The following is a 72,089-nucleotide window of genomic DNA, read 5'->3' as shown; positions in this document are numbered from 1 at the left end:
GGGTTTAGGTGTAGTGTGAGTTGTGAGGGTAGATTGTATCAAGTTTATATAGGTTTAAAGTTGCTAGAATGGATCGGAAAGTTGCCAAAACTAATTACGGTAGCTTCCTGAAATCCTAAAATTTCCAAACTCGAAAACGGAAACAACTCATATCCTGGATTCTGATTCAAACCCAGTATCTCTTATTTGGATTTTATGATTGAATGTACCTATTTAATCTAGATTTCATCCTACAATGATTCTCAATCATAGATAGGCCTAAACTCCATATTTTCACCTTTACTCCGATAGAAATTTTAACACTAGGGTTTTATAAAAATACAGCTTGAAATGATAAAACCACCCCCAAACAAGTTGGGAAGGTGGGATCAATATGAAACAAGCACACATAATCGAAAATAACCCTTATATTATAATTTTCATTCGGAGGTCCTTTCACTTACAAAATTCAAATTACGAGAATAAAAATTACATTACAATAAAAACAACAAAAATAAATAAAACAACAACTTATAAAACAAAAATAACTACGACTATCACTCCTCATCCTCTCTAAACACCTCGCCCGCCGTGGGGGTCACCGCTCTAGTGGTGGCTCCTGGGGCCGTAAGGTCCAAGAAGAGTCCGCCGTCGGCGGCGGCCATGTCTCGTATGTCAGTCCTCGAGAGGCGTAGTCTCAGATGAGGTGGGAAGCGTCTAGCATATCCACTCTAAACCGGGCTGGGCTTCCATCTCCAACCCTCGCCGCTCCCATCTCTCATCCTCCCTCCGGGTGCGGATCTCGGTTGTGATGAATAGTCGTCATTCGAGTCCCGAGGTCTGGGCAGATAGTGTTTAGTGAACGATGCCCCTAGAAGCATAGCCATGCGCTCGTGATCGTAACAACTCCTCGAAGGCATCTGCATCAAAGCAGGTCCACGTCCTCCTCATCCTCCTCCTCTTCATTCCCAGCCCCACCATCCTCTTCTTCTTCCTCTCTATCCTCCGCCCTCCTCCAAACTTGTTGGACACACTCCTATAGATACGCGTGTTCCGTGCGGGGTAATGTAAATCCTCTCGGGCCGGAGTCGCTTTCATCTTCAAAGATGATCTTGGTGATTAACCACGGGAAGAGGTGCCAAAGACCTTCCGACCCCCTAATCATGCTTTCAAAAAACCCGTGATACGTAAATCGCTTCGCCTCCCTGGAGTATCCATAGACGGGAGGCGTGTCGACCGATGTCGACCTTGTCCTTCCCTAGGACATTCCGACCCGATCCACTGGTCAGAATTTGGTTTGGTCCCTGAGGGATGCCTCGAACACAATGGGAGTTTGTATTGTAGCTCCATTTGATGACATGCGCCATCAATGGCTCCACCCCGGCCAAACTGGGGCTCTGTAAGGTGGCTCCGGATGGATTCTAGGCGGAATGCCTAGAATCTCCCAATGTTCCCGATGAGTCAACTCCCTTCTTCTTCTTCCTTACCATCACAAAATCCTACTCCCTCCAACTCCCCTCGGTCAGAGAAACGTCGGACCAAGTCTTCGTGGTAGAAGGCTTCGTCGAAAGTACCGAAGACTATTCCAGTCTCTACTAGCCATTTCGTCACCGTGAAACGGTAGCGAAATGGTCCGGCAGTTGAAAAACTTGTTCCGGTATAATTCGGCGTTGAGCCATCTAGTGTTTGGAATGGATGGTGGTTTAAATATGATGTGGTGGTGGTGGTTTAGCTTGACCGACCGAAAGAACAATGGTGGTGGCGGTGTGGTGTGCGCAAAGCACCAATTTTTTGATTTTTTCGGTCGTTTTCTTGGGTTAAATTGGTGGAGTTTGTTTTGATTGGTGTTTGAAGTCGATTGGGGTTGGGATTTGATTTTTTAAAGCGTGGTTGTTTTAGTTTTCTTTTTATTTTGATTTTTGTTTTAGGTTTAAGCTTTAAGCTTGGTGTTAATGGCGGTGGAAGATGAAAAAAACGATGAACTGTTCAGGAGAATGTAAGAGCCTTGGCCTCCATGGGCGGGTTGGGCCCAAGCCCAAAATCGAAATTTTTGATTTTTTCGATTTTTTCGCTGAATTTCAAATCAAAATTCCCCGCCGTTACATGTCCGATTTTTTTGAATGAGATATGGAAATGATCAGAGAGAAATTTCCTATCCAATGATCCATAAAACACTCTATTCCGACTTCGGGTGATATACGAGATAGTGGAAAACGCCTCGAAGTGCGTGCATGGCGACGTAGTTATGCTTAACGAATGAAATCTAAATTAATAGATTATGTCAATCCGAATCGTAATACAATAAAACGGCCTAAGCAACTCTAATGGGACATAAAACATTTTTTAGTATGAAATTTAACATAACATTCACCCCCAAACAAATTTTTTTTCCGAAGCTTAGAAAATTTGTTTTTAGCAAATGGGTCTTTTTAAAGTCGATTCGAGACTTCCTAGATTACTATGTTTATTTTATTTTTTTATTTTTTATTTTAGTTTTAGAAGGAAAAACAATAACCAATAAAGACATAATTCACACCATAGAGAAACATGACTCAAAAAAATCCGAGAAAAACATGCAAGAGTGGAAAAACGTGAACTATGTGAACCGTGGACTTAGGATCCGTTACTTACACCCACACACTCCATAGGGAGGGGTCTGTTACCTTAATGGTGCACTCACCAATATATTGGAATAAAAGGAAATGCACCAACACAGAAATTTGAGTCGCTTTATAGTCGATACTCAAGACTTTATCTAAAACATATGTATGAACATGCAGTTGATCATATATCAACAACCGAAATAGTTGTGGATCATTCCATAAATACATATCCCAGAAAACATATCCAAACACAATGAAACACCAATTTTCCCTATGACTCAACCTAGTGATATGAAAGGGAAGTCGGATTACCCTATTGTGTAACCTATCATGCACCTTCTTTTTAATTTTTGAATGAGTGGGTGTTCTAGTAAATAAGTGTGGAAAAGTGAATGGTTGTGGAGAATATGGTAGATATGGATAAGTTCTAGAAAGACAGCTTGTACACAATGAGGATGTGGTTTTAGCACCGAACTCATTCATTGTGTGTGTAGGGACTGTCTCAATTCTGAAAATGAAGGTGTCAAGTAGTTTGTCCTTCTGAAGTATCCGTTTGCTAGGAGGGTTTAAAAAATTATGAAGCACAGGAGAAACAAAAGGATCGAGTGCAAACTCGAGATTCCTTTGAAAGGGTGGAAGGAGGGGAATCGAGGTGGATGTTGTGCAAGTTAGTTCTTGATAGGGTGAATTGTCACCTACTCGAAGAAACTCATCAAATTCCTCATCAAGATTGGTCATATCCACATTACTATGGTAGTCCTCTACATCTTTGAGAAAGTCATCTATCCCGTCCTCATCACTAATATGTGTATTGACTAGTGTAGGAATGGAAATGTTGGAGTCTGACTTTCCAAAGGAAAGAATGTTTGGCATATGATTATCAGGGAACGTGTTGTTGAAATAATCTCGAGCAAAGCTCTCGATCATGCTAACCTCTCCATCCATCCATGCATCTAATCGGGCTATGTCCTTGTTTTAAAACATTGACTTCAAATGAAGATGGCCAAAAGACATGGACATTGAACCATCACGGCAATTAATGAGGGCATTGGCGGTTGCCAAGAAAGGGCGCCCTAGAATGATCGGACGAGTCGTTAGCGACTTCAGATCGAGGACTACAAAAATCAGCCTTGATAGTAGAAATCCCGAACTTTTACCAAAGACATTTTCGACTACACCCTTAGGATACTTAATAGACCGATCATAATTGCAACGTCATTTTAGTGGGTTGCATCTTGTCTAGACCTATTTGTCTATACAAATAAACTGGGGAGTAAGTTAACACTAGCCCCCGTGTCTAATAACGTGGTCGTTGTATAGGAATCTCCTAAGGTGCATTGTGACAAGAGATCTGACCCGGGGGTCCTTGTACTTAACAATTCCATTATGTTCGATAAGGTTGGGAATTGTTCATTAAAAAAGCGTCTTTTGGTATATTTGTCTTCGCCCTAGTAGTACACAATTCCTTAAGAAACTTAGCATGGTGTGGTAGCTTTTTTATAGCTTCGAGGAAAGGAAGGTTTATAGTTAGATTCTTGAAAACGTCCCTAATCTCCTCGTAATTTGTATCTCTAGTTAACATGGCTAATTTTTGTGGAAACGGTGGTTTCGTCTATATTTAGCAATGGTATCACCCGGATGTTAAGCGTGGGCTTTATGTTTCTTAGGTTGTGTTGTAACTGGTACCTCTACAGTGGTAGGCTCTTCAGTTTCTATTTCGGTATCTAGTAAAATAGTAGGTGTAGGGGCTACTCGGTGGGGTAACTATAGGCATAGTTACCTTGTTATCAACCACTCTGCCCGAGCCGAGAGATGGCATTTATCTCACCTACATTTTCATATTCATTACTAGTATTATCGGTTACCTCAAAGGCTGTGTTTGTTGTTTTAGGATTAGGTATTGCGTTACCTGGAAACACACCTTTGGGTTGGGCTTTATCTTGAGCCAACTGTTGGGTTAAATTATTAACGGATTGTAGAAGCTTTTGGTTAGATTGAGCCATGGTTTGGAAAAGTTTTTGGCTCACTTGTATGAAGGTGTCAAGACGATCCGGTTGAGTATTCCCGCCTGTCACGCGGGTGACCCGGGTTCGATCCCCGGCAGCGGTGCCATTTGATAATGAGTAATAATGACTAGTCTACCTACGAAATGAGTGATGAATTCACAAAGTAAGTAAACTAACAACTAAACTTTTACTAACAATTATCAAAGCTTCCACTCTCGATCAATAGTACGATATAGTGGAGTAGAGTGATTCGTTCCACTCTTAGTTCTTCCGTATGCTTGTTTTCTAGTCTCAATACTCTACTTAAAGTCAATGAGAGTTTTACGAAGGGAATTAGACTACGATGCAACTACCCACGAAATACACTAGTCGGTTATCAGAATACTAAGGGAATGCTACGTTGATTCGATGATAAGGAGTTAGAGGGGGATTGATTCCACCTTAACTCAACTTAATCTACTAGCGGCGAAATCGTCAGAATCCAATTGAACTGCTACGTAACAATCGGTTCTTCCTAATCCCTAATTACACATGGCATTTCTACCAATTTATAACTAGCATGTGAACAATTAAACCCATTCTCATGGTGAACTAATTATTTCCGGGCGTGGAATAGAAATTACGACAACTCTACGTTAAACGGAATCAAGCTTTCATCAAGGCTTCTCAACCCCTCTAATGGAGGTTTAGCCTTGAATCATTCAAATCATTTCCATTTAAATTTAAACTAAACATAATATAAAGCATTGAAATTTACTTAATTAAACAATAATGGAATCTAATTAATAACTAAGAATTGAATGGTAACAAGAATTGAATTTAGATCTAATAAATTGTAAATGACAAAAACGAAATTGATAAAGGACACTACTTTATTGATCTAATCAAATGAAGAACAAGATCCAAAGGTTTAATCTAATAAAGGATTTGAAACTAATAAAATAAAACAATTAAATCTAGATCTAGAAGCTATTTTAATGGCTACTTTCTATTCTAAGCTATCTACCTAACCTAACTGCTGGCTACCATTAACAATGAGTTAAGCTTTTGTTCTTATACATTCAGATCCAAAAATCGTGCATGGGCATGGAGCCATGTTTTGGGCCGAAGAATCGTTAATCTTCGATCAAAAGGCCTCTTCAGCTGCAGTTGACTTCCACAGACTTTTCGTCCACTTCTGCTCCTCTGATTGGGTCAAGGCTTGGACCATTGCAAAGCTCTTTCCGAGCCGGTCGTTTTGACATAAGGTAGGCCTCAATCCGAGGTCTGAGTCCAAAGATATGGCATTCGGAAGTTCTGCTGACTTTTACTCCTTTATCTCGCTAAAGTGGCACATTTCGCACATAATGGACTTTGAAGCCCTCGTGCATAAAAACACTTAATCAGTATTAACTCTTACTTATTATTCACATAATTGGTCTAACAGTATGATTATTAAGGGGTTAAAACTACAGTTTTGGGCTCTTATCATCCTTCTTGAAAATAATTTGCTCAACGTGGAAACATATAAGAATGGGTTTTCTTTTAAGGGGTAAACAGTTTATGAATGCAACAGTGGTTTGTTTAGGTGTTCAAGCAGTTCTTTATATTTTGAACTTGTTTTGAATGGGGATCTCTTATTTAATAAGTGAAAAATAGTTGTATATTGAACTTATTCTCTGTGAGAGGTTCGGAGGCATATCTCTCTGTGTTTTAATACAGTGTGGCATCATTTGTAATACTTGTAAAAAGGTATTGGTTGAAGTTATATTTATTCAACTTTAGTTCTATTTGAAAGTGATTTCCTTAATGGGAAGATATAGTTATGTTTCTTAATTATGAGACATAACTATATCTTGCAGATACTTTGAATAGAAACTTTATGCGCTGCTGATTGGTGGTTTTCTACTAGTGAAACTTGATATAATGCACTTATCTCGTTTAAATTGGAGAAAAATATTTTACTGGAACTTATTTTGCATATGATGGTTGTCTTGCCACTTCTTGTAAAAGGGTTGGATCATGGAACTAAAGAGGATAGTTTTAAACTTTGTGAACATCAGACATACAAAGTTTTTGCAGGTGCAAAGCAAAATGATGGTCATGGCTGCTATATGATTTGCTGCACTGGTTTTTCACACTTTCTTTAGTTGGCTATTAATGTTGAAACTCGGGTGGGGCTTAGTGGGTGCAATTGTGGTTCTAAATGCTACACGATGGTTCATTAATGGGGTTCAACTCCTATACATACTTAGTGGAACCTGTGGTTGTGCTTGGTCAAGATTTTCAATGAAGGCTTTTGAGAATCTTTGGGGATTTGTCAGGCTTTCAATTGCTTCAGCAGTGATGCTCTGTCGCCCTAATAACATGGTAAACTCTGGTTTCTTGGCACCACGAACTAGACGAACGGTCCGCGACACCAAGAGGGGGCAACTGTTATGGCCTTATTTAGGCCGATGAGATCCAAAGGTCCAAAGTATGAGGACTAGGGTATTGGGCCTCTAAGGTGATCCGGGTTCTTGATTGATGAGTGTAAAATGAGCCCAGGAATGAGGATGGGTCGAAAAATACTGTGGGAAGAGGGCCACGTGGAGGAAATCTAAGGGGGGATGAGAAAGAGGATGGATGGACAAGGGGCAGCAGTATAAATAGAAGAGGATGTGTGAATAGAGGAAAGAGGGGAACCCTAGAAAAAGAACCTGAGAAAAGAAAACCAGTGTAGCAAATGATATAACAGCCATGACTATCATTTTGCTTTGCGCCGGCAAAAACTTTGCTATAGGGAAGTTCACGACATACGCAAGCGTTCCAGCTGCTTCAGTGATATTATCTTGTTATCCAATTAACTTCAGTAGTGGTGTAGAGCTTAAACTAAAGATTCATTGGCTTAGGGAAATAATCAAGGAATAGAGATATTCCCTTGAGCAAGCTGTGAGCCAACAGAAAGCTCAAAAGGTGATCATTCCATATTACATGCCACAACCAAGATGTCATGCAATGATCCAAGTGAGCTCAAAGTAATTTACATAAATATGGAAATTATAGCTAGAAATTTTGACCGCTAGTATGACAAAATAACGAAAATGAGCACAAAAGCACCTACCTCAACAAACGCAAGGCCAAACAGATTTGGATCAATATTAGGAATATATATATATATATATATGTCTGATGTTCACAAAGTTTAGAACTATCCTCTTTAGTTCCATGATCCAACCCTTTTACAAGAAGTGGCAAGACAACCATCATATGCAAAATAAGTTCCAGTAAAATATTTTCCTCCAATTTAAATGAGATAAGTGCATTATATCAAGTTTCACTATTATAAAACCACCAATCAGCAGCGCATAAAGTTTCTATTCAAAGTATCTGCAAGTGGATACATTTATTTCATAATTAAAAAACATAACTATATGTCTATATCTTCCCATTAAGGAAATCACTTTCAAATAGAACTAAAGTTGAATAAATATTACTTCAACCAATACCTTTTTACAGGTACTACAAATGATGCCACACTGTATTAAAACACAGAAAGATATGCCTCCGAACCTCTCACAGAGAATAAGTTCAATATGCAACTATTTTTCAATTCACTTATTAAATAAGAGTATCCCCATTCAAAACAAGTTCAAAATATAAAGAACTGCTTGAACACCTAAACAAACCACTGTTGCATTCATAAACTATTTACCCCTTAAAAGTATCCCCATTCTTATATGTTTCCACGTTGAGCAAATTATTTTCAACAAGGATATATTCTGAAATGAGAACACCCTCCATCTTTATGAACGCTAGTCACCATTTTCCTCATAATCCACTCTTTCCTTTTGACCAAGTACTCAAGTATTTGTATATGACTATTTGTTATATTCGCGTGCCCCCAAGTTGATGCCGGCTAGTTTGGTAAAACAAGCCAGGGATCAACTAACAAATGTAACTATTGGATCCAAATATCATCTTGCCCCCAAGTACTGCTAGTCCTTAGGGATACTTAGCTCTTTTCTTGCTTAGGTTGCCCCCAAGTGTTAATTAGGACACACATTCATGCCCTTTACATTTTTTGGATTGGCCCAAATGCCGCATTGAGGACTTGTCCTTTTTTTCATTGTTAGGACTGGCCAAAATGCTACCTCCTGGACTTGCGCCCTTCACATTTTTCAAATTTGCCCAAATGCCACGTCTAGGACTTGTGCCCTTTTCATTTTTCGGACGGGCCCAAATGCCGCGTCCAGGACTTGCACCCTTTTCCATGTTTCAGACTGGCCCAAATGACACGTCTAGGACTTGCACCCTTTTCATGTTTCGGACTGGCCCAATTTCCGCGTCCAGGACTTGCACCCTTTTCATGTTTTGGACTGGCCCAAATGCCGCGTCCAGGACTTACGACCTTTTTTCATTTTTCTATTCCCATAAAAGATATATAGATATGCACAATATTTGTTTAATGCTAACAATTGGATAAGTTCATATATATATGGAAATCACAAGTAACACTTAGTGTAGCGCAAAAGAATACAATAAGAATTGGAGTTATATATCTTGCCAAATTAACATTAGCTCAGGTGATTTAAAACTCATAATGGACCACATAATTGCGTAAGTCAAGAGACAATAGCTTGGTTCATTTTAACTAGTTACTAACAAGCTTTCTTTTTGTGTGTAGATGAGATGTGGGATATGGATAGATGATGTAGATGGTGTATGGTCGTTGAACAAAATAGAAGCGTATCAAAACCTAATTATCCCTCAATAAGTAAAGGATGAGTAGGGTATCGTTCCACTTTTAAGTGTATGTTTATATGAAGGATAGGACTAGAAAGGGGGTTTGAGGGATTAAAAACTATTATTATAGATATTGTAGATTCTAATGCTAAACTAAACTATTGAGAATTTATAAGAGAGGGAATTCAAGAGATTAGAATCCATCAATACTTTTGATTCAATGACCTTTTGCTTTATGGTTATTCTCACAAGTAAACTACAATTAGGCAATCGAGCGAGTGCCGATGCCCTCTTGGACGAAACATCGTTAACGAATAACTGTACTTAAGGTTGTTCCTATGTTCATGTTACTAGTATCTTCTTTCCTTTTATGTGAGCTTGGGCAGTTTTTCAATGAATCACCATCTAAGGCAAACACAATGAATACTTCCCTTACTCTAAAACACTACACAACTAGAAGAAAAGTAGAGAATAATAGTATAATATTCAATTACAATAAATAAAACCCTATTTTAGCATTGTATTCAATTGCAATAAATAAAAGCATGTTACTAACAAATATTCAATTGCAATAAATACAACCCTAAACTAGCATGATATTCGATTGCAATAAATAAAAACCTTAATCTATACTTCCATCCCCTGGTTTGGGCAATGGAACTAATAACTAAAAACATAAATAACTAACCTGATTGAAGAACACCATGAACCAGAAGAATCATTAAACTTTAAGCACCAGCTTCATCTTCTCCCTTGAAGGAGAAGATTAGCCTTCCATAAAGAAGGAAGAACACGAAGAACGAGAAAAAGAAGAGTTGAAGAATATAAGACTAGAAAGACTAATTTATTAAGACTCAGCTAGTTAAAACCGATATTTTATTATTAATCTCTCTCTGCCTCAAGTTCTGGAGACAAGAGTATAAGTGAATTAGCCAATTACATGAGGCACTTAGGTCCTCTATTTATAGAGGTTACAATGAGCTCTAGAAGCATTCCAAACCGTCATTTGTTTCCTAATACAAATAGACTTCTTTCAGAGTCCAACTTCGTCTCCAAAACTGAGAAGGAATTGGTTACAGTGTCGATTCATGCATCTGGACACACTATTCATGCGTCTCAGACGTAAGCAATACGTTTGGACACTCGATCCATGCGTCCCAGACCGTTAACCGATTTTGTCTCTTCTGCTCTATCCTTCTATCCTCTTTTGCGGGCTTTGGTCCAAGCAACGAATCCTTTGGCCTTGGGCTTCCAAATAGGCTTTAAAATAGGTCCAAGTCACATCTTTAATAGCTCCAATTCCTTGGCCTTCTCCCTGATTGTCCACGGGCCTCCAATGTGATCCTTAATGTTCCGAATTACTCCGTTTTACCCATTTTTCTCTAATATTCTACAAAACTCTCTTTTTCACCTGTAGAATATTAAAACAAAACTTATAAACACTATTAGTCCACTAAGATGGCTAAACAAGAGGCATAATCAAGGGTTAAATTGCACTTTTTGAGAACTTATCACAACTCCCAACTAGTCTTTTGCTAGTCTCTAACAAATAAGATAAAAAATAGATAAGTGATCAAAATCACATCCTAATAACAAAAATAAAATCCTAACTCATTTTTGCAAGTATCGCGATTGCATTTACCATATGTAACAAGACTTTAAACCTTTAAGTTCCCCAAAAAGGATGAGTTATAGTCTCGTGAGGGTTTTCAGGTGATATACCCACAAAATCAATCAATAGCATGTTCAAGATTGATAGTATTTTTCAGAGAGAAAAATTCCTTACCCACTTAGTGCTTACCCCAACAGACAGTCTCCATTGCTAACTACATTGCTGCAAAGACTCATAGATTATGCTGGGAGATAGTAAAAATTAACAAAATTCTCAATCAAGGCTTATGTATGTACTTAGTCAATCTTATATACTCTCCTATCCAAGAAAAGGAATCCCTAGTTTACCTTTAGACAGATATTCTCGACTTTCAATTCTCACTGGTTATACTCTCAGAAAAGAATCTCTTAGAAGATGGTTTACTATTTTACCTCGTGTATGTGGGGAAAAGAATAATGCATACGAACATCCCACATACTATCTTGAAAAATAGACTTCTGAATAAAAGTAGTCTCATGGAAAGAATGTCAATCACATATGAAGTGTCGGGTCCTTCACTTTAGCATTCTCTCACCTATTTTAGACTTCGTACCATACTGTAGTGATAAGTCATGGGTTGTAACTTGGCTTGGGTATTGGTTTATGAAGGAAAAGTAAAAAAGATTTAAAGGTTGTTTATGAAAACACTAAGGGTTTTGCTTCATTCTTTGGAGGATTTCTTCAAATTCTGTATTACAGAGAAAATTTTTCCTTTGTCTTAACTTTTCCATCCATTCTGTTCAACTTATTTTTTTTATTTTTTATTTTTATTTTTAGTTTTTTAAATTTCTTTTTCTTTAGCTCAGTGGTATATCCTTAATTAGTACTATATATGCTTGTTTTCCACTTGCTTCTTTCACTTAGAATAGAATGATGGTCTTTATTGTATCTCTCTGGTATTTCCTTGTAATCTTCCTTTTGTGCTATTTCTTCCTCTTTGTGCCCTTCGTATTCTCAGAAACATATGGGTATGGCTGATAAAGGTTTTTGGCTAATATTCCTTGTCTGGAGTTGGGTAAAGGGTAAAGGGTTTTATGAAAGAAAAATGCTTATTATAAGGCTCAAAAGGGTTTAACATGATGGTCCTACTAGGTGGGATAAAGGCTGAATGGGTTCACTACTTGACTTATCAGTATGATACTCTGTTTTGAATAGACTACAAGACCTAATGGCTATCTCCCCAGTTGATGTCACTTCGTGATTAACCAAATCAACAAATAATGAGACTATATTACAATGAAATAAAGAACTGAAAGATGTTGAGTCACTAAGACTCGGATTTTTTGTAAGAACTCTCCAAAGAATGGTTATAAGAGTGCCAAAGCAGGTTAAATGTTTTTTGTGTATGTAGATGGTGTATGAGATATGGATAGATGATAGATGATGGTCGTTGAACAAAATAGAAGCGTATTAAAACCTAATTATCCCTTTATAAGTAAAGGATGAGTAGGGTATCGTTCCACTTTTAAATGTATGTTTATATGAAGGACAAGACTGGAAAGGGGTATGAGGGATTAAAAAAATATGATTATAGATATTGTAGATTCTAATGCTAAACTAAATTAAACTAACTAAACTAAACTAAACTATTGATAATTTATAAGAGAGGAAATTCAAGAGATTAGAATCCACCAATACTTTTGATTCAATGACCTTTTGCTTCATGGTTGTTCTCACAAGTAGACTACAATTAAGCAATCGAGCGAGTGCCGATGCCTTCTTGGATGAAACATCGTTAACAATTAACTCTAGTTAAAGTTGTTCCTATGTTCATGTTACTAGTATCTTCTTTCCTTTTATGTGAGTTTGGGCAGCTATTCAATGAATCACCATCTAAGGCAAACACAAGGAATACTTCCCTTACTCTAAAACACTACACAACTAGAAGAAAAGTAGAGAATAATAGTATAATATTCAATTACAATAAATAAAACCTTATTCTAGCGTGATATTCGATTGCAATAAATAAAAACATGTCACTAGCAAATATTCAATTGCAATAAATAAAACCCTAAACTAGCATGATATTCGATTGCAGTAAATAAAAACCTTAATCTATACTTCCATCCCCTGGTGTGGGCAATGTAACTAATAACTAAAAACATAAATAACTAACCTGATTGAAGAACATTATAAACAAGAAGAATCATTAAACCTTAAGAACCGGGTTCATCTTCTCCTTTGAAGGAGAAGATTAGCCTTCCATAAAGAAGCAAGAACGAGAACAAGAAGAGTCGAAGAATATAAGACTAGAAAGACTAATTTATTAAGACTCAGCTAGTTAAAACCAATCTTTTATTATTAATCTCTCTTTGTCAATTTTCCATTATTCTCACTTAAATCCTGAATTTTCTGCAGAGATTCCAAGAACATGACTAGCAACGCCTCCGTGGTGGGGTTCTCAGGTTTTTCACAGCTTTCTGTAGATTGAGCACTCTCAATTGTATCTTCAAATGGGAAGGATTCTTGTATCATGCTATCAAAGAAGTACACCTCTCCACCTTCGGTGTCCTCACAATCCTTATGCAACAGGTGAAAGATATTTATGTCCATGGACATCTTACCAAAGTTTATCTTCATTTCACCATTGTAACAATATATCAAAGCTTTTATGGTAGCGAGGAAAGGTCGGCCTAGAATAATTAGAATTTTATCAAAGGCCTCCTTGGTGTCTATCACAATGAAATCCACTAGATGGTACAAACCGGCTACTTGAACAAGAACATCCTCAACTATGCCTCTGGGAATCTTGGTAGAGCGGTCAACTAACTTCAATTTGACTTGTGTAGGCTTTAGGTTCTCCAGGCCCAATGCTTGGTACACATGATATGGCAAGAGATTAACACTAGCACCAAGGCCTAAAAGAGCATTACCCGTGAATTTTTCTCCTATCTTGCATGATATTGTAGGACTTCCTGGATCTTTGAGCTTAATTGGAGCTTGCTGATGGATAATAGATGTTGTTTATCCAGCTAGAAAAGCTCACTTTGGAACATGAATACTTCTCTTTATGTTGCATGCATCTTTCAAGAATTTGGCATATGATGGTAACTTCTTGATCGCTTTGAGAAAGGGGATATTGATGTTATCTTTCTCAAATGCCTCCTTCATCTTAAAAAATTGCTTGTCCTTTTTGCTTTGAGCAAAAAATATAGGAAAAGGTGCATTTGGTACAAACACATCAACATGTGTCTGCTCTTCTTTCTCTTTGGCATTCTTGCTAATCTTGTCTTGGTTATCTTCACAAATGGGAGTTGAAAGGATTTCTCCCACTTCCTTTTGAACTTCATTTGTAATCTTGACCGATTGCTCTATAGCAATGTCATTATGAGAAGGTAAGTCAACCTTGTTGTCTATCTTCAATCCTGATCTGAGAGTAGTAACTGAGCTAACTTGATCATGGAGGTGATCAGTATTAGAAGTTGTCCCAATGTGGCATACATCTTCACTCCTCGATATTGGTTCCAATAAGCTAGGTTGAGTGGCTTGTGTCTTTACAGACAAAGCAGTGGTGAATTGGTCGACGTTAGCCTCTAGAGACTCCATTCTAGAACATTGACTTGCCTGAGATTGCTGGAGATTGAGTTGAGACTGTGCAAGAAGCTCTAGAACACTTTCAAACTTCTGATTTTTTTGTGATAGCAAAGTAATAGCATTCTTCAGGTTGGCAGGTGTGGCATAATTTCTCCTTGGATCAAGCACTAACTCTCCACTTGAATTGGAATTTGTTGAGAGTATAATTGTTGTTGAAGGACCAACTGTGAAGCTTGACTTGTCTATGGAATATAACTTTGATCTTGAGAACTTGGGGGTCTAGCGTTCTGTCTCCAATAATTGCCTTGAAAGTTATTACCACCTTGGTTCGGCCTCTGAAATGAGTTCACATTGTACTCTCTAACTAATGCATGTTGATAGTAACCAGGACATTTTAGAGTTGCATGCGAAGTGTCTGAACAAACTTCACAGTATCGGCTAGCTTGCATGACTGGGAAAGATTTAGCTTGAGACTTGTTGATCTTGGAGGGATTCATAGAGAACTAGTTGAATTTCTTACTCAGAGTTTTAATGCTGGTGGCCAGGCTGGCTAATGTTGACTTCAGATCTTGATCTGATTGTTCATGTGCTTGGTAACCAAATTGCTTTGGCTCCCCCTCCATTCTAGCTACATCCTCGTTGCTAGTAGTCCATTATTGTGTTTCTTCAGCTAAATTCTTGAGAAAGTTGTAAGCTTCCTCTCCATCCATTGATGTAAACTTGCCTTTGTGCATTGACTGTATCATCTGCTTGTCTCCCCGACATCTTATCAAAACTTACTTATTTGACAATGCCTTCTTTTTGTGTATGTAGATGAGATGTGGGATATGGATAGATGATGTAGATGGTGTATGGTCGTTGAACAAAATAGAGCGTATCAAAACCTAATTATCCATCAATAAGTAAAGGATGAGTAGGGTATTGTTCCACTTTTATATGTATGTTATGTGAAGGACATGACTGGAAAGGGGGTTTAAGGGATTAAAAACTATGATTGTAGAGATTATAGATTCTAATACTCAACTAAACAAAACTAAATTAAACTAAACTATTGAGAATTTATAAGAGAGGGAATTCAAGATATTAGAATCCACCAATACATTTGATTCAATGACTTTTTGCTTCATAGTTATTCTCACAAGTAAAGTACAATTAGGCAATCGAACTGTCGATGCCCTCTTGGACGAAATATCGTTAACGAATAACTCTACTTAAGGTTGTTCCTATGTTCATGTTACTAGTATCTTCTTTCCTTTTATGTGAGCTTGGGCAGCTATTCAATTAATCACCATCTAAGGCAAACACAATGAATACTTCCCTTACTCTAAAACACTACACAACTAGAAGAAAAGAGAGAATAATAGTATAATATTCAATTAAAATAAATAAAACCCAATTCTAGCATTGTATTTAATTGCAATAAATAAAAGCATATTACTAACAAATATTCAATTGCAATAAACACAACCCTAAACTAGCATAATATTCGATTGCAATAAATAAAAACTTTAATCTATACTTCCATCCCCTGGTTTGGGCAATGGAACTAATAACTAAAAACATAAAGAACTAACCTGATTGAAGAACACCATGAACCAGAAGAATTATTAAACCTTAAGCACCGGCTTCATCTTCTCCCTTAAAGGAGAATATTAGCCTTCCTTAAAGAAGGAAGAACACGAATTGAAGAACGGGAAGAAGAAGAGTTGAAGAATATACGACTAGAAAGACTAATTTATTAAGACTCAGCTAGTTAAAACTGATCTTTTATTATTAATCTCTCTCTGCCTTAAGTTTTGGAGACAAGAGTATAAGTGAATTAGCTAATTACATGAGGCCCTTAGGTCCTTTATTTATAGAGGTTACAATGAGCTCTAGAAGCATTCCAAACCTTCATTTGTTTTCTAATACAAATAGACTTCTTTCAGAGTCCAACTTCGTCTCCAAAACTGGGAAGAAATTGGCTACAGTGTCGATTCATGCGTCTGGATGCACTATTCATGCGTCTCAAACGCAAGCAATGCGTCTGGATGCACTATTCATGCGTCTCAGACGCAAGCAATGCGTCTGGACGCTCGATCCATGCGCCCTAGATGCGTTAACCGATTTTGTCTCTTCTGCTCTATCCTTCTATCCTCTTTTATGGGCTTTGGTCCAATCAACGAATCCTTTGGCCTTGGGATTCCAAATAGGCTTTAAAATAAGTCCAAGTTGCATCTTTAATAGCTCCAATTCCTTGGCCTTCTCCATGATTGTCCACGGGCCTCCCATGTGATCCTTAATGTTCCGAATTGCTCTCTTTTTACCCCTTTTTCTCTAATATTCCACAAAACTCACTTTTTCTCCTATTGAATCATAAAACTTAACTTACAAACACTATTAGTCCACTAAGATGGCTAAACAAGAGGCATAATCGAGGGTTAAATAGCACTTTTTGAGCACTTATCACAACTCCCAACTAGCCTTTTGCTAGTCTCTTAGCAAATAAGATAAAAAATAGATAAGTGATCAAAATCACATCCTAATAACAAAAATAAAATCCTAACTCACTTTCGCAGGCATCGCGATTGCATTTACCATATGCAACAAGGCTTTAAACCTTTAAATTCCCCAAAAAGGACGAGTTATAGTCTCGTAAGGGTTTTCAGGTGATATACCCACAAAATCAATCAATAGCATGTTCAAGATTGATAGTATTTTTTAGAGAGAGAAATTCCTTATCCGCTTAGTGCTTATTCTAACAGACGGTCTCCATTGCTAACTACATTGCTGCAAAGACTCATAGATTATGATGGGAGATAGTAAAATTGACAAAATTCTCAATCAAGGCTTATGTGTGTACTTAGTCAATCTCCTATACTCTCCTATCCAAGAAACGGAATCCGTAGTTTACCATAGGTAGATAGTCTCGACTTTCAATCCTCACCGGTCATACTCTCAAAAGAATCTCTCAGAAGATGGTCTACTATTTTACCTCATGTATGTAGGGAAAAGAATAATGCATACGAACATCCCACATACTACCTTGAAAAATAGACTTCTGAATAAAATTTGTCTCATGGAAAGAATGTCAATCACATATGAAGTGTCGAGTCCTTCACTTTAGCATCCTCTCACCTATTCTAGACTCCATACCATACTGTAGTGATAATTCATGGGTTGTAACTTGGCTTGGGTATTGGTTTATGAAGGAAAGGTAAAAAGAATTCTAAGGTTGTTTCTGAAAAACACTAAGGGTTGCTTCATTCTTTGGAAGATTTCTTTAAATTATGTATTGCAGAGAAAGTTCTTCCTTTGTCTTAGCTTTTCCATCCATTCTGTTCAACACATTTTTTTTTTAAATTTTTATTTGTTTAGCTCAGTGGTATATCCTTGATTAGTACTGGATATGCTTGTTTTCCACTAGCTTCTTTCACTTAGAACAGAATGATGGTATTTATTGTATATCTCTGGTATTTTCTTGTAATCTTCCTTTTGTGCTATTTCTTCATCTTTGTGCCCCTTGTATTCTCAGAAACATATGGGTATGGCTGAAAAATGTTTTTGGCTATACTTCTTGTCTGGAGTTGGGTAAAGGGTAAAGGGTTTTATGAAAGAAAATGGCTTATTGTAAGGCTCAAAAGGGTTTAACATGATGGTCCTACTAGGTGGGATAAAGGCTTAATGGGTTCACTACTTGACTTATCACTATGATACTCTGTTTCGAATAGACTACAAGACCTAATGGCTATCTCCCAGTTGATATCGCCGTGATTAACCAAATCAACAAATAATGAGACTATATTACAACGACATAAAGAACTCGAAAGATGTTGAGTCACTAAGACTTCGGATTTTTAAGTAAAGAACTCTCAAAGAATGGTTATAAAGCTCGAGTCTCACGTGCTAAGTCTAAAAATTCTACTTCCAGTTTACTAGGGGTTTAAATCTCTCTTCTAGCAAAAGTACACAAAATTGACCAAGTATTATGGTGGTGCCTTGATAAAGAATTCTATCAACAAGAACTATGTCCGAGCATAATAAATAGTCTAAGCGGTAATGAAATCAATAATATCAACTATCTATCAAACTCAACACTAAGCAGTACTGAATCTATATCCCAGACTCATCATTAAAATTTATTTTTCTCATGCTACTGATATAGAAACACAAATATTTTTGTTTTTGAAAACTAATTTTCGAAATTCATTTCCCAAGTGCACCCTCCCCCTACTTATGCATGCATTAACCTCAATGTATAAATAAGTAAATGAAATGGATGAGAAAAAGGTAGGATATTACCATTGATGCCGAATATCAAGAATTAGTTCAAGAAACAAATTTTTAGGTCTTTTTACATCAGATCCCCAAGACATAATGTGAGTATTTTAAAGTCAGATTCTCAAGACTTTTGAGTCCTTTATAGTCAGATCCTCAAGACTATATATTATGCATTATCAGTTTGGAGTGAGGAGATAAGATTTTCTTAACCAAATCTGACGAATGTTTGGAGGACGAGGAGGTCTCACCTTGTGGTTTGTCAAAAATACTCCTTGATATGCTAGAAAGATTGCTGGTGAAGTTGCTTCTCTACCTTGAACTATTTCAGGTCTGATGATTGTGTGATAGGCCTTGTAGTTCCTCTGTGTAGAAGATTGACGAAAATCTTTCTTTCTAACAGGACAATAGTATCTGATGTGCCCTTTACCACCACAGTGATGATAATGGATGTCTGGTTGACTGCGCTTAGGGTAGGCGGTAGACTGGTTCACATACTTCTCTCGTTCAGACAATGATGGTATAGAAAAGGGTTCAATAGTGCAATGCTTCTTATCAATATGGTCCACTTTCTGCTCCAGAAGACTCATTTCAGTTTCTAGATTCTGTTATTTTTCCAAAACTTCTTTAAGTTGATTATCTAGTAACTAATTTTTCTGGGCAGAAGTCTGTTGTTCATCCTGAAATGTAGAGTTCATCTTCTCAAGGTATGATATTCTCTCTGCCAATTTTTCATTCTGCTCACTTAAATCCTGAATTTTCTACAGAGATTCCAAGAACATGGCTAGCAACGCCTCTGTGGTGGGGTTCTCAGGTTCATCATAGTTTTTTGTAAATTGAGCACTCTCAATTGTATCTTTGAATGGGAAATATTCTTGTATCATGCTATCAAGGAAGTATACCTCTTCACCTTTGGCGTCATCACAATCCTTATGCAATAGGTGAAAGATATTTATGTCCATGGACATCTTACCAAAGTTGATCTTCATTTCACCGTTGTGACAATTTATCAAAGCTTTTGCGGGTAGCGAGGAAAGGTCGGCCTAGAATAATTAGAATTTTATCAAAGGCCTCCTTGGTGTCTATCACAATGAAATCCACTAGATAGTACAAATCGGCTACTTGAACAAGAGCATCCTCAACTATGCCTCTGGGAATCTTGGTAGAGCGGTCGGCTAACTTCAATTTGACTTGTGTAGGCTTTAGGTTCTCCAGGCCCAATGCTTGGTACACATGATATGGCAAGAGATTAACACTAGCACCAAGGTCTAAAAGAGCATTACCCGTGAATTTTTCTCCTATCTTGCATGATATTGTAGGACTTCCTGGATCTTTGAGCTTAACTGGAGCTTGCTGATGGATAATAAATGTTGTTTGTCCAGCTAGAAATGCTCGCTATGAAACATGAGTACTTCTCTTTATGTTGCATGCATCCTTCAAGAATTTGGTATATGATGGAAACTGCTTGATCGCTTTGAGAAAGGGGATATTGATGTTATCTTTCTCAAATGCCTCCTTCATCTCTAAAAATTGCTTGTCCTTTTTGCTTTGAGTAAAAAACATAGGAAAAGGTGCCTTTGGTACAAATACATCAGCATGTGTCTGCTCTTATTTCTCATTGGCATTCTTCCATATCTTGTCTTGGTTATCTTGACAAATGGGAGTTGAAAGGATTTCTCTCACTTCCTTTGGAACTTCATTTGAAATCTTGACTGATTGCTCTATAGCAATGTCATCATGAGAAGGTAAGTCAACCTTGTTGTCTATCTTCAATCCTGATCTGAGAGTAGTAATTGAGCTGACATGATCATGGAGGTGATCAGTACTAAAAGTTGTCCCAATGTGGCATACATCTTCACTCCCGATATAGGTTCCAATAAGCTACGTTGAGTGGCTTGTGTCTTTACAGACAAAGTAGTAGTGAGTTGGTCGACCTTAGCCTCTAGAGATTCCATTCTAGAACATTGACTTGCCTGAGATTGCTGGAGATTGAGCTGAGACTGTGCAAGAAGCTCTAGAACACTTTCAAACTTTTGATTTTTCTGTGATAGTAAAGTAATTGCATTCTCGAGGTTGGCAGGTGCGGCATAATTTCTTCTAGAGTCTGGCACTAACTCTCCACTTGTATTAGAATTCTATTGAGAGTATAATTGTTGTTGAGGGACCAACTGTGAAGCTTGACTTGTCTGTGGAATATAACTTTGATCTTGAGAACCTGGGGGTCCAGCGTTCTGTCTCCAATAATTACCTTGAAAGTTATTACCACCTTGGTTGGCCTCTGAAATGAGTTCACATTGTACTCTCCAACTGATGCATGTTGATAGTAACTAAGACATTCTAGAGTTGCATGAGTAGTGTCCGAATAGACTTCGCAGTATTGTCTAGCTTACCTGATTGGGAGAGATTTAGCTTGAGACTTGTTGATCCTAGAGGGATTCATGGAGAACTGGTTGAATTTCTTACTCAAAGTTTCAATTCTGGTGGCCAAGCTGGCCAATGTAGTCTTCAGTTCTTGATCTGCTTGTTCATGTGCTTGGTAACCAAATTGCTTTGGCTCCCCATCCATACTAGCAACATCCTTATTACTAGTAGTCCATTGTTGTGTTTCTTCCGCTAAATTCTCAAGAAAGTTGTAAGCTTCCTCTCCATCCATTGATGTAAACTTGCCTTTGTGCATTGACTGTATCATCTGCTTGTTCATAGTAGAAAGTCCTAGAAAGAAAAAATGAGCCAGTGTGGTCTTATCATAACCATGTTGTGGACATGAGACTAGCAGATTATTGAATTTCTCCCAGCTTTGATGATATTCTTCAGTCACCTTCCCTTTGAAATTGCTGATGGCTTGCTGCATGGCATCTGTCTTCTGGGGTGGGTAAACTTGTTCATAAACTTTGTTCTCAACTTCTCCCAGTTATTGATTGAATTGATCGGCTATGCAGTTAACCATTCGGAGGCTTTACCTTCTAGTGAGAGCGGAAAAAGAATCAACTTGATACTCTCATCTTTGATATTCTGGTTCTTAAAAGTTCTGAGGACTGATAGAAATTTGTTCATGTGAACATATGGCTGAACATTGTCTGAACCATTAAACTTTGGAAGCATAGAGATTATCCCTCAATAAGTAAAGGATGAGTAGGGTATCGTTCCACTTTTAAGTGTATGTTTATATGGAGGACAGGACTGGAAAAGGGGTTTGAGGGATTAAAAACTATTATTATAGATATTGTAGATTCTAATGCTAAAGTAAACTAAACTAAACTAAACTAAACTAAACTATTGAGAATTTATAAGAGAGGGAATTCAAGAGATTAGAATCCATCAATACTTTTGATTCAATGACCTTTTGCTTCATGGTTATTCTCACAAGTAAACTATAATTAGGCAATCGAGTGAGCGCCGATGCCTTCTTGGACGAAACATCGTTAACGAATAACTCTACTTAAGGTTGTTCCTATGTTCATGTTACTAGTATCTTCTTTCCTTTTATGTGAGCTTGGGCAACTATTCAATGAATCACCATCTAAGGCAAACACAATGAATACTTCCCTTACTCTAAAACACTACACAACTAGAAGAAAAGTAGAGAATAATAGTATAATATTCAATTACAATAAATAAAACCCTATTCTAGCATTGTATTCAATTGCAATAAATAAAAGCATGTTACTAACAAATATTTAATTGCAATAAATACAACCCTAAACTAGCATGATATTCGATTGCAATATATAAAAACTTTAATCTATACTTTCATCCCCTGGTCTGGGAAATGGAACTAATAACTAAAAACATAAAGAACTAACCTGATTAAAGAACAACATGAACCAGAAGAATCATTAAACCTTAAGCACCAACTTCATCTTCTCCCTTTAAGGAAACGATTAGCCTTCCATAAAGAAGGAAGAACACGAAGAACGAGAAGAAGAAGAGTTGAAGAAGATAAGACTAGAAAGACTAATTTATTAAGACTCAGCTAGTTAAAACCAATCTTTTATTATTAATCTCTCTCTGCCTCAAGTTCTGAAGACAAGAGTATAAGTGAATTGGCCAAATACATGAGGCACTTAGGTCCTCTATTTATAGAGGTTACAATGAGCTCTAGAAGCATTCCAAACCGTCATTTGTTTCCTAATACAAATAGACTTCTTTTAGAGTCCAACTTCATCTCCAAAACTGAGAAGGAATTGGCTACAGGGTCGATTCATGGGTCTAGATGCACTATTCATGCGTCTCAGACGCAAGCAATGCGTCTGGACGCTTGATCCATGCGTCCCAGACGCGTTAACTGATTTTGTCTCTTCTGCTCTATCCTTCTATCCTCTTTTGCGGGATTTGGTCCAAGCAACGAATCCTTTGGCCTTGCACTTCCAAATAGGCTTTTAAATAGGTCCAAGTCGCATCTTTAATAGCTCCAATTCCTTGGCCTTCTCTATGATTGTCCACGGGCCTCCCATTTGATCCTTAATGCTCTGAATTGCTCCGTTTTACCCCATTTTCTCTAATATTCTACAAAACTCTCTTTTTCACCTGTAGAATCTTAGTACACAACTTATAAACACTATTAGTCCGCTAAGATGGCTAAACAAGAGGCATAATTGAGGGTTAAATAGCACTTTATTAGCACTTATCACAACTCCCAACTAGCCTTTTGCTAGTCTCTTAGCAAATAAGATAAAAAAAATAGATAAGTGATCAAAATCACATCCTAATAACAAAAATAAAATCCTAACTCATTTTCGCAGGCATCGCGATTGCATTTACCATATGCAACAAGGCTTTAAACCTTTAAGTTCCCCAAAAAGGACGAGTTATAGTCTCGTGAGGGTTTTCAAGTGATATACCCACAAAATCAATCAATAGCATGTTCAAGAATGATAGTATTTTTTAGAGAGAGAAATTTCTTACCCACTTAGTGCTTACTCCAACAGACGGTCTCCATTGTTGACTACATTGCTGCAAAGATTCATAGATTATGATGGGAGATAGTAAAAATTGACAAAATTCTTAATCAAGGCTTATGTGTGTACTCAGTCAATCTCCTATACTCTCCTATCCAAGAAACGGAATCCCTAGTTTACCTTTAGACAGATAATCTCGACTTTCAATCCCCATCGTTCATACTGTCAGAAGATGGTCTACTATTTTACCTCATGTATGTGGTGAAAAGAATAATGAATATGAACATCCCACATACTACCTAGAAAAACGGACTTCTGTATGAAATTTGTCTCATGGAAAGAATGTAAATCACATATGAAGTGTCGGGTCCTTCACTTTAGCATCCTCTCACCTAGTGACTGTAATGATAAGTCATGGGTTGTAACTTGGCTTGGGTATTGGTTTATGAAGGAAAGGTAAAAAGGATTCAAAGGTTGTTTCTGAAAAACACTAAAGGTTTTGCTTCATTATTTGGAAGATTTCTTCAAATTCTGTATTGTAAAGAAAATTCTTCCTTTGTCTTAGCTTTTCCATCCATTCTGTTCAACTTTTTTTCTTTTTTTTTTTTAATTTTTTTTTCTTTTAGCTCAGTGGTATATCCTTGATTAGTACTGGATGTGCTTGTTTTCCATTAGTTTCTTTCACTTAGAACAGAATGATGATCTTCATTGTATCTCTCTGGCATTTCCTTGTAATCTTCCTTTTGTGCTATTTTTTCCTCTTTGTGCCCCTCGTATTCTCATAAACATATGGGTATGGCTGATAAAGGTTTTTTTCTATACTCCTTGTCTGGAGTTGGGTAAAGGGTAAAGGGTTTTATGCAAGAAAATAGCTTATTGTAAGGCTCAAAAGGGTTTAACATGGTGGTCCTACTAGGTGAGAGAAAGGCTGAATGGGTTCACTACTTGACTTATCAGTATGATACTCTATTTTGAATATACTACAAGACCTAATGGTTATCTCCCCAGTTGATGTCACTTTGTGACTAACCAAATCAACAAATAATGAGACTATATTACAACGACATAAAGAACTGAAAGATGTTGAGTCACTAAGACTCAGGATTTTTGTAAGAACTCTCCAAAGAATGGTTATAAAGCTCAAGTCTCACGGGCTAAGTCTAAAAAATTCTACTTCCAATTTACTAGGGGTTTTAAATCTCTTTCTAGCAAAAGTACACAAAAAACCCCACCAAGTATTATGGTGGTGGTGCCTTGATAAAGAATTCTATCAACAAGAACTATGTCCAAGCATAATAAATAGTCTAAGCGGTAATGAAATCAATAATATCAACTATCTATCAAACTCAACGCTAAGCAGTATAGAATCTATATCCCAGACTCATCATTAAAATTTATTTTTCTCATGCTACTGATATAGAAACAAAAATATTTTTGTTTTTGAAAACTAATTTTCGAAATTCATTTCTCAAGTACTTCCCAAGTACACCCTCCCCCAACTTAACATATGCATTGTCCTCAATGTATAGAAATTAAGTAAATGAAATGAATGAGAAAAAGGGAAGATGTTACCATTGATGCCGAATATCAAAATTAATCCCAAAAATAAGAACATTTCTTTTTACCAATTTTTCATTCTACTCACTTAAATCCTGAATTTTCTGTAGAAATTCCAAGAACATGGCAAACAACGCCTCTGTGGTGGGGTTCTCAGGTTCATCACAGTTTTCTATAAATTGAGCACTCTCAATTATATCTTTGAATGGGAAGGATTCTTGTATCATGCTATCAAGGAAGTATACCTCTTCACCTTTGGCGTCATCACAATCCTTATGCAATTGGTGAAAGATATTTATGTCCATGGACATCTTACCAAAGTTGATCTTCATTTCACCGTTGTGACAATTTATCAAAGCTTTTGCGGTAGCGAGGAAAGGTCAGCCTAGAATAATTGGAATTTTATCAAAGGCCTCCTTGGTGTCTATCACAATGAAATCCACTGGATAGTAGAAATCGGCTACTTGAAAAAGAACATCCTCAACTATGCCTCTGGGAATCTTGGTAGAATGGTCAGCTAACTTTAATTTGACTTTTGTAGACTTTAGGTTCTCCAGGCCCAATGCTTGGTACACATAATATGGCAAGAGATTAACACTAGCACCAAAGTCTAAAAGTGCATTACCCGTGAATTTTTCTCCTATCTTGCATGATATTGTAGGACTTCCTGGATCTTTGAGCTTGATTGGAGCTTGTTGATGGATAATAGATGTTGTTTGTATAACTAGAAATGCTCGCTTTGGAACATGAGTACTTCTCTTTATGTTACATGCATCCTTCAAGAATTTGGAATATGATGGCAACTGCTTGATTGCTTTGAGAAAGGGGATATTGATGTTATCTTTCTCAAATGCCTCCTTCATCTTTAAAAATTGCTTGTCCTTTTTGCTTTGAGCAAAAAACAAAGGAAAAGGTGCATTTGGTACAAACACATCAGCATGTGTTTGCTCTTCTTTCTCTTTGGCATTTTTGCATATCTTGTCTTGGTCATCTTGACAAATGGGAGTGGAAAGGATTTCCACCACTTCCTTTTGAGCTTCATTTGAAATCTTGACCGATTTCTCTGTCGCTATATCATCATGAGAGGGTACGTCAACCTTGTTTTCTATCTTCAATCCTGATCTGAGAGTAGTAACTGAGCTGACCTGATCATGGAGTTGATCAATATTAGAAGTTGTCCCAATATGGCATACATCTTCACTCCTTGAAATTGGTTCCAATAAGCTAAGTTGAGTGGCTTGTGTCTTTACAAACAAAGCAGTAGTGAGTTGGTCGACCTTAGCCTCTAGAGACTCCATTCTAGAACAGTGACTTGCCTGAGATTGCTGGAGATTGAGCTAAGACTGTGCAAGAAGCTCTAGAACACTTTCAAACTTCTGATTTTTCTATGATAGCAAAGTAATAGCATTCTCCAAGTTGGCAGGTGCGGCATAATTTCTCCTAGGATCAGGCACTAACTCTCCACTTGTATTGGAATTCTGCTGAGAGTATAATTGTTGTTGAGAAACCAACTGTGAAGCTTGACTTGTCTGTGGGATATAACTTTGATCATGAGAACCTGGGGGTCCAGCGTTCTGTCTCCAATAATTACCTTGAAAGTTATTACCACCTTGGTTGGGCTTCTGAAATGAGTTCACATTGTATTCTCCAACTAATGCATGTTGATAATAACCAAGACACTCTAGAGTTGCATGGGAAGTGTCTGAACAAACTTCACAGTATCGGTTAGCTTGCATGACTGGGAGAGATTTAGCTTGAGACTTGTTGATCTTGGAGGGATTAATAGAGAACTGATTGAATTTCTTACTCAAAGTTTCAATGCTGGAGGCCAGGCTGGCCAATGTAGACTTCAGTTCTTGATCTGATTGTTCATGTGCTTGGTAACCAAATTGCTTTGGCTCCCCCTTCATGCTAGCGACATCCTCGTTGCTAGTAGTCCACTGTTGTGTTTCTTCAGCTAAATTCTTGAGAAAGTTGTAAGCTTCCTCTCCATCCATCGATGTAAACTTGCCTTTGTGCATTGACTGTATCATCTGCTTGTTCATCTTCGAGAGTCCTCGATAGAAAAAATGAGCCAGTGTTCTCTTGATCGTATCCATGATATGGACATGTGACTAGCAGAATATTGAATTTTTCCCAGCTTTGATGATATTCTTCAGTCACCTTCCCTTTGAAATTGTTGATGGCTTGCTGCATGACATATGTCTTCTGGGGTGGGTAGAACTTGTTCATAAACTTTGTTCTCAACTTCTCCCAGTTGTTGATTGAATTGATCGGCTGTGCAGTTAACCATTCGGAGGCTTTACCTTCTAGTGAGAGCGGAAAAAGAATCAACTTGATACTATCATATTTGATATTATGGTTCTTGAAAGTGCGGAGGACTGATAGAAATTTGTTCATGTGAACATATGGCTGAATATTGTCTGAACCATTGAACTTTGGAAACATAGAGATTACTGATGCTCTAAGTTCAAACTGATTAGGTTCTGTCTCTGGAAAAACAGTACTGCTGGGTGGGTCTCCAATGATTGGCGAATAAAAATCGCTCAGCTTCTTCCTCTGTTATGCTTGTATGGGTGGGATAGCTTCGGGATTATTGGTGTCCAAAACACCTCCATCATTGCGTGCGGCCATTATATCAATCCTGTCTAGTATTCTTGCTATGCGAAGATGATGAAAACTATCCTACTATGCTTGAATGCAATTAAACTAATATGTAACTATTCTAAATTATACTAATATGCAAAACTACTTTCCTTCAACTGGGTTGGGCTTTGCAGCTAGTATCTCACCCGTTGTCTAAAGCTGTCTCTTCTAGGGTTATGGTGAATCACTTGGATTGCTTAAGTACCACGGCCCATAGACGATAGTCCGTTTCTCCAGATTCAGACAAGAAACACTAGAGTTTGATGTTTCGCTGTGTTGGCTTACAACTTCAATTGTTGAAAAGGTCTTAAATGCAATTACACTAGAAAGCAATAAAACTAAACTACGATGCAACTATACTAAGAAAGCAATAAAACTAAACTACGATGCAACTATACTAAGAAAGAAAGAAGCTTGAAGGACATCTCGAAGACAAAATCTACCATCTAGAACTTGAGGCAGAGAGAGATTAATAATAAAAGATCAGTTTTAACTAGCTGAGTCTTAATAAATTAGTCTTTCTAGTCTTATGTTCTTCAACTCTTCTTCTTCTCGTTCTTCGTGTTCTTCCTTCTTTAGGGAAGGCTAATCTTCACCTTCAAGGGAGAAGATGAAGCCGATGCTTAAGGTTTAATGATTCTTCTGGTTCATGGTGTTCTTCAATCAGGTTAGTTCTTTATGTTTTTAGTTATTAGTTCCATATTGCCCAGACCAGGGGATGGAAGTATAGATTTAGGTTTTTATTTATTGCATTCGAATATCATGCTAGTTTAGGGTTGTATTTATTGCAATTGAATATTTGTTAGTAACATGCTTTTATTTATTGCAATTGAATACAATGCTAGAATAGGGTTTTATTTATTTTAATTGAATATTATACTATTATTCTCTACTTTTCTTCTAGTTGTGTAGTGTTTTAGAGTAAGGGAAGTATTCATTGTGTTTGTCTTAGATGGTGATTCATTGAATAGCTGCCCAAGCTCACATAAAAGGAAAGAAGATACTAGTAACATGAACATAGGAACAACCTTAAGTAGAGTTATTCGTTAATGATGTTTCGTCCAAGAGGGCATCGGCACTCGCTCGCTTGCTTAATTAAAGTTTACTTGTGAGAATAACCATAAAACAAAAGGTCATTGAATCAAAAGTATTGGTGGATTCTAATCTCATGTATTCTCTTTCTTATAAATTCTCAGTTTAGTTTAGTTTAGTTTAGTATTAGAATCTAAAATATATAATAATAGTTTTTAATCCCTCAACCCCCCTTTCCAGTCCTGTCTTTCATATAAACATACACTTAAAAGTAGAACGATACCCTACTTATCCTTTACTTATTGAAGGATAATTAGGTTTTGATACGCTTCTATTTTGTTCAACGACCATCATCTATCTACATCACCTATATACCATCCCATCTACAAAAAAAAGAAAGCTTGTCAAATGGAAGACAAACTTTCTTTTTGTGTGTAGATGAGATGTGGGATATGGATAGATGATGTAAATGGTGTATGGTCATTGAACAAAATAGAAGCGTATCAAAACCTAATTATCCCTCAATAAGTAAAGGATGAGTAGGGTATCGTTCCACTTTTAAGTGTATGTTTATATGAAGGACAGGACTGGAAAGGGGGTTTGAGGGATTAAAAACTATTATTATAGATATTGTAGATTCTAATGCTAAACTAAACTAAACTAAACTATTGAGAATTTATAAGAGAGGGAATTCAAGAGATTAGAATCCACCAATACTTTTGATTCAACGACCTTTTGCTTCATGGTTATTCTCACAGGTAAAGTACAATTAGGCAATCGAGTGAGTGCCGATGCCCTCTCGATCTAAAACATCGCTAACGAATAACTCTACTTAAAGTTGTTCCTATGTTCATGTTACTAGTATCTTCTTTCCTTTTATGTGAGCTTGGGCAGCTATTCAATGAATCACCATCTAAGACAAACACAATGAATACTTCCCTTACTCTAAAACACTACACAACTAGAAGAAAAGTAGAGAATAATAGTATAATATTCAATTACAATAAATAAAACCTTATTCTAGCATTGTATTCAATTGCAATAAATAAAATCATGTTACTAACAAATATTCAATTGCAATAAATACAACCCTAAACTAGCATGATATTCGATTGCAATAAATAAAAACCTTAATCTATACTTCCATCTCTTGGTCTGGGTAATGGAACTAATAACTAAAAACATAAAGAACTAACCTGATTGAAGAACACCATGAACCAGAAGAATCATTAAACCTTAAGCACCGTCTTCATCTTCTCTCTTGAAGGAGAAGATTAGCCTTCCATAAAGAAGGAAGAACACGAAGAACGAGGAAGAAGAGTTGAAGAACATAAGACTAGAAAGACTAATTTATTAAGACTCAGCTAGTTAAAACCGATCTTTTATTATTAATCTCTCTCTGCCTCAAGTTCTGGAGACAAGAGTATAAATGAATTGGCCAATTACATGAGGCACTTAGGTCCTCTATTTATAGAGGTTACAATGAGCTCTAGAAGCATTCCAAACCGTCATTTGTTTCCTAATACAAATAGACTTCTTTCAGAGTCCAACTTTGTCTCCAAAACTGAGAAGGAATTGGCTACAGTGTCGATTCATGCGTCTCAGACGCAAGCAATGCGTCGGGACGCTCGATCCATGCGTCCCAGACGCGTTAATTGATTTTATCTCTTCTACTCTATCCTTCTATCCTCTTTTGCGGGCTTTGGTCCAAGCAACGAATCCTTTGGCCTTGAACGAATGTTTAGAGGACGAGGAGGTCTCACCTTGTGGGTTGTAAAAAATACTCCTTGATATGCCGGAAAGATTGTTGGTGAAGTTGCTTCTCTACCTTGAACTATTTCAGTTGTGATGATTGTGTGATAGACTTTGTGGTTCCTCTGTGTAAAAGATTGACGAAAATCTTTCTTTCTAACAGGACAATAATATCTGATGTGCCCTTTACCACCACAATAGTGATAATGGATGTCTTGCTGACTGCGCTCAAGGTGGGTTGTAGACTGGTTCACATACTTCTCTCGTTCAGCCAATGATGGTGTAGAATAGACTTCAGCAGTGCAATGCTTCTTATCAATATGGTCCACTTTCTGCTTCAGAAGACTCATTTCAGTTTTTAGATTCTGTTGTTTTTCCAAAACTTCTTTAAGCTGATTCTCTAGTAACTGATTTTTCTGGGTAGAAGTTTGTTGTTCATCCTGAAATGTAGAGTTCATCTTCTCAAGGTATGATACTCTCTCTATCAATTTTCCATTATGCTCACTTAAATCCTGAATTTTCTGTAGAGATTCCAAGAACATGGCTAGCAACGCCTCTGTGGTGGGGTTCTCAGGTTCATCACAGTTTTCTGTAGATTGAGCACTCTTAATTGTATCTTCGAATGGGAAGGATTCTTGTATCATGCTATCAAGGAAGTACACCTCTCCAACTTCGGTGTCATCACAATCCTTGTGCAACAAGTGAAAGATATTTATGTCCATGGACATCTTACCAAAGTTGATCTTCATTTCACCGTTGTGACAATTTATCAAAGCTTTTGTGGTAGCGAGGAAAGGTCGGCCTAGAATAATTGGAATTTTATCAAAGGCCTCCTGGGTGTCTATCACAATGAAATCCACTGGATAGTAGAAATCGGCTACTTGAACAAGAACATCCTCAACTATGCCTCTGGGAATCTTGGTAGAACGGTTAGCTAACTTCAATTTGACTTTTGTAGGCTTTAGGTTCTCCAGGACCAACGCTTGGTACACATGATATGGCAAGAGATTAACACTAGCACCAAGGTCTAAAATAGCATTACCCGTGAATTTTCTCCTATCTTGCATGACATTTTAGGACTTCCTGGATCTTTGAGCTTGACTGGAGCTTGCTGATGGATAATAGATGTTGTTTTACCAGCTAGAATCTCTCGCTTTGGAACATGAGTACTTCTCTTTATGTTGCATACATCCTTCAAGAATTTGGCATATGATGGCAACTACTTGATTGCTTTAAGAAAGGGGATATTGATGTTATCTTTCTCAAATGCCTCTTTCATCTCTAAAAATTGCTTGTTCTTTTTGCTTTGAGCAAAAAACATAGGAAAATGTGCCTTTGGTAAAAACACATCAGCATGTGTTTGCTCTTCTTTCTCTTTAGCATTCTTGCATATCCTATCTTGGTCATCTTGACAAATGGGAGTGGAAAGGATTTCCCCCACTTCTTTTTGAACTTCATTTGAAATCTTGACCGATTGCTCTGTAGCAATGTCATCATGAGAAGGTAAGTCAACCTTATTGTCTATCTTCAATCCTGATCTGAGACTAGTAACTGAGCTGACCTGATCATGGAGTTGATCAGTACTAGAAGTTGTCCCAATATGGCATACATCTTCACTCTTCAATATCTGTTCTAATAAGCTAGGTTGAGTGGCTTGTGTCGTTACAGACAAAGCAGTAGTGAGTTGGCCGACCTTAGCCTCTAGAGACTCCATTGTAGAACATTGACTTGCCTGAGATTGCTGGAGATTGAGCTGAGACTGTGCAAGAAGCTCTAGAACACTTTCAAACTTCTGATTTTTCTATGACAGGAAAGTAATAGCATTCTCCAGGTTGGCAGGTGTGGCATAATTTCTCCTAGGATCAGGCACTAACTCTCCACTTGTATTGGAATTTTGTTGATAGTATAATTGTTTTTGAGGGACCAACTGTGAAGCTTGACTTGTCTGTGGAATATAACTTTGATCTTGAGAATCTTGGGATCCAACGTTCTATCTCCAATAATTACCTTGAAAGTTATTACCACCTTGGTTGGGCCTCTGAAATGAGTTCACATTGTACTCTCTAACTGATGCATGTTGACAGTAACCAAGACATTCTAGAGTTGCATGGGAATTGTCCGAACAGACTTCGTTGTATTGGCTAGCTTGCATGATTGGGAGAGATTTAGCTTGAGACTTGTTGATCTTGGAGGGATTCATAGAGAACTGGTTAAATTTCTTACGCAGAGTTTCAATGCTGGTGGCCAGGCTGGCCAATGTAGACTTCAGTTCTTGATCTGATTGTTCATGTGCTTGGTAACCAAATTGCTTTGGCTCCACCTCCATGCTAGCGACATTCTCGTTTCTAGTAGTCCACTGTTGTGTTTCTTCAGCTAAATTCTCGAGAAAGTTGTAAGTTTCCTCTCCATCCATCGATGTAAACTTGCCTTTGTGCATTGACTGTATCATCTGCTTGTTCATCATTGAGAGTCCTCAATAGAAAAAATGAGCCAGTGTGCTCTTGTCGTATCCATGATGTGGACATGAGACTAGCAGATTATTGAATTTCTCCCAGCTTTGATGATATTCTTCAATCACCTTCCCTTTGAAATTGTTGATAACTTGCCGCATGGCATCTGTCTTCTGGGGTGGGTAGAACTTGTTCATAAACTTTGTTCTCAATTTCTCCCAGTTGTGGATTGAATTGATCGGCTGTGCAGTTAACCATTCGGAGGCTTTACCTTTTAGTGAGAGCGGAAAAAGAATCAACTTGATACTCTCATCTTTGATATTCTGGTTCTTGAAAGTTCTGAGGACTGATAGAAATTTGTTCATGTGAACATATGGCTGAACATTGTCTGAACCATTGAACTTTGGAAGTATAGAGATTAATGGTGCTCTAAGTTCAAACTGATTAGATTCTGTCTCTAGAAAAACAATACTGTTAGGTGGGTCTCCAATGATTGGCAAATAAAAATCGCTCAGCTTCTTCCTCTGTTGTGCTTGTATGGGTGGGATAGCTTCAGAATTATTGGTGTCCAAAACACCTCCATCATTGCGTGTAACCATTGTTTCAATCTCGTCTAGTATTCTTGTGAGTCGGTTGTTGAACCTTGTCCACTGTTGTGTTCTTACCGGACGATGATATGGACGATGGGGCATACACTAGAAAATGTTATGCGAAAAACTATCGTACTATGCTTGAATGCAATTAAACTAATATGCAACTATTCTAAATTATACTAAAATGCAAAACTACTTTCCTTCAACTTGATTGGGCTTTGCAGCTAGTATCTTGCCTGTTGTCTAAAGCTGTCTCTTCTAGGGTTATGGTGAATCACTTGGATTGCTTAAGTACCGACCACCACGACGATAGTCCGCTTTGTCAAGATTCGCATAAGAAACACTAGAGTTTGATGTTTCGCTGTGTTGGCTTACAACTTCAATTGTTGAAAAGGTCCTAAATGCAATTATACTAGAAAGCAATAAAACTAAACTACGATGCAACTATACTAAGAAAGCAATAAAACTAAACTACGATGCAACTATACTAAGAATGAAATAAAAAGAATAAAGATTCGACTAACCTGGATGGTAGTTCTTGTCTTCGAGATGTCCTTAAAGCTTCTTTCTTTCTTAAAAGGATGGATGATGCGGCTAAAATTACCTCATGATCCAAAATTCTAATCTTGAAAGAAAACGTTAAATATAAACAACTTAAACCGGCAGCGGCGCCATTTGACAAGCTTTCTTTTTGTGTGTAGATGAGATGTGGGATATGTATAGATGATGTAGATGGTGTATGGTCATTGAACAAAATAGAAGCGTATCAAAACCTAATTATCCCTCAATAAGTAAAGGATTAGTTGGGTATCGTTCCACTTTTAAGTGTATGTTTATATGAATGACAGGACTGGAAATGGGTTTGAGGGATTAAAAACTATTATTATAGATATTGTAGATTCTAATGCTAAACTAAACTAAACTAAACTAAACTAAACTATTGAGAATTTATAAGAGAGGGAATTCAAGAGATTAGAATCCACCAATACTTTTGATTCAATGACCTTTTGCTTCATGGTCATTCTCACAATTAAAGTACAATTAGGCAATTGAGCGAGTGCCGATGCCCTCTTGGACGAAACATCGTTAACGAATAACTCTACTTAAGGTTGTTCCTATGTTCATGTTACTAGTATCTTCTTTCCTTTTATGTGAGATTGGGCAGCTATTCAATGAATCACCATCTAAGGCAAACACAATGAATACTTTCCTTACTCTAAAGCACTACACAACTAGAAGAAAAGTAGAGAATAATAGTATAATATTCAATTACAATAAATAAAACCCTATTCTAGCATTGTATTCAATTACAATAAATAAAATCATGTTACTAACAAATATTCAATTGCAATAAATACAACCCTAAACTAGCATGATATTCGATTGCAATAAATAAAAACCTTAATCTATACTTCCATCCCCTGGTCTGGGCAATGGAACTAATAACTAAAAACATAAAGAACTAACCTGATTGAAGAACACCATGAACCAGAAGAATCATTAAACCTTAAGCACCGGTTTCATCTTCTCCCTTGACGGAGAAGATTAGCCTTCCATAAAGAAGGAAGAACACGAAGAATGAAAAGAAGAAGAGTTGAAGAACATAAGACTAGAAAGACTAATTTATTAAGACTCGGCTAGTTAAAACCAATCTTTTATTATTAATCTCTCTCTTTTCAAGTTAAGGAGACAAGAGTATAAGTGAATTGGCCAATTACATGAGGCACTTAGGTCCTCTATTTATAGAGGTTACAATGAGCTCTAGAAGCATTCCAAACCGTCGTTTGTTTCCTAATAGAAATAGACTTCTTTCAGAGTCCAAATTCGTCTCCAAAACTGAGAAGTAATTGGCTACAGTGTCGATTCATGCGTTCGGACGCACTATTCATGCATCTCAAATGCAAGCAATGTGTCTGGACACTCGATCCATGCGTCCCAGACGCGTTAACCGATTTTGTCTCTTCTGCTTTATCCTTCTATCCTCTTTTGCGGGCTTTGGTCCAAGCAACAAATCCTTTGGCCTTGGGCTTTCAAATAGGCTTTAAAATAGGTCCAAGTCGCATCTTTAATAGCTCCAATTCCTTGACCTTCTCCATGATTGTCCACGGGCCTCCCATGTGATCCTTAATGCTCCGGATTGCTCCGTTTTACCCCTTTTTCTCTAATATTCTACAAAACTCTCTTTTTCACCAGTAGAATCTTAAAACACAACTTCTAAACACTATTAGTCTACTAAGATGGCTAAACAAGAGGCATAATCGAGGGTTAAATTGCACTTTTTGAGCATTTATCAGTTATCGCGGATACACCACGGGTTGTTTGAACATGAGGGTCCACAGATCCTATCACACAAAACATAATAAGTCATCTATTAACATGTTATGAAGGTCATATTGTATGGATTCAGGTAAAAATTAAATTTTTGACATCAAGAATAAAGCAGGTATGCAATTCTACAATTCAAATAGAAAAAATTATTGATTTAGGTACTGAACTATAGTGGATTTTACATTATGGGTGCCATATTATTTTTTTTTGCAAAATAAGATACCGTAGATTTCAAATATTGCTAAAATGGGTACCGTCTATGTATTATGTGAAGTATGTAAACATATTTGATGATTTGGCATACGTATTTGATGATTTGGCAAACATAATGCGTACACATGGCCCATACCCGAGGCCCAAATCATTTTTGATGATTTGGCATACATCCTTCTCGTATTTGATGATTTCTTTCATGTGTACACATAATGAAAGAATTAATAGATTGTCATTGTTCCAGCCCAAGGCCCATACCCAAAACAACCTTACAAGTTCAGAGAGAGAGAGAGAAGATGTTGTTGCTTGATTACACAGCATCTTCAAGTTCTGTAGACGAAGAAGAAGATACAAAAGAGTTACAAAACAAAGAAGAAGAAAAGGAAAGAGAGTTGAAAGAAGAACATGTAATAAATCGAAGAAGAAACGATGTCATTCCTCCTCCACCTCAAACTCACAATATTCCTCAGTATAATTTCTTTTTTTTTTCTTATTATTCCAATTTCCAATTCTAGGGTTTTTTTTATTGTTTTCTTTTTTGTTTGTATTCTAGAAGATCAACTTCTGTTGGGAGACTTCCGGATGCTTCACTACTTTTGAATGCACCTGATTTCTCATCTCATGAAATGAGTCAGAGTGACTACCATTCTAGAGTTGCAGCTACAATTGAATCATGGAAGAGAGAATCAAATGGATCAGCAACTTCATCTTATCCATGTAGTAAATTTCCTAGATCAAACTTGCCACATTCTAGAAATGTCCCCGACACTGTGGGTGGCTTGCTTGTTCCACCTCAACTTAGTGGAAGGTTAGTTAATGTTTTAGATTCCCTCTTGACATCATGGAATGTTCTTGGTTCTAATGATATCTACTTGATTGTATGTTGCAGGAGCAATGTTGTAACAGAAGACTTGAGCAAGTTGTTTGTAAGAAGAACTACATGATACCAAAATAGACAAACTATCTTCAGTGTTCGTAAGATATCGTGGTTACTTTGTATGATCGGGCAGTGCAATTAATATAATCTTTTGAGATTTGGTTATGTTCTTTTTTCCTGGTCTTCTCTTCAAATTTGTTTTGGCCTGTAATTCAGAGTTCTGTTTCAGCTGATTTTGATAAAATCAATGTTCTTCTTTTAATAGGTTTGGGACATAATGGAAATTTTAAGATGGGGAAGGGGCAATAAGTGGTAAATTGAACAATATTGGAAGGAGGTGAAGATTGAGACTCATGTTCTTTGTGCATGCGCTACTTACGTGGAGATTGAGTTGCCATGTGTATGCATTATGTCTGCCAAATCATGCCAAATCATCAAATACGTATACATATTTCACAGTATACATATACAGTACCCATATTAGCAATATTTGAAATCTACGGTACCCTATTTTGCAAAAAAAATAATACAGTACTCATAATGTAAAATCCACTATAGTTCAATACCCATATCAATAATTTTTCCATTCAAATAAACGTTAACGAAAATATTTTAACAAAGAAATTGACCTATTCATCGTAGTTTGCTGAGTTTCCCGAGAAAATATTTTAACAAAAAGGATAGCCATAGTTGCAAACCACAGACGTTATGAAGACTATGCATTCCATAAAGATTAAACAAAAGTATAATGGGTGAGTGTCTAAAAAATGAACTAGCTAGCATAAAATGAACTAGCATAAGTAAAAGGGGAGTCCCAAAGATAACCACAACCAACATGAAAGAGGGACATAAAGCCAATGCTAATCATCTTAGAATAAATTGTATCATATTATTACTGCCCAACAATTTGTATCTTTTCATGTTTCATATTCCCATCAATGATATTTTGATATGCGCACAATAAAATTTCATTAACCAGATTTATAATAAGCAAAGAAAGCTATAACCTTTTAACAAGAAAAAAGGATCGAGGCCATACTTAATTACATATAAAATTTATTTAGTAGTCTAACATTCCATAACTTGTCCACATTCACATACCTGTAGTTGTTTCCAAACCAATTCAAATCATATTTATACCTAGCTTATTATCATCACTTTGAATGTATGGTTCAATTGTTTCTTGTAAATGAAACGCATTTTAGTAGGGAACCTTTATTTGTAATCTTAATCCCTCTAAATCATAGTGCACAACCTATAATCCGGCTATGGGTCGGTTTTGTAATCCGGTTATGATTCGAGTCCGTGGGTGTATTAGATTCTAAAAAGTAAAAAAAGAAATTGGAGCAACTCAATTATTGAATGGACTCACTGAGTCCACTCATCATCTTCCCCAAATGAAAGTTAACACTGTAACACAGTATTATAAATGAGATAGTGTGGGGTTATCACAAAACCCTTAATTAGTGAATAAAACTTCAAAATTACCTTGTAGATCTAAACCCATAACTACTAACAACCAAACCGACAACAAAATAAACACCGCCACTATCGAATCACCGGAAAATAATGGGTTTAAGGAACCCTTGATTTTGCCATTACAAATCAACTAAATAGAGCAATTAAAGAAAGAGTTATGGAGAAAGAGAGAACTAAGCCATTAACTTACAGTGGCAACGTGACCTCTCTTCATTGTAGTCCAATAGAATATATGGTTCTAAGAGAAGCCCAAGGTAGTAACGGGGAGTAACAAAACCAGCGACTAAAACACCTTGTCAATCCCAATATCATAGATCTGATTTACACCTCTTATATAACCATTAGTTCATCTTTGAACACTAAAATCTTTTCTAATAATAGACCAACAGCTCCAACTTGAGTAGCCGCCTAATAATGGCAGAATCCAACTCGAGCAGCATAACAAATCCAACGATAGCTATTCACATACAAACCCTTATAACCAAGTACGGTCGTGGGTTCTTTCCGCGAATGATGCCAATTGTTGTGACCTCTTTTCTTAAGTTATTTTTCTAGGGTTCCCCTATTTCCTCTATTCACACATCCTCTTATATTTATACTGCTGCCCCTTGTCCATCCATCCTCTTTCTCATCCCCCTTTTGATTTCCTCCACGTGGCCCTCTTCCCACAATATTTTTCGAACCATCCTCATTCCTGAGCTCATTTTACACTCATCAATCAAGAGCCCGAAACACCTTAGAGACCCAATACCCCAGTCCTCATACTTTGGACCTATGGGCCTAAATAAGGCCATAACAGTATATTCTGAAAAATATTCCAGAACTTTTGAGGAATACCATTTTCCAAAACAAACTTATCGAGTTCATCATTACGACAACCGTACAAAGTCAACAAACTATCAAACTTGAAGGAAAACTCATTGATCATTGTAGTTTTATGTGTACCAAGTGGTACCCTAAAACCGTTTTCTTGTGTTCTTAACCATGGTTTCTTCTGATTAACTTCAACCTCCATGTTGAATGTTATTTCATTATTCCTCTCTACATTGTGACCATACATAGTGTTCAAGCTCTTGACGTACATAAGTGAATCCATTGTCATGACGTTTATATTCGTGGAGAGGACGTGCGAGATTGGTAGTGCTTTCACTTTGTGAAAAGTAAATCCGTTGCTTGATAGTGTGAGATTGGTAGTTCTTTTTTTAGCGTACTTGAAAGCCGTTGCTTGATACTCTGTTCATGCGTATTACAATATTGGTGATTCAACTTTGCTTAGACCAGTGTTCGTGATTCCGAAACCTCGGAATTCCGCCCAATATTTCGGTTTAAAAAAAACGGAATTCCAAATACAAAGTCGAAATATTGACTATTTCAAAATAAGTCAAAATTCTGAATATGATAAGGTTGAAATTTGATGAATTTCGGTTTTTGAATTTGTCGGAATTTCGAGAATTCTAAAATCCCGAACAATGGCTTAGACATAGGGGTGACTTCGGATCGGATCGGATCGGATTAACCTCCTTCGGAATTTTTCCAAATTTTTTTCGGAACCTAATATGCTAGCTAAATCCGATCCAATTTTTTTTCGGATTCAAAATATATTTCCAATTTCGGAACTTTCGGAAATTTCGGAATAACTAGGAAATTTCAGAATACTTGGTAAATTTTCAAAGATATCTTTACTTTCAATTATTTTTGGAATATCATACGTTGTTCATTGTAGGGAGAGAAAACCATGTCCACAACACCAATGTACCAACAACAATACGCACTTGTTTACTGAGAAAACCCATTTTCATTCAAACAAGTGATCCAAGAAAAACGAAAAAAGAACCCGCAGCCACCAATAGCAAGCATTGCATTCTCGTTGAGGTCCGGGTATTTGTAATGTTTCAATCTTTTTCGTGGTGTGGAAATTGAAGCGTGAAGTGTCTGCATAAATAATGGATTATGGTATTGACTCTAAGTAGCTTTACATAATATTCTATCTATTGAATTTGGCTTTTGATTTGAATCCGAAGTCATTGTATGACTCAATGACATTTTTTTCATATAATTGTTGTTATGGCGGATGGTGTAATGATAGTAGAGTGGTCCAATTCAAGTGGGGAAGTAGCATGTTTTTGTTTTGTTTTTGGAAGTAAAAACTAGAAAATGAATGAACGGTCGAGATCTAATCAAGTGGATAGTGAGAGAAGTATATATTTTCGAATAAATTGGAAATAATATCGAAATTTCGAATTTTTGGATCGGATCGGATTTTAGAATTATATCCAAATCGATCCAATTTTTTTTCGAATTTTTAGAAATCGAAAAAATCGGAAAATCGGCCCATGAAAACTACACCCAGAGTCAGACCAATTTCGGGTCGGATTTCGGAAAAATCGGAAATTCGGCAAAAAGAGACACCCCTACTTAGACACAATCTTTGATGAAACTTGTTTAGAGATTGAGCATAAGAAAAATCACTAGTTTCCTTTTTTGTCCGACTCTCTACATTCTCAGTTGCTGCTGACTTGCAGCAACAGCTGCACACTTTAATTAAATATAATAGTAAAAGTGCACTTGCCAAAGCACGTGAATTACAAATAAAAGTTACCGCAGAGTGTATATGAACGTATACAATACAAAGTGATAACAAAGCACAAAACAAAATTATTAGACACAGATAGAGATAGAGTGTACACTATTTAAATGTTGTCAAATTTCTGTGAAGAAAGTTAGCTTACAACTGGCTTAAATTGAGGGAGACAATTCACAAAATATTTAGCAAGAAACTCAAATCCTATAAATGTCACTACAAAGAAAATGCACTGGTCTATTCACTTCAGAAAATTATCAACAAATCCTTTTCAAAATGATGTTAATCAGGTCCACCTTTTGTCCAATTCAAAATCAGATTTGAAACTTTGTTAACAAAAAAAAAAAAAAAAAAAAAAAACACAACGTAAGAACAATATAGAGCTTAAAATCTAAAATAAGTAATGAAGATAAAATTTGATACTACAAAATTTAGAGAGAAAGTTGTGTCCGTTTAATAGTGTCATTGGTAGAACTTGAAATGGACCCTCCCTTGAAGAGCATAGATGGCTTGCTGTAATTTTTTTGTTGATGGTATATGATACATTATGGTAAAAATACACACAGTTCTTATTCTATAGATTCCTAACTTTCCTTGACATAATCTGCAAAACAATAGAGAGCATGGGATGTCATCCACAAATCTCAATGAGACCTTCGAGAAACACGCCTTGCACAGCATTCTCAGTTAAAATTACAAAACCAAAATCCCGATGACCAGTTCTCTTTGGGTCCTGCAATAAATGGGTAATTAGATAAGTGGGATTATTTATCATATTTTTTCATCATTAGAACTTAAGCCCTTTCCCATAACGGTGAAGGTGTGAATTGAACCCAATACCTTGGGCCCAACCTCCGAAGGTGACTAGTATGCAACGGGAGTTGAGTGCCAATTCAATATTAGAAATGTTAAATATATGCACAAACCTTTGGAACATAAACATCTGCGATATGACCAAATCTGCCAAAATACTGGCGAATATCATCAATGCTAGCCTCCTGCGGGAGCCTGCCAACAAAGATCTTTTTTCACCCAATCCTCTAACTGGTTCAAACAGTACTCCTACACCATTAACAAAGTCAACAAAGTAATTGAATTTGCTATTCGATACATTTAAAGTTACTCCAAGCATTCAAATAAACAGAGTAGCAATTAGGCTTACTGCCATAAGCTGTTGCTGGGTGGTCATATAATGTAGGAGCACCTAATGCAACATATCTAGTTGCCAATGTCATATAGGAATTGTATACTTCATATCTCCCATGACTCACTATGCTAGGTGGCCTTGTGTCATCATCCTGAAATTAAGATTGATAGGACTCAGATATCAAACACATTAAGCAAGAAAACTACGGGGATGGAGTTGTTATTCTCATGAAAACAATATTTTGTCTAAATGGTCTGTGCTCATGTCAATCCCTGGTCGGATAATCTCCAGCTCAATTTTATGTGCTTGCATTACTAATAAATATGGAAAGCATAGTCCATATCAAAGAAAAAAAATCTAATCATTCTTAAGCGCTAAAGAAAAATGGTTCTCGTGAATTGCCTTTGGTGTTACACGATCAATGACAATAGTAGAACCTTCCCATTCATGAGTACGTCAAGGAGTCCACATAATCTGAAACAGAAAAGCAGATCTATTAAATCTTAAGATGTAATGCAACGAAAGTAAACTTAAACTTATATTGCATATTCACTATTTTATTTGCAAAATTATCTACTATAGGAAATGTAAACTAAATAATCAATCTTGAGAATCTACACAACAGGCAAGACAACATACACAACGTTAATTTTGTAGATAGTCATCCCTACCCTATCAAGAAGACTTCTTCACATCTTGTCTTATATGCTGCTTATATTTGAGGATAAGACTCAATTTATCCCAATATCATAATTATCTTATTTAACCCAATAAGCTGATCAACATATACCAAAAACAACCAGTACACAAAAGATCAATTCCAATAAGAGATCACAAAAAACAATGACTAATTGATTAAAAACCACTAAATAGAATCCCCATTTTTTTCCCTCAACCACTAAACAATTTGAAAAAGGTGCATAGCAAGGGAAACAATCTTATTCTTTCATCTTTGTTGTAGAAAGTTGTTTATGGGGTGTCAACTTTTAGAGCTTTTATCATAACTGACATTAATATATGGTCAGTACCAATGACCATAGATACATGGTTGTGAGTCCAGAAACACGGTGACAAAATATTCGTAAACATGAGAATAGGTAATCTAAATTGCCAATTTTTCGAAGATGGCGGAAGAGAAATACCTTTAAGACTATTAACATTCAAACATTACTCAGATATCACTCTCCAAAATACATCATTGGATCAGGCACCTAGAAAAACACCGTATAGCTGTCAACTTCAAGTTAAAAAATCATGTCGATCTATAAAACACAAATACACTATGATATAAAGTTGAGCCTCACTTTAGAATAGAGCTCCCTAAGGTCCTTCGTTATACAATCCAATATAACTCCCCAACTAACACCTAAAATACTCAACCATTTTTTGGTCACTTGGTCGGTTCAAAGGCTCTGTTGCTGTCTTGACAAACGGAAGAGCATCGAAAAGCAAAGGCCCGATTATGTAAGCCTATTTGTCATACTTCACATTTTATGGTGTAGCAGTTTTCATTATTGAAGCCTCAATGCCTTCAATCAGTACCCATAAAGCAGAAGGAGCTGAGCTTTAGGTACAGGAACGCGGTAACGGGCTTGATAAACCCACAACATTGTTACTTCTTTTACAGTCATGTCTTATTTGTCTTCCGGTTAATAACCTTCACTATGTACATGCACATTTTGTATAGTATGAATCTCACCTCTACAAACTCTACCTAAAGCGTCAAATACGCTACAGGCAGACTTGAGATAAAGTTTGATTACCTTAACCATGGGACGACCAAAAGGATTACAATTTTTCACTCCCTTAAAAAATGAAAAGTCTTGTTGAGGTCTTGAGTATATACGCTCAAGCTTTTTAGACACAACTTCCTTGGCAGAAGGGATATGCTTAACCAGCATATCAGTGAAGCCTATGGCACACCCAAAAACAGAGCTGCAAGGCAACCTTAGCAGAGGCCGGACATTCAACCTATATGCTGCATTACTAAGAGTGATGCCATATCATATCCAACTCAAACTAAAATAAAGTTCATTGGTGATTCAAGGTCACTTGAATAGAAGACATATAAAAGTTGAGCACAACTTCAAGCACCCGAGGCCCACAACCAAGACAAATTAACTATTTAATTGGTGATGTTACAGACAATTTAAATAACACTATCATAGCTGCCTATGTTAACACTATAAGCATTGCATACCAACTCATGTTAGAAGGGTTGGATAGCAAAAGCTAAAAACAACCAATGCCAATACCCTAGCCTAACATCTAAGCATGAAAAACTTTAGAACTGCAAGGTACATGTCAATTGACTCAATTCTTTTTTTCAAAGAAATAAAAAAGTGATAGATAACTCGAACACAATATGTTGTCCATTCGGCAAATGACGCTCTTTGCACAGTGGTGACAAAGATTCCAGGATAGACTTTTGTTTTCAGTGAAACAGGCCCCAACCATTGATCTAGTCCCTCCCAACTTCAGTTTATTATTATTTTTTTATTATAGTCTACTACTAATATATGACCAACGCTATCGAGTTCCACATGGTAAGCTCAAAATACAGACACGAAAGAGTTAGAAGGTAAAAACTATATGTTCGCATACTTATAGTTTTCTCTTTCTGTCATGAACGTCCAATCCATATATGTACTGCATAATTGCACTGAAAAGATTCCACACACAACACACCAGACACAAAACTTCAAGCAACATTGTTGCATCAGTAAAATTTAGTACTAAATCTAAAGTTTCAAGTTAAATATAGGCAATTCTAGTAATCACATGGTCTTTTATTTCCAGTAACAATTTGTTATTTCAAATCACTCCACCTTTTGTTCCTTTGTTGATCGGCAACAAACCTAACACCAAATATTAATAAAAACCCCAATACCATTAACATTGACAAATAATTGTAGGTAGAAAAGAATTATCAATTCAAAAGTATTGTCAAACCTATAAAATTTGTGTTGTTTGAGCCAAGGATACGTACCCTCATATGGTGATTACTCTCAACTGGTTTGACATGTATAGAGTTGATCGATAGCCAACCCCAATGCCTAATATTAAAAACCTTAATATGGCAAAGCGAAAAAGGACGGTCTATAAGGCGGTTACGTATGCTAGAAGAAGGATATCATTGTAATAATGCATACTCTTTGCAAACAGGTTGATCATCACAAGTGACAAAGAGATCGCAAACTTCACATGAAAAGCAAGGAATCCATACCTATACCTTGAAAGGTGATAGCAAGTTCTGCAAGTAATGTTACCAATAGACCACCATAAGATCACTCCAAGTCATCCTCCATTATGAGGTCTTGCATTTGGAGGGAATAGTAACTGTAAACACACTACAGCGGCCAAAAACCTATTTTCAAAAATTCAGTTCAAACAAATTGTCAATGGAAGGAAGAAACCTTTTAACAGTGTACAACCATTAATCAATTCATGTGTAAGGGCCCCAAACCAAAATTATATAAAAAAATTAAGGATTTAAGAAAGACAATAATCCAAAAAAAAAAGTGACTTAGAAAACAATTATTTTGATTGAATAAATTTACTGCTCTAGAAGGAAGAATTATATCGAAAAATGGTATCAAGAGAGCCAAAGAAAGTATGATGATCACAGAGATATCAAGTTGAAGCTAAAGTGAATCACACGCCTTTTCCTAATTGGGTAACAAATGAACTCCTCCTCTCTAAACCAAGTTAACCCACGATAGCAGATGAACTATATAAGAATATTAAACCCACAACTCGTCTGAAACTGTGAACCATTCATGGGATTTGCAAATTGATGAGCTAATCTTAAATGTGAACCCTTTATATGAGCTAAAACGTGTTTTTCGGCATGGAGACCACTCTTGATAAAATGTGTTTTTTTTTAACACTAACAATATTGAAAATCAATCAGTTACTGTACAACATCAACATATGAAACCATTGAACCCACATTAACACGCAATATCTAATACACACCTACGTACACAGATGAACCTTGAAATTCAGTCCATGTACCGACTTCATAAATCATGCATTTAGAAAAGAAAAAATAAAATCTCATGCAATATATAATGATACGTGCACACAAAAGAAAGTTAAGCAAGGAAAAGTAGTATAGGTGAGAACAAAATTGATAAAACAAATAATACCTAGGTTGAAAAGTCGGGTTTGCACTTAGAACCCTCCATTCCGCATAACGAAAATGAATTGGATGGAATTGTTCCAGAGCTCATTGTGTGAAAGAACCAGACACAGCGGTTCGGTCAATGCAATGCAATCAGCAAGCTCAGCTTGTATCACCAACCACCCCTTCGAAAGAATTCGAACTCAACGACAGAATCGAAAGTCAAGTGAGCTTCCAATTCAATCTCCTTGGGCAAGGTCCCATATAACTGATTGCTACTAAGAATAAGCCTCTACAGGCCTATTGCATTACCAATATCAACTGGAAGAGTACCTTCAAAACGATTATTAGCAACGAAAAATTCCATCAGATCAAGATCAGTAGAACTCCATAGACTAAAGTTATACGAATCTATATCAAGCACCATGAGAGAAATCTCATATAAGTATGCTCAAGTTATTTAGCACCATTATAACATAGAGTCATAGACTGCAAAACTTAGATTCTATTCCAAGAACCTAAAAGTCGTAAGAAAAAGTTGTTCCTGCCAATAGTGTCGGAGCTACCTATAGCACCAGGCTAAGTCTCCTTGATATATGTAACAAATCAGTAGGTTAGAGTGTTAGACGATAATGTATTACACAACTGTCAAAGTATGTGAGGAACAAAGTTGCCTAGAAACCCAAAACTACATTCAACACAACAATTATTTTTTGAATGGTTGCATTAATGTCACCTAAAGTCCGAAATTGAAATACTCTTGCAAGTTGGTGCATATGTTTAAGCTTTAAGTTCCCTAAGACCTCTTGCAAGTAAAAGTAAGATTTAGTGGTATATATGCAATTACACTCTTGCCTTCAGCAATACTCTAGCTTCATATGAGATCCTAACAATGTCAGGGCATGCTCAATGACCATGGGAATATAAAATTATAAGAATATGGCAAACAGATCAATAAATCAGCTTACATTGCATTTAACGAGTAGATAAGTCCCTGCTATTAATAGTAGGCATCCAAGTTATCAATTAAGCAGGTAACATAAACTATTGTAACTATTCTGATAAATATACTTATAAAAAGTAATCAGTTACACAATATGTCAAACCTACTGATTTGATTTTTTTTTCATCGATAAAAGATATATTTCATTCCTAGAGAATAATAACTTATTTTTTTGTCCTATAATAATTACACCCAACTATGATAACAATAACAACGACCAATTACAAATAAGAACGAAACTGAAGCAAAACTAAATGAGATGAAATTAAAATGATTAGCTTTTCTCTTCAAAGACAGTTTTGTTTTGACTCTATTTAACCTAAACGTAGATATGAAAAACTAACGAAGAAAGGAGCCTAGATTCATAACATAAGTGCAGCAGAAGATTGAGAAAGTGAAATAAAAGCTTACAACGTCTAGGTCTACTTGAGCGACCACAACCTCCACATCCTTCACAAAAAATTGTGATCCTTTAGCAACCGCATCTCCATTTATAACGATGCAGCAACATCCATCTACCAATATTAAACTTCCCGTCATACATATGATCAAGATCACCATAACTTAAGTGTTAGATTCAATAACCTTCTCGACTAAAGATTAAGTTTAATACCATAATAAAGGCGACCACCGTCACAGCCTTGTTGATTACTGTATATGTAAACCCCCCCATGAGTACCGGTGGCATTTCTAAAGGCACTAAGACGAATATCCAACTTCCTTAGCTGGTGGTGACTTCCACTTGCATTCATAAACACTTGTACATATACCAAAAACCACTTCATCAAATGCAGAGTATAAATTAGAGTGCATCACATTACAACCAATAAGTTAACATTAGAAATAACTGCTTATGATTCTTGTTGATTAACAGGACCAGTAAGGGTTCAGAGACAAATCCAGTTTACAAGCAAAGATGAAACGACCAACCCAATCAGTCTGAGGCATCAAGTCAATTCATGCTTTACCAGTCAACACCCGGTTATTTTGAATGAAATAGTTTGTCAATGTACGTAATGACAGGAGCCGATGCAACAACATAACTCTGCATCTGTACCTTTGCCGATGCCTCTGAAAACATCAAACAACATCAATTGAACCACCTTTCCCAGTGACCAGTCTAAACGAATGTTAGAAACTGTAACAAACAGGCAGATAAATATCGAGTCTAAAGTGACTTCAATGTTAGTTATGTATTTCAAATAACACAATTGAGTATTTTAACTCTGTTGATTTGAACCATAAATCATGAAATGGCTACAGGTTATATTCAAAGTAAGCACTCACTAAGTTAACGTGTACGACAACTGAAGCTTGAGGTAGCACAACCCATCATTCAAGCATTTGGTCAATCTCATAGGCTAAGAAATTCGGAAGAAATCTAAAGTACATGTATCTTCAGAGTAGATGCACTTATAACATTTACAACACAGACTCATGGTACTTATGATTTGTTTATGTGTGACGTAGTAAACTAACTACAGGAATGAACTTACCATCTTCATTAAGTTTCTTCAAGAGTTGTGCCTTTGTGGGAAGGGCATACATCCCTGCAGCGACAGCTTTCCTGATATCCTATCCATGGTGGGGTGCAAAGACCTGAGCATAAGCCGTAGATGCTGGACCCTTCAGAGAATTATCCCTGCCACATAAAACCAAATGATTACTACCAAGGAGTATGTTGATTTCTCTACAGAATAGGTCTACAAATCAGCATCCTATGACCAAAACATGCATCCAGGGACTAGGGATACATTAGAAGCATGTATCATCTTCCCTGCTCTAGGGAAGGAGTCGTAGAATTTGTGTTGATACAGGTGGATACTGCACGTCAACTACGCCTCTGAAGCAGTACATATAGGGTCATTATCCAGGGGAACAAAACAGTTTCCACAATTGAGATTAACCACCTAGTGAATGAGGTAAACAATTATTCTAGCTGATTTTGATCTCATTATGAATAGCCCATGGAAAAGAATCACCAACATGACTGAGATTAGTAGACCAGCAAATTTTCAGTATTTTTGCTACAGTAAGAAACCAAAGTAGCACCATTCCTTCAATTCATGCAAATAAAACCTTAATAAATTATGATAATGCCACTTATCGGGCTAACACTATAATTAAACACTTCAAAAGTGCAGCACACAGAGGGTATCAAACCTAGGTCGCCAATCTTTATGGTTGCATTTTGATTTTCTTGAGTTCTCAACAGAGCTAATTGGCAAACTCACAACCAAAACATTTGGGGCCGGCTTTAAATCCCCCAAAGATGCGCTTAATGTACTTGTCGATGACGATTCTAAAATTCCTCGTAAATCTAAATGAAACCGTGTGTGCAAAAGTTCTAGTAACCATTAGGCATAACCCGAAAACTATCATTGCATATAAAATTGATTAGGGAGAGAATTGATATCGCACACAAAATATTTTCCAATCTTGATGGTGGTAGCATACAGTTTTCAGATCGTATATTCAATATGATAATGAGTTATTCAACTAAGAGACGGCATGTGCACAACTTCAGACATGCAATTGCAAATTAAAACTAATCAAGTAACTGGTGAGTAGGAAAGATGACTTACTACATATAATGCTTCCAATTTGGAGCTGTTGCGAAGAATATCGAGAAACACATCCTCTAAAGAACTTACGTTCACTTGTTGTCCAACGAAATGGTATTGAAAATCTCAGGCTTTTTAATTTTTAGAGATTTGAAATTGAGAGTCATGCCTGATCTAGAGAAGAAAATGATGTTTTTCTTATCTAGACCTTTTTTTCGTTTTTGTTTTGAAAAATGTTTTCATTGTGAGGGGAGATTTGAGAGAGAGAAAGGGAGAAGAAGGTGAGAACGATGGGTTTCCTGCAATAAAGTCGATATTAATAGTAATAAAGTTTGTGTAATTGGAACCAAGAGAGCACCCAAATCTGAATAGAAGCCGATGAGATTGGAGTGAGAAACTTGACTTTTGTTGCAAAATTTTTTTTTTCTTTTAACAAAAGAACGGAAGAGGAAAGGAGCAGAGTGTATTTATGGTAATTAAAGTCTAATTTATGAATAATTAATATAGGGGCGTATAATTCATATATTGCGTATATTTGGGTTTCGACTTGAATTTACACAAACACCCTCTTTTTCCTATGCTAAGTTAAGGATATAAATGGTAGTAAAAATTGAAATGACAAAATAGTACATTTTAAAGGCATTGAATAATTTGTTTGAATATTTTATCAAGGCTATTTAGTGGTAGAAAAAAGGCTAGGTCCAATTTAAAAGCTCATGTTAATTATGGTGTACTTACTAATTGAGATATGCCCAGCAAGAATTAATAATACTACATTTAATTTGACCTCTCTTTGAAGTACAAAGAAGATCATTGCTTCAGACCTTCAGTCATTTACAATGTCTAATCTCTAGCTAGTCTCCTCAGATACTTGAAAATGAACTTTCTTTTTCTGGAAACTTGTTCCAGTTTTTTTTCTCGCTTGTTTTGACCTAGATCTAATAAAATGATGAATGTTTATTTGATCAATGTCCAAAACTTATTGTGTCGAGAGTTGGCACAAAATTTTATTGGGAATAGCCGCATGGCACTATGACATTCGTTTGGGTCATGTTAAGTCGACTCTAATTTCTCCCAAAACACATCAATCAAATTTTATCTAGAAATAGCACCTGGGAGCATGAAATCAATCTAACAACAAAAACGGTTTCTGACATCATAACAAAATCTCCATGTGTCACTCAACAATCCCTCCACTCTTTCTATTTTCTTTTCACACTTATAAATACCCCTCATTCCCTCATTCTTTCTCTCCAAGTTTCTTCGAAACAATGACATCACCAATCCTCATTCCCAACCTCGACTTCCTTCTTTCTTTCATTCTTCTTCAATTCATTACTTTCTACTTCTTCTTCCTTCATTCTTACTCTTTCTCACCTTGTTCAACTATTCTTCACTTCTTATTCGGTGGGTTGTTTTTATTACCTCTGTTCATTTTCTTCAACTTGGTGAACTCACTTACTCACAACTTTATTATTCATTTCTTGTTTTACCTCATTTCTTACCAAGTTATCGTTGAAGTTTTCCGTGTACTCATTCTTCTTCTTTTTGCATAAAAAAAAAAAAAAAAATCAAGGTAAGATTTACTGATTTTGAAGAGATTTTGTGTTTATTACTGTTTTTTCTTAGTTGTGGTTCTTGTTTTTGGAAACAGAATCTCTGTTTGTGAAATCTGGGCATTTTGATGATATCTCGATTGTTTCTGCTAACTTCAAGGTAATGTTTATTGTTTTTGAATGAACTTCGTTATTCACAATGTTAATCTTCAAGTAATTTTTGGATTTTTTCTGCAGATTAATTCCACTGGTTGTAAGATTTTGTCTGAGAAAGTAAGTTTCTCTCATCACAGTTTGGTATAGATCTGCATATTAAATCCAAACTCTGTTTTTTAATGAAGAAATTGCTGGATGTTCTAATTGACTTATGATAAATGCTTGGTATTGTTGATGGGATTTTCTTTGATATTTGAGACATTACTATGCTATGGAACTTAGAAACTGGCTGTAAGGGAGTGATATCCTCCTTCAGGAATATCAGGCGCGTACTCAATATGATGGAAATACCACACCGACCTGTGGAACCAGATCGTGTCTACAAGCTAAGAGAACGCTCCAGCACAGTTCGCACCAGCACGCGAACCAGGCTATAATGTGACTCAGCTTACCTTCTAGAAGCACTCATGAACAGAGATGCACATGCACAAATCACTGCCACCAGCTACTGACCACTGCTGCAAGCTACTTGCCGAGACTACTAATCCCCATCATCACAGCAAACCTATAAAGACAGTTCTCGCACGCCTCCTTAATCTAGACCCCACGTTTGTAATGCACTTTACACGTGGTGGGTGAGGATTCACCTCCTATGAACTATGCCAGACCTGATTCTTGGCTCCCCTCGAAACGAGAGCAAGATACGTAGGCAGTTCGCTCCTAAGCCGAACTCGGTCCCTTCAATAATCCATTCCAGTTCCCATTCAACTGTGTATGTAAAGGAAAGCTAAATCACGCCTTTATATTGGCGCTGTCTGTGGTCTCGATTACTTGAGACACCATCTTCACACAAACCAAAAGAACCAAAAACCAAAAACCGAATATCTCAAGCCCACGAAGCATGGCAAGCCTCGAAGCTCAAGTTCAAGGCCTCGCAAACCAGCTAGGCTTAACAAATGAGAGCATTTCCTTGCTCAGGCAAGAAAATGCTGCTCTTCATGCATAAGTTGAAGCTCAACAACAGCCAGCTGGTAACGTCGCTGAGAACGGTATCAACGAAGTTAATCAATAGATTAACGAGCTGTCGCAACAGATCGACCAGAGCGCAGTACGTAAAGACGCAACCCAGATTATTCAGAAAATGCTCAAGACATACCGCGCTTCTCCGTTCACCACAGAGGTACTTAGTAAACCCTCTCCTCAAGATTTTGTTCAACCACATTTTCCAATGTACGATGGCAGCACATGCCCCAACCAACATGTAGCCCACTACATTCAAAGCCTGGCCCTTTACAGCTCCCTGGAGTTTTACCATCTTCACTGTCGTCTCTTTCTAGCCAGTCTCGAAGATGGCCCACTCGATTGGTTCTTTTCACTCGAGTTAGACTCGATCAAGACCTTCGAGCAGCTCACTGATCTGTTTGCCAGTCAGTACGTGTACAATAGACGTAAAAAAGCAGATCTGGATTCACTCTTCTAGTTATCATTTGGAGAGAATGAGGCCATCCGCTAGTTCCTAGGTCGGTTCAAAGCCGAACTATTATGCATGGAGAGTGGCCTCAAAGAATCTTTCACCACGCTGGCCTTCTCCAACGCGTTTTGTGGTGCGCGTAATACGAACTCTCCGTGATCGCTAATGAGGTCGCTATCCGAAACCCCGCCGAGTTATGCGCCGGGTCGACAAGTATATTAAGTAGCAGGAAGGTTTGCGACACCACAGTCTACCAAATAACCAAGAAGTCGTGGCGATCTCTGACGACACTCCACCTGCCAAAAAGCGGTCCAGGTCACAGGCACCCAAATCAGGCAACCGCTTAGATAACAACAGAGAGTTCGCTGTCTTGACACGCTCTCCCAGTTACATACTGGAAAAGATCAAGCGAGCTTAATATTTCCAACTTGACGTACGACAACCAGCAGACCGACCTGACAAGCCCTACTGCGCATTCCACAAAGCAAAATGTCACAAGACCGATGCTTGCTGGGGGCTCAAACATTATCTCCAGGATCTCATTGAAGCGGGACAGATCAAACAGTACACCAACATTGCCGACGGCGACTTGCGCCATAAGCTTATGGTCCGCCGAGTATGTAGCAGATCTCCACTTCGCCGGGAACGCCAAAGCATCCAAGCTCGCTCCCATAGCAGAAGATGCCCAATAGACCGTTCTCGTCATGATCGATGCCAGTAATCGTCAGATCGTGACAACGGCAAAACCATCCATATGATCACTTTCCCAGATGATTTTGTTACTTCTTCCCAAAAGAAACAAAGGCGTGTCGGCGCTCATCAAGAAGTTTATCATTTTTCTTCGCAAGCAGCACACGCCCCATGGAATTCGGGTCACCATTCAGGGGATATCACCTTCACGAGGCTGACCCAAACAAGGTTTGCCTCCCTCACAACGACGCGCTTGTCGTCCATGTCAAGATCAGCGACTGGACAGTTAAGCATGTCCTGATAGACCCTGGGAGTTCATGCGACATTTGTTCTACCACACAATTCAGGAAATGAACCTACCCAAGTCGGTCTTCATCGATCCTATGACACCCCGTCTTTTATTTTATTTTTCCTATAATAATAATAAAGATAATAATAATGAAAATAGATAAAACAGATATAGGATATCCAGCAGTTACAGATAAAAGCCCGTAAGTAAGTAGATAAGTTTCAACCCTTGTTTTTCGGGGAGGTTTTAAAAACTAGAAAATAGAGTATTCTCACGTAGAGTTTGGAGGGAAAAAAAAAACCCAGCGAGAGTTTTAGAAAAAAAAGGGGAGTTTTACTGAAAGAAGGAAGGGTTTTGAACGAGGAAGATCGTCCTTTCGCGCAACAGTCGACTTCGGTCTTTCAGGATTTTTCTCGCTGTTCGGTTTATAAACAGTGAGTAGATATTTTACGTTTTTATTTTTTTGTTTACTGTAGATTTCATGATACGAGGTACTGTTCACATGATGCTTTGTTTAGTCAGTACGATATACTATTTAGTGTTAACTTAGTATATAACTTTGAATAAACCTATATTGATTGCTGGCTATAAACAAACTGGACGATTTATGTATTCATGAATTGGTTGGATGGAGAGTTGTGGGTTCGGAGGTTGTCAAAGCCTTGAAAACGGTTGTTACTGGCGTCAATCTCAGAACCCAAAACGTCCTTTTTCTTGTGTGTCATTTGAATTTGGTCCTGTATAAATTTTTACTGAACTCTTAGGTTGTTGTGTTGGTATATGTTGTGGAACTGTTAAATTGTGATAGGGTTGAGGTTTGGTCGATTGGTGTTTGGGTAGGTGCTGTTGCAGGTGGCAGAAGGTCGTTAATGGCAGCGCCATCTAGTGTGGAGGAAGGGTCGATCAAATGTGTATGGTAGTTGTTTTTGGTGGTATGAGAATTGATTGTAGGGGGTATGGTTGAGAGGTGAGTGGTGTTCCGGCGAGTAAGGCTTTAACAGACCATTAATGGCGTACATGGGGTTTTTCTCCATGAACCAAACCGCTGGGTTCTTGTTAGATATGGATGGCCGGTGGTGGCTGCATAGGTGGTGGAGGCGTTGGTGGAAGTTTTGTGAGGAAGGAGATGAACAGTAAAATTCGATTTAGGCTTGGGCCAAATTGTGGGTGGGCTTATGTTTTAAATTTTAGATTTTATTTTTTAGACTATGGGCCTTAGGCTTTGGGCTTTTGGGTTAGACGAGTTTAGGCCTGGTTGACTGATAAACGATAAAAATGATAGTTTACCTACGAAATGAACGATAAAACTCAAAACGTAAGTAAACTAAAACTATTTACGATGCTAGATTGCTTATCAAAGATTCTACTCTCTATCTATTGAACAAATATAGTGGAGTAGGAAGTTCGTTCCACTCCTAGTCCTTCCGCATGATGTGTTCTCTACGTATAAGTAAACTTAACTCTAAAGTCTATTGAGAGATTTACGAAATGGCAACTAGACTACGATGCAACTACCCACGAGATGCAAATAGTCGACTATTAGAACAACTATGGGAATGCTACGTCGATTCTATGATAAGGAGTTAGAGGGGGGATTGATTCCACCTTAACTTCGACTTAATCCTACTAACGATTTAATTGTCGTATCCGAATTGAATCGCCCATGAATAACTGGTTACTCCTAATCCCTAATTACACATGACATTTCTACCAATTCATAACTAGCATGTGAACGATTACACCCATTCTCATGGTGAACTAATCGTTTCTAGAGTGGAAATGAAATTACGACGACTCTACGATAATCGGAATCAAGCTTTCATCAAGGCTTCTCAACCCCCTCTAATGGAGGTTTAGGCGAGAATCATGACGCAATCATTTCCGTCTAATTATAACTAAACATAATACAAAGAATTGAATTTTACTAATATAAATTAAACAATAATTAAATTCTAATTAACAACTAAGAATTGAATAACAAGTAATAAATGAAATTAGATCTAACAATTGTAAATGACAAGAATCGAAATTGACAAATAGCTATTTTATTTTTCAAACTAATTAAGAACAATGATTCTAAGAGTTTAATCTAAAACAAGAATTGAATATAAACTAAACTTAATTTAATTAAATAAAAACTAGATCTAGAATTATCTATTGTTTTAGGTCTAACTAGCTACCATTAACAAAGAGTCAAGCTCTTGTTTTTATACTTTCAGATCCAAAAATCGTGCATGGGCTTGGAGCCATGTTTTGGGCCAGAGAATCAGGCCCAAAACCCAATTCTTTCAGTCCAAAAAGGCCTCTTCCGCTGCAGTTGGCTTCAACAGACTTTTCGTCCACTTCTGCTCCTCTGATTGGGTCAAGGCTTAGACCATTGGAAAGCTCTTTCCGAGTCGGTCGTTTTGAAATAAGGTAGGCCCCATTCCGAGGTCTGAGTCCAAAGATACGACCTTCGAAAGTTCTGCTGACTTTGTGTGCTGTTTCTGCCCGCGTCGACTTTTCAGCTTTTGACCGGGCTTTAGAAAGGCTTTGTCTTCTTGAATCCTGGCCTTTAATCACGGAACTCCTTAGTAACCGACCTTTGCTCCTTTATCTCGCTAAAGTGGCACATTTCTGCACATAATGGACTTTGAAGCCTGAAATGTATAAAAACACGTAATCAGTGTTAACTCTTAATTATTACTCACATAATTGGTCTAAAAGTATGACTGTTACAGGGTTAAAACTACAGTTTTGGGCTCTTATCAAACCACCCCAAAACAGCATTTTGCTTGTCCTTAAGCAAAGATGAGAAATTAGAATAAGTGACCAAAAATGGAGTTCTATCTACTCTCGTTTCGCTGAGTGCGATTGCATTGACCATATGCAACAAGGCCTCAAACCACTAGAAATTCCCTAGTGGACGAGTTATAGCCTCGTGAGAGTTTTCCAGTGAAGGTACTCACAAACTTCATCTATACTACAACGACTAAGAAATAAAACTATTGTTTCCTTATTCATGCTCTAAATTAACTATACCTCTCACTAGCAATGCATATAGAGTAATCAAGTCGAAACCTAAGCTAATATATGCATAATAATCAATCATCTACAATAAACATATATACAATGAGTAATACTATGAAATGCCTAGCGTGTTCGTTTGAAACTTCGAAATAGCGCCCTTAAGTAGGTTCTCACAATAATAGTCAAGATACAACACTCTGATTTTTCCACTCAAGTTTTACTCCGATCCAAATGCGGTGGGCACACTTTTACTAATCTCAATGACAACAAGGAAGCTGAGTCGATCAAACACATCTGCCACTTATTATTACACTAACATATTCCTAATTGAGCTAGAGGTCATTATTAGGTGTTGCGGGGATTAGGAGATGGTTTAAGAAGGAAGGAAATGGATATTCAAAATGACAACTCTGAGATAATAGAGTCTTCATACTATGTAACTAGAGAAAACCATGTTATTTACTTTTGCTTCTACACTTTGTTTCCATCCTTAGCCATATTTTTTTCTTTTTCCTTGGCTTTTGACTCCTTTTATTCTTTTTTTTTTTTGGAGTTTTTATTTTATTTATATTTATATTTTTCTTTTCTTTGGATGGAAACTTCTTTTCTTTATTTTCTGAAGCAATTAACTAACTTTGTTTACACAGGTTTTTCTCTTCTTCTTTCTTCCTCATTCTATTCTCAGACTTATCTAAATTGGGTAGGTTGAATTTTTTTTATTTTGTTTTGTACAGGGTAAAGGATTTGTGGTTTATGAAAGGCTAAAGAAAGGCTCAGAGGGGGTGACTAGCGGAAAATAATTCATAGGTTTGAATTTCTAGCTATATCGATCCAAAGAGGGCCTAAATTCTCGCTTAGGATATGGTTTAGTGATCAAGCAAGTGGACGTGTAATATCTCTATCCGGATTTTACTTCTCCCTTGTGTCATTTCTCAAATGTTTCGCTCATATAAGGCTTTAGGCTATATTCTCCACAGAGATTTGTAGAATAAAGTACTCTAGCCTAGATTTGAAAACTTATGCTAACAATCATAGATACTCATGTAATATATTTATAGATAGATGCAAAGATTATTACCTATATATTAACCTAAGTTTCTAACAATTATTTTGATGCAAATGCTTTCATTGAGACTTCTAGATTATTAAGAGCATAGAGAAAGAAAACAATACCAATATTCCTAAGTGTATAGAATAACTTATTTATTTATATTTTTGAATTTTTTTAAATTTTAACTAGAAAACAAATGCATATTATACCTATCTATATCCTAATAGATGCCTTAATTACACGTGTTTCTATCCCCCCCCAAGAAGCATGCTTTGTCCTCAAAGCATTTTAAATAAAGAGGGTTGGAAAAATACCATTGAATCGCGTGAAATTCAGGAACATCTGCAAAACAAGGTTAGAGCATACTAATATAGGAAATAAAAACTGATGCAACTCTATACGAGTTCTACCCATTATGGGGTTAAAAGAATGAAATTGCTTGGGACATAAGCAGACACTAACTAGAATTAAAACGTACCTTATCTCCCGCTTTACTCATCATCTTCCTCATCCTCTTATTCTATAAAGAAGTGAGGTTCCTTCGCGTCCTGCCATGCCATGATAATTTGCCCGGCTTCCCGCCACTTATCGTCTATTATTGCTAACCTATTAAGAACCACTTGGTCTGATGGGGTGTAGGCTGCAACCTGATGAGGTTGTATCCTCCACCCTTGCCAAGTCATTGCACGGAAAGATCGAATAATACTATTGGTGGGTCGTACAGTGTCGACCGTAATCCAATCCGTGAAACGTGTACAAAAAATAGGAAAGAAACATAGCATAATATGGGAAATTAGAACAGGCATAAGAAGGTACTTATGCCTCATGCTATGGGATCGAGCTAAACTAGACATCAAGGTTCGGGGAAGGTTATGACACATACGTCCCGTGGCTAAAGCAAGGAAGACGCTGCAAGTGGCATCATTCACAGAAGAAAAACGTCATTCCCCTAAAATATTTAGCATGATCCAAAACATAACAGTTCCTATGTTCATGGACAGGCTACCAAAGGCGACGTTATATTCCCCTTGGTCCTCGATACATAAAATGCCCGCGCCATACGACTCATGCAAAAACTCGTAAGTGTAGACATACATATTATCTTCCCAATAGCACCATGGGTCTTGTATTTCAGTGGGCATAGCAAGTCCAAGAACAAATGCTAGCAAGAACCTGGTAATTTCCATTGGTTCATTATCAATGTTGATGGAGAACACTTGTTCTCCATCTGGTCTCTCTAAGAAAATGCAGTTATCGTAAAAGTAAGATGCTAATGTTGGAGAATACAGTGCATTAGGTCTTACCATGAGCGGTTCCCAGCCAACGTATGTGATCGCTCGCGAAACCAAGCACCATAAGTAGTGCTTTGGAACAAATCTTCAAAAAGACTGTTCCGGTATCAATGTAGGAGATGTCATCTCAAAATTATGCTCTGGAATAGCTACGAATGATCCGGAAACAACCCGCAGAAAACTGGAATTTTTCTGGTCCACGGAAGTCAGGGCACGAGTGCGCTCTAAAGATTTTGGGATTCCAGTGTTTGAGCACGAGTCGCGCTCTCCTTGGGCGCGAGTGCACTCTGAACAAAAATTCTGAAAATGTGCAGGGCGCTAGTGCGCTCCTCCTGCGAAGCGCCAGTAGCTCGAGGTGTCTTGAAGATCGAAAAATGACAATTTAAACGGGGAATCAGCGGGAGTGAAAGGTGAGTGATGGAGGTTAGGTGTAGTGTGAGTTGTGAGTGTAGAATGAATGAAGTTTATATAGGTTTTACGCTATGCTAAAACGGATCGGAAGTTGCCAAAAAGTTTTACGGCGGTTTCGAAATACTAAAATTTCCAAACCCCAAACGGAAACAAGTCATTTTCTTGATTCTAAAACAAACCTAGTATCTTTTAGGTTGAATTTAGGATAGAATCTACCTATTTAATTGAGATTTCATCCTACCATGATACTTATTCATAGATATGCCTAAACGGCCATATTTTCACCCTGACTTCGCAATAACTTCTAAAACGAAGGTCATATAAAAATCATGCTGGAATAGATAACACCACCCCCAAACAATTTGGGAAGGTGGGATCAATATTAAACAACCATGCAAAATTAAAATAACGACATTATATTAAAATTGACATTAAATGCCTGTTTACTACAAAATCCAAATTACGAAAATAAAACTTACATTAAAATAACTAACAATATTAAAAACTACAAATAAAAAACATCAAACTATACTATCCCTAACCACTTCGGTACTGGTAGCGGAGGGCACATGCTCAGGAGATGGCTCCTGAGCTCCCGATGGGCCAGCACCATTCGTCTTTCGGCGACGACGCTAGTGCCTCGATGGTGTGTCCTCATAAGGAGAATCCCCGTGAGGTGGGAATCTTGCAAGCATGTCGGCCGGGCGAACTGCCGAGCTTCTAGCTTCGCCCTCATCTGTCCCACACTTCGTCCTCCATTGGGATCGGATCTCGAAGTTATGATGGATAGTAGCCTATAGAGTCCGGAGGTCTTCGCAGATAGTGTTGAGTGAACGATGCCACGATGAATTACGCCATGCGTTGCATCCCGACCAACACCTCTCCAAGGCATCCGCGTCAAAACAAGTCAAGTCCTCCCCTCATCCTCCGAGGCATTCTCATTTCCCCATCCTCCTTGGCATTCTTATTTCCACCATCCTCCTCGTCCCTCTACCCTATCCTCGGGCAACCTCAAACTCGTTGGACATAATCCTTATAGATGATGAGGATTTCGTTGTAGGGTGATGTAAGACCTATCGGGCCGGAGTCGCTCTCAACTTCAAATGATCTTGGTTATTAAAAGCGGGGAGAGGTGCCATCAACTTTCCCACTCCCCTAATCATGCTAAGCAAAACTCCAAGATCTGAGAACTTCGCATACGCTCTGGAGTATCTATAAAATGTGGAGGCGCTTCGGACCGATGTCGACCTTCTCCTTCCCCAGGCGTTCCAACCAATCCACTAAGTGCAGCGGGCCGGTGGTTGGTTCGAGGATGCTGGCGAACCACAATCTTATCTCGCGTTGTAGTTCCCCGATAACTTCCCCGCGTCATCAACGGCTCTACCCCATTATATTGGGACTCCTGTAACGTGACATCCAGATGGATTCTAGGCGGAATGCCTAGAATCTCAGCCAACAACCTAGTAGTTACTTCCTTCCTCCTCTTCACCACCATAACAAAAATTCTAGTCCCCTCCAACTCCCTCGTGTTGTAGAACCGTCGGACTAAGTCTTCATGGTAAAAGGCTTCTGTCTAGTACCACAAGCTATTCCAGTCTCTACTAATCATTTTGTCACTGTAAAACGGCGCAAAGTGGTCGCCAGTAAATGCTTGCTCCGGCAAAATTCGACGTTGTTGAGCCATTGTAGTGTTTGGAATGTAGTGGGGGTTTAAATGGGATGTGGTGTTGGAATTTGAGTCGACCGACTGAAACAAACAGTGGTGGTGGGCGGGTGGTGTGGTGGTGGCGACGATTCACAATTTTGAAATTTTCGGTGGTTTTTGGCTTTTTTCCACTTGGTGGAGGTGGTGGTGGAAGGATTTATAGAAGATTTGAAGTTGATTTGAATGTGGGCGTGGGTTTAATTAGGTTTCTTTTTATTTATTTTTTTTTTTTAGGTTTGGAGCTTTGGTGGTCGTTAATGGGGATTTGGAAGGATGAACGCGACTGTTGGGGCAAAGGTAAGGGTGCGGGTGCGCTGCCGGTGCGCGCGGGTTGGGCCCAAGCCCAATTCGAAATTTTTGAATTTTTCGATTTTTTGCGAAACTTCAAACTAAAATTGCCGCTTCGTTACCGGTCCGATTTTTGCGAATGAGATACGGAAATGATCAGGAGAGAATTTCCAATCCAATGATCCATAAAACACTCTATTCCGACTGATAAAACATAAAATTTATATAGTTTACCTATGAAATGAATGATGAACTCAAAACGTAAGTAAACTAAAACTAATCTATGTGCCTATATTTTATCAAAGATTTTACTCTCAATCCTATGAGATATAGTGGAGTAGAGTGATTCATTCCACTCCTAGTCCTTCCGCATGTTAATGTTCTCTACGTATAAGTACTCTTAACTCTAAAGTCTAATGAGAGATTTACGAAGTGGCAACTAGACTATGATGCAACTACCCACAAGATGCAACTAGTCGATTATCAAAATAACTATGGTAATGCTACGTTGATTCGATGATAACGAGTTAGAGGGGGATTGATTCCACCGTAACTCACCTTAATCTTATTAACGATGAATCGTCGAAATCCGACTTGAACTGCTTCGCAGAACAATTGGTTCTTCCTAATACCTAATTACACATGGCATTCCTACCAATTCATAACTAGCATGTGAACGATTAAACCCATTCTCATGGAGAACTAATTGTTTCTAGAGTGGAAGGGAAATTACGACGACTCTATGATAATCGGAATCAAGCTTTCATCAAGGCTTCTCAACCCCCTCTAATGGAGTTTTAGCCGAGAATCATTACGCAATCATTTCCGATTAAATTAAAACTAAACATAATATAAAGAATTGAATTTACTAATCTAAATTAAACAATAATTAAAATCTAATTAGTAACTAAGAATTGAATAACAAGTAATAAATGAAATCAGATCTAACACAAATGTAAATGACAAGAATCGAAATTAACAAACTAGCTATTTTATTAATCAAACTAATTAAGAGTAATGATTCTAAGAGTTTAATCTAAAACAAGAATTGGATTTGAAACTAAACTTAATTAAAAACAATTAAATCTAGATCTAGAAGCTATTATAATGGCTACTTTCTATTCTAAGCTACTTTTTATTTTCTAACCTCTTATCTACCATTAACAAAGAGCTAAGCTTTTGTTTTTATATTTTCAGATCCAAAAATCGTGCATGGGCTTGGAGTCATGTTTTGGGCCAGAGAATTAGGCCCAAAACCCAATTCTTTCAGTCCAAAAAGGCCTCTTCAGCTACAGTTAGCTTCAACAGACTTTTCGTCTGCTTCTGCTCCTCTGATTGGATCAACGCTTAGACCATTGGAAAGCTCTTTCCGAGCCGGTCGTTTTGACAAAAGGTAGGCCCCATTCCGAAGTCTGAGTCCAAAGATATGGCCTTCGGAAGTTCTGCTGACTATGTATACTGTTTCTGCCCGTGTCGACTTTTCAGCTTTTGACCGGGCTTTAGAAAGGCTTTGTCTTCTTGAATCTTGGCCTTTAATCACGAAACTCCTTAGTAACCGACCTTTGCTCCTTTATCTCGCTAAAGTTGCACATTTCTGCACATAATGGACTTTGAAACCTGAAATGCATAAAAACAAATCAGTGTTAACTCTTAATTATTACTCATATAATTGGTCTAATAGTATGACTATTACAGGGTTAAAACTACAGTTTTGGGCTCTTATCAAACCACCCCCAAAACAGCATTTTGCTTGTCCTCAAAGCAAAGATGAGAAATTAGAATAAGTGACCAAAAATGGAGTTCTATCTACTCTGTTTATTTGAGTGCGATTGCATTGACCATATCGCAATGGGGCGCTTAAACCACTAGGAATTCCCTAGTGGACGAGTTATAGCCTCGTGGAGAGTTTTCCAGTGAAGGTACTCACAAACTTCATCTATACTACAAATCCACTAAGAAATAAAGCTATTGTTTCCTTATTCATGCTCTAAATTAACTATACCTCTCACTAGCAATGCATATAGAGTAATCAAGTCGAAACCTAAAGCTAATATATGCATAATAATCAATCATCTACAATAAACATATATACAATGCGTAATACTATGAAATGCCTAGCAGGTTCGTTTCTGAAACTCGGAATAGCGTCCTTAAATAGGTTCTCACAATAATAGTGAAGATACAACACTCTGATTTTTCCACTCAAGTTCATTTACTCCAATTAATGCGGTGGGCACACTTTACCTTACAATCTCAATGACAACAAGGAAGCCGGAGTCGATCAAACACATCCGCCACTTACTATCACACTAACCTATTCCTAATTGAGCTAGAGGTCTTTATTAGGTGTTGCGGGGATTAGGAGATGGTTTAAGAAGGAAAGAAATGGATATTCAAAAAGAACAAGTCTGAGATAATAGAGTTTTCATATTATGTAACTTAGAGAAAACCTTGTTATTTTCTTTTGCTTCTATACTTTGTTTCCATCCTTAGCCATATTTTTTTTTTCTTTGGCTTTTGACTCCTTTTATTCTATTTTTTTTTGGAGTTTTTATTTTATTTCTATTTTTATTTTTCTTTTCTTTGGATGGAAACTTATTTTCTTTATTTTCTGAAGCAATTAACTAACTTTTGTTTACAAGGTTTTTCTTCTTCTTTTTTCCTCATTCTATTCTCAGACTTATTCTAGATTGGGTAGGTTGAATTTTTTTATTTGTTTTGTTTTTGTAACAGGATAAAGGATTTGTGGTTTATGAAAGGCTAAAGAAAGGCTCGGAGGGCTTACTAGCGGAAAAATAATTCATAGGTTTGAATTTCTGGCTATATCGATCCAAAGAGGGCCTAAATTCTCGCTTAGGATATGGTTTAGTGATCAAGCAAGTGGATGTGTGATTTTTCTATCCGGATTTTACTTCTCCCTTGTGTCATTTCTCAAATGTTTCGCTTCATATAAGGCTTTAGGCTATATTCTCACAGATTTGTAGAATAAGTACTCTAGCCTAGATTTCAGAAACTTATCTTGCTAACAATCATAGATACTCATGTAATATATTTATAGATAGATGCAAAGATTATTACCTACATATTAACCTAAGTTTCTAACAATTATTTTGATGCAAAAGCTACATTGAGACTTCTAGATTGTTAAGAGCATAGAGAAGAAAACAATACCAATATTCCTAAGTGTATAGCATGAACTTATTTATTTATATTTTTGAATTTTTTGAAATTTTAACTAGAAAACAAATGCATATTATACATATCTATATCCTAATAGATGCCTTAATTACACGTGTTTCTTTGCCCCCCAAAAACAATTGTACATGCTTTAAGTATTTTAAATAAAGAGGGTAGGAAAAATACCATTGAATCGTGTGAAATTCAGGAACATCTCTAAAAATAAAGTTAGAGCATACTAACATAGGAAATAAAACCGACGCAACTCTATCTGAGTTCTACCCATTATGTGGTTAAAAGAATGAAATTGCTTGGGACATAGCGGACACTAACTAGAATTAAAATGTATCTTATCTCCCCGCTTTACTCATCATCTTCCTCATCCTCTTCTTCTATAAAGAAGTGAGGTTCCTTCAGATCTGCCATGCCAAGATAATTTGTCCCGCTTCCGCCATTTATCATCTATTATTGCTAACCTATTAAGAGCCACTTGGTGCGACGGGGTGTAGGGTGCAACCTTGATGAGGTTGTATCCTCCACCCATGTCAAGTCATTACACGGAAAAGATCGAATAATACTATTGGTGGGTCATCATGCGATAATGCGACCGTAATCCAATCCGTGAAACGTGTACAAAAAATAGGAAAGAAACATAGCATAATACGGGAAATTAGAACAGGCATAAGAAGGTACTTATGCCTCATGCTATGGGATCGAGCTAAACTAGACATCAAGGTTCGGGGAAGGTTATGACACATACGTCCCCGGCTAAAAAGCAAGGAAGACGGCGCAAGTGGCATCATTCACGAGAAGAAAACGTCATTCCCCTAAAATGTTTAGCATGATCCAAAACATAACAGTTCCTATGTTCATGGACCCAAGGCTACCAAAGGCGACACTTATATTCCCCTTGGTCCTCGATACGGAAAATGCCCGCGCCATACGACTCATGCAAAAACTTGTAAGTGTAGACATACATATTATCTACCCAATAGCACCATGGGTCTTGTATTTCAGTGGGCATAGCAAGTCCAAGAACAAATGCTAGCAAGAACCTGGTAATTTCCATTTGTTCATTATCAATGTTGATGGAGAACACTTGTTCTCCATCTGGTCTCTCAAAGAAAATGCAGTTATCGTAAAAGTAAGATGCTAATGTTGGAGAATACAGTGCATTAGGTCTTACCATGAGCGGTTCCCAGCCAACGTATGTGATCGCCTCGCGAAACCAAGCACCATAAGTAGTGCTTTGGAACAAATCTTCGAAAGACTGTTCCGGTATCAATGTAGGAGATGTCATCTCAAAATTATGCTCTGGAATAGCTGCGAATGATCCGGAAACAACCCGCAGAAAACTGGAATTTTTCTGGTCCACTTTTAAGTCGAGGCACGAAAAGTCCTCAAGATTTTGGGATTTCAGTGTTTGAGCGCGAGTCGCGCTCTCCTTGGGCGCGAGTGCGCTCTGAACAAAAATTCTGAAAATGTGCAGTGAGCGCTGAGTCCTCCTGGGACGCAGCGCTCCCGGAGTTGGTGAAGATCGAAAAATGACACGAAACGTGGGAATCGCGGGAGTGAAAGGTGAGTGATGGAGGTTAGGTGTAGTGTGAGTTGTGAGTGTAGAATGAATGAAGTTTATATAGGTTTTACGTTGCTAAAACGGATCGGGAAGTTGCCAAAAAGTTTTTACGGCAGTTTCCGGAAATACTAAAATTTCCAAACCCGAAAACGGAAACAACTCATTTTCTTGATTCTAAAACAAACCTAGTATCTTTTAGGTTGAATTTAGGATAGAATCTACCTATTTAATCGAGATTTCATCCTACCATGATACTTATTCATAGATATGCCTAAACGGCCATATTTTCACCCTGACTCCGCAATAACTTCTAAAACGAAGGTCATATAAAAATCATCCTGGAATAGATAACACCACCCCCAAACAATTTGGGAAGGTGGGATCATTATTAAACAACCACGCAAAATTAAAATAACGACATTATATTAAAATTGGCATTAAATGCCTGTTTACTACAAAATCCAAATTACGGAAATAAAACTTACATTAAAATAACTAACAATATTAAAAAAACTACAAATAAAAATAGAACATCAAACTATACTATCCCTAACCACTTCGATGTCTTGGTAATGAAGGGCACATGCTCGGAGATGGCTCCAGAGGCTCCGGATGGCCAGCACCATTAGCCTTTTCGGCCGACGACGGCGCTCGTGCCTCGATGGTGTGTCCTCATAAGGAGAATCCCCGTGAGGTAGGAATCTTGCAAGCATGTCGGTCCTCGAATCGGGCGTTGAGCTTCTAGCTTCGGCCCTCATCTGTTCCCCACCTCTCTCGTCCTCCCGCTGGGATCGGATCTCGAAGTTATGATAGATAGTAGCCTATCGAGTCCGGAGGTCTTCGCAGATAGTGTTGAGTGAACGCATGCCACGATGAATTACGACCATGCGTTCTGCATCTGACCAACACCTCTCCAAGGCATCCGCATCAAAACAAGTCAAGTCCTCCTCATCCTCCGAGGCATTCTCATTTCCCCCATCCTCCTTGGCATTCTCATTTCCACCATCCTCCTCGTCCTCTACCCTATCCTCATGCAACCTCCAAACTCGTTGGACACAATCCTTATAGATGCGAGGATTTCGGTGTAGGGTGATATAAGACATATCGACGGCCTTGAGCTGCTCTCAACTTCAAAGATGATCTTGGTTATTAAAAGCGAGGGAGAGGTGCCATCAACTTTCCCACCCCCTAATCATGCTAAGCAAAAACTCCAAGATACTGAGAACTTCGTTATTTCTGCTCCTGGAGTATCTATAAAATGTGGAGGCAGTTCGGACCGATGTCAACTGACCTTCTCCTTCCCGGGACGTTCAGACCAATCCACCGAGCTGCAGCACCGGGGTTGGTTCTAAGGATGATGCTGGGCGAACACAATCGCGATCTCGCGATTGTAGTTCCTTTCGGTAAATGTCACGTGCATCAACGGCTCTACCCCATTATATTGGGACTCCTGTAACGTGACATCTAGATGGATTCTAGGCGGAATGCCTAGAATCTCAGCCAACAACCTAGTAGTTACTTCCTTCCTCCTCTTCGCCACCATAACAAAAATTCTAGTCCCCTCCAACTCCCTCGTGTTGTAGAACCGTCGGACTAAGTCTTCGTGGTAAAAAGCTTCTGTCGAGTACCACAAGCTATTCTAGTCTCTACTAATCATTTTGTCACTGTAAAACGGCGCAAAGTGGTCGCCAGTAAATGCTTGCTCCGGCAAAATTCGACGCTGTTGAGCCATTGTAGTGTTTGGAATGTAGTGGGGGTTTAAATGGGATGTGGTGTTGGAATTTGAGTCGACCGACTGAAACAAACAGTGGTGGTGGCGCGGTGGTGGCGCGACAGTTCACAATTTTTGAAATTTTCGGTGGTTTTTGGCTTTTTTCCACTTGGTGGAGGTGGTGGTGGAAGGATTTATAGAAGATTTGAAGTTGATTTGAATGTGGGCGTGGGTTTAATTAGGTTTCTTTTTAATTTTTTTTTTTTTAGGTTCGGAGCTTTGGTGGTCGTTAATGGCGATTTAAAAGGATGAACGCGACTATTGGGGCAAAGGTAAGGGCGCGGGTGCGCTGCCGGTGCGCGCGGGTTGGGCCCAAGCCCAATTCGAAATTTTTGAATTTTTCGATTTTTCGCGAAACTTCAAACTAAAATTGCCGCTTCGTTACCGGTCCGATTTTTGCGAATGAGATATGGAAATGATCAAGAGAAAATTTCCAATCCAATGATCCATAAAACACTCTATTCCGACTGATAAAACATAAAATTGATATAGTTTACCTACGTAATGAATGATGAATTCAAAACGTAAGTAAACTAAAACTAATCTATGTGCCTATATTTTATCAAAGATTCTACTCTCAATCCTATGAGATATAGTGGAGTAGAGTGATTCATTCCACTCCTAGTCCTTCCGCATGTTAATGTTCTCTACGTATAAGTACTCTTAACTCTAAAGTCTAATGAGAGATTTACGAAGTGGCAACTAGACTACGATGCAACTACCCACAAGATGCAACTAGTCGATTATCAAAATAACTATGGTAATGCTACGTTAATTCGATGATAACGAGTTAGAGGGGGATTGATTCCACCGTAACTCACCTTAATCTTATTAACGATGAATCGTTGAAATCCGACTTGAACTGCTTCGCAGAACAATTGGTTCTTCCTAATCCCTAATTACACATGGCATTCCTACCAATTCGTAACTAGCATGTGAACGATTAAACCAATTCTCATGGAGAACTAATCGTTTCTAGAGTGGAAGAGAAATTACGACGACTCTACGATAATCGGAATCAAGCTTTCATCAAGGCTTCTCAACCCCCTCTAATGGAGGTTTAGCCGAGAATCATTACACAATCATTTCCGATTAAATTAAAACTAAACATAATATAAAGAATTGAATTTACTAATCTAAATTAAACAATAATTAAAATCTAATTAATAACTAAGAATTGAATAACAAGTAATAAATAAAATCAGATCTAACACAAATGTAAATGACAAGAATCGAAATTAACAAACTAGCTATTTTATTAATCAAACTAATTAAGAGTAATGATTCTAAGAGTTTAATCTAAAACAAGAATTGGATTTGAAACTAAACTTAATTAAAAACAATTAAATCTAGATCTAGAAGCTATTCTAATGGCCACTTTCTATTCTAAGCTACTTTTTATTTTCTAACCTCCTATCTACCATTAACAAAGAGCTAAGTTTTTGTTTTTATACTTTCAGATCCAAAAATCGTGCATGGGCTTGGAGCCATGTTTTGGGCCAGAGAATTAGGCCCAAAACCCAATTCTTTCAGTCCAAAAAGGACTCTTCAGCTGCAGTTAGCTTCAACAGACTTTTCTTCTGTTTCTGCTCCTCTGATTGGATCAAGGCTTAGACCATTGGAAAGCTCTTTCCGAGCCGGTCGTTTTGACATAAGGTAGGCCCCATTCCGAGGTCTGAGTCCAAAGATATGGCCTTGAGGAAGTTCTCACGACTATGTGTCTTTGTTTACGCCTTGGCGTCGACTTTTCAGCTTTTGACCGGGCTTTAGAAAGGCTTTGTCTTCTTGAATCTTGGCCTTTAATCATGAAACTCCTTAGGAACTGACCTTTGCTCCTTTATCTCGCTAAAGTGGCACATTTCTACACATAATGGACTTTGAAACCTGAAATGCATAAAAACACGTAATTAGTGTTAACTCTTAATTATTACTCACATAATTGGTCTAATAGTATGACTATTACAGGGTTAAAACTACAGTTTTGGGCTCTTATCAAACCACCCCCAAACAGCATTTTGCTTGTCCTCAAGCAAAGATGAGAAATTAGAATAAGTGACCAAAAATGGAGTTCTATCTACTCGTTTATTGAGTCGCGATTGCATTGACCATATCTGTGACAAGGCCTTAAACCACTAGGAATTCCCTAGTGGGGACGAGTTATAACCTCGTGAGAGTTTTTCAGTGAATGTACTCACAAACTTCATCTATACTACAAACTAAAGAAATAAAGCTATTGTTTCCTTATTCATGCTCTAAATTAACTATACCTCTCACTAGCAATGCATATAGAGTAATCAAGTCGAAACCCTAAGCTAATATATGCATAATAATCAATCATCTACAATAAACATATATACAATGAGTAATACTATGAAATGTCTAGCGGGTTAGTTTCTGAAACTTCGTAATAGCGTCCTTAAATAGGTTCTCACAATAATAGTCAAGATCTGACACTCGATTTTTCCACTCAAGTTTATTTACTCGGTGTGCGGTGGGCACACTTTACCTTACAATCTCAATGACAACAAAGAAGCGAGTCGATCAAACACATCTGCCACTTACTATCACACTAACCTATTCCTAATTGAGCTAGAGGTCTTTATTAGGTGTTCGGGGGATTAGGAGATGGTTTAAGAAGGAAAGAAATGGATATTCAAAAAGGACAAGTATGAGATAATAGAGTTTTCATATTATGTAACTTAGAGAAAACCTTGTTATTTTCTTTTGCTTCTATACTTTATTTCCATCCTTAGCCATATTTTTTTTCTTTTTCTTTGGCTTTTGACTCCTTTTATTCTATTTTTTTTTGGAGTTTTTATTTTATTTCTATTTTTCTTTTTCTTTTCTTTGGATGGAAACTTATTTTCTTTATTTTCTGAAGCAATTAACTAACTTTTGTTTACACAGGTTTTTCTCTTCTTCTTTCTTCCTCATTCCATTCTCAGACTTATTCTAGATTGGGTAGGTTGAATTTTTTATTTTGTTTTGTTTTGTAAAAGGGTAAAAGGATTTGTGGTTTATGAAAGGCTAAAGAAAGGCTCAGAGGGGCGACTAGCGGAAAATAATTCATAGGTTTGAATTTCTGGCTATATCGATCCAAAGAGGGCCTAAATTCTAAACTTAGATATGGTTTAGTGATCAAGCAAGTGGATGTGTGATTTTTCTATCCGGATTTTACTTCTCCCTTGTGTCATTTCTCAAATGTTTTAGCTCATATAAGGCTTTAGGCTATATTCTCACAGGATTTGTAGAATAAGTACTCTAGCCTAGATTCCGAAACTTCTTGCTAACAATCATAGATACTCATGTAATATATTTATAGATAGATGCAAAGATTATTACCTACATATTAACCTAAGTTTCTAACAATTATTCTGATGCAAAAGCTACGTGAGACTTCTAGATTGTTAAGAGCATAGAGAAGGAAAACAATACCAATATTCCTAAGTGTATAGAATAACTTATTTATTTATATTTTTGAATTTTTGAAATTTTAACTAGAAAACAAATGCATATTATACATATCTATATCCTAACAGATGCCTTAATTACACGTGTTTCTTTCCCCAACAAGAAGCATGCTTTGTCCTCAAAGTATTGTAAATAAAGAGGGTAGGAAAAATACCATTGAAACGTGGTGAAATTCAGGAACATCTGCAAAATAAAG

The 72,089-nt window shown here is 37.3% G+C and overlaps 2 long non-coding RNA genes across 3 annotated transcripts; both read right to left on the bottom strand.

The window, feature by feature from the left end:
- Nucleotides 1–30,232: 30,232 nt before the first annotated feature.
- On the bottom strand, nucleotides 30,233–39,313 carry LOC147474496 (uncharacterized). The gene is made up of 3 exons (XR_015207859.1): nucleotides 38,750–39,313; nucleotides 35,390–36,004; nucleotides 30,233–30,321 (listed from the first exon to the last, which is right to left on the bottom strand). It is a non-coding gene; the product is annotated as an uncharacterized LOC147474496 (long non-coding RNA).
- A 2,205-nt stretch (nucleotides 39,314–41,518) lies between these two features.
- Nucleotides 41,519–50,414, bottom strand: LOC147474495 (uncharacterized). 2 transcript variants are annotated; one of them, XR_015208851.1, is made up of 12 exons: nucleotides 50,002–50,414; nucleotides 48,913–49,058; nucleotides 48,347–48,487; nucleotides 48,030–48,195; nucleotides 47,828–47,931; nucleotides 46,439–47,001; nucleotides 45,514–45,654; nucleotides 43,430–43,498; nucleotides 42,690–42,761; nucleotides 42,303–42,438; nucleotides 42,067–42,202; nucleotides 41,519–41,873 (listed from the first exon to the last, which is right to left on the bottom strand). It is a non-coding gene; the product is annotated as an uncharacterized LOC147474495 (long non-coding RNA). The 2 variants fall into 2 exon arrangements; XR_015208852.1 differs by having other exon boundaries at nucleotides 45,520–45,654; nucleotides 50,002–50,133.
- Nucleotides 50,415–72,089: the final 21,675 nt, after the last annotated feature.

The sequence above is a fragment of the Coptis chinensis genome, chromosome 9, assembly GCF_015680905.1.
Source record: "Coptis chinensis isolate HL-2020 chromosome 9, ASM1568090v1, whole genome shotgun sequence".
In the NCBI taxonomy this organism is placed as follows: Eukaryota; Viridiplantae; Streptophyta; class Magnoliopsida; order Ranunculales; family Ranunculaceae; genus Coptis; species Coptis chinensis.
Note: the sequence above shows the minus strand (reverse complement) of the source record. Positions and strands in the feature narration are given on the sequence as shown.